This window comes from Bos mutus, chromosome 9 (genome assembly GCF_027580195.1).
Source record: "Bos mutus isolate GX-2022 chromosome 9, NWIPB_WYAK_1.1, whole genome shotgun sequence".
Lineage (NCBI taxonomy): Eukaryota > Metazoa > Chordata > Mammalia > Artiodactyla > Bovidae > Bos > Bos mutus.
Window position 1 is genome coordinate 71,086,600 of NC_091625.1, and position 72,089 is coordinate 71,158,688.

Consider the following 72,089-nt stretch of genomic DNA (forward strand, 5'->3'; position numbering starts at 1 on the left):
CCTGGCTTTCAATAACAAAATATGCTCATTTCCTTGGTTCAAGGTTACTTAGATATATTCCTAAAGGAAAAAAAAAATGTTCCCCCAAACTCACGTGTATGAGGAAAGATTCATGTTATATTTCAAATAAAATTGTTATATATCCAAATATAATTGATGTATAAAGGTGGTGGTGTTAAGGAAAGTCATGGTAATCTAAAAAGCAACTGTGTATTAACAGCAAAGTTAACTGTTCAGTAATTAGGAAGTGATGTTTTCAACATATTATATTCTACTGTACTAGTTTTTTTACTTATATATAGGAATTATTGCACTTTAATAATTTAATTGATGGGTGGGGGTTATAGCATGTTTTAATTTTTTCCATTTTAAATGAGGGGAAATTGGCTTTTAGTTACTATTTTTTCCCCAGAATGTCTGATTCTAAAGAATGGATAATGCACATTATCCAAGAGAGATTGATACTTCCTTTGTTTTTTATTGACAGATTTTAAAGGAGCATAACTGTACCCTTGGGGAAAATCTTTTGTTAGATTCAGGTTACTATATTTACCTAATTATCTGAATTCACAACTTTAAAGAGTGGCCAATTTAATTTAGATTTAGGTTCTTTCAGTATTTTCAAATTCTAGTAGATTATTCTTCAGTTTTCATTTATGATACTGGCTAAAAGAAACTTTTGAATAAAGGTAATTTATTTAAAATAGACTGCTTTTAGAACATGAAAATGTTAAGCTTGAGTTTTGGAGAATTAGACTGATAGCCCTAAAATGCTTTCTAATAGAAAAATCTAAAGGAATGCAATATTTGAGGAAGAGTTTCAAATATGCCTAATTATCAGAAAAAAGTGTTTAGATTTCAGTGTCCTGAAGAAGTTAATCTGTCTTCCTACTTCACTAATTCCCAAGGAGTAAGATATTGGAAAAAGTAGCCAAAACTGTAAATTTGTAAAGCAGGACTTACAACCAACAGTGGATATGTAAATACTCATTTGTTTAAAATTTGTATGCGGAAGGGCTCCTAGTTAAAAAAAAGAAAAAGAAAAACATAAATTATCCAGAGTGGATTTATCACAATTATGTGTTCTAAAAACCCCATCTTTAAAAAAAAATGCCAAAGAAGACTGACACATGGAATTCATTACATTCTAGCTAATGGTTTCAATCAAGTTTATAACAGAGCTGAGTAGGCAGCAAGCATTTTTGGACCTGTGTCTCCAATCACCAGGGCACCCAGAGACACAGGCATTCACACACAGAGGAAATTCAGTGCCCAGACTACTGAAGGCCTCCGCCACCCACACTTTTTACTCCATGGATAAAATAAGTTTCTCTTTTTAAATTTGGGCTCTATGAAAGGCCAAAATAAGTCGGTAGGATATATATTTTTAAGCATAGCACTATGATAAGTTCATAGAATTAGATGGAATTCTATGGGGATTGGTGAAAAGGAGAACTTTATGTGAATGCTTTATTTTGTTAATTTCTTTTCACAAGGATACTTTGAAAGGAATCAGCGTTTGAAACTTACGGTCAGCTATGGGTTTTGTTGGTGTGATGAGGGAATTCTCTGCCTGTGTGTTCAGTTTGGGCCTTCAGGGGGCAGCCAAGTGCAGCAAAGTAACTGAACTGGCATGCACTGCCCTGTTTTCATGCTACCTGAGTAACCCTAGTTCAAAAAAATGCAGCAAAAGCCAAAGTAAGCACTCCTTCTCCATCTGTCACTGTGTGGAAGAGAGCTGAGGCAGCCATATTTAATCAACGCTGAAGTCTCCCCTTGGGTGATGTTCGTGCCCTTCTGTAATATTTTATTCTAAGCCATTTCCCAGACAGCATTATTGATTCGTGTCATTATTCTCTCTCAGCTCCGGGAGCTTGTGCAATGTGATACCAACTGCAGTTCTCTTCATGAACATAACCTCAGAACCAAAAAGAAAGGTGACTGCCTGAAACATTCAGATTTGCCCAGATGGCATATTATGCAGTGTATCATAGGCATTCTAAGCTCTTTCATTCTGACATCAGTTGATTATAATGCATTTGCAAAAATAGAAAATTACCAAAAAAAAGGAGTTTGGTATTTGTGTCTTATTTCTGCTTTTTTACTTCTTAACTCGTAGACTTACGCTCATAGTGATAAGATACTGTATTTTAGGTATTTTGTGTGGGTAGTTGGGATGAGAAACTCCTTTCCCCTGGAAAGCTTATTAAAACTAATAATACACCTGATATTTATCTCAACTAGAGTTCTGAAATTCTTTCCTCTCTCTTCTGTCAGAAACAAAGGATGATGGTAAATATTTTCTATTTTCTTAATGACAGATAGTGGGTTGTCAGAGGAAGCCCTAGTTGTTGAATGAATAAGTGAGAAAAAGAGGGAAGGAAGACAGAAAGCAAGATAGGAAGGGAGGAAAGAAGGAAAATCTAGTAATTTTCATTATTCCTGAGATCTCTTACTCTCAGGAAATGGCTCATTGATCGATTTTCTCAAAGTCATTTCAATTTTTAATCCATCCTTAAAACTGTGCATACTTTCATTTACCTTTCAGGCTGTAGTATCCTAAAAGGTCACAAACCGTCACATCATCCTTCATCTGTGCCCCTACACACATACCCTAATGTGAAAGATCTGTAAAACACTACTGAGATATTTGCAGTTTCAGCACCAAGGTTTTATTTTGTCTTGGACCCAGTGGAGTAATGGAAGCTGCAATGCCCATTCTTTCCCTTCTCTGCCAGAAATGTTTTTCTAATTATTGTGTAAAAGACAGCCCCTGTACTACTAGCCCTGCATTTCTGGTTGTATATACTTTAAGAGTCTTTTGGTTTAATTCAGTTTAAGCTTACTATTAGAGTATATTTCTATACAATAGTCATTGTCAATCCAGCATTTTGTCTGCCACTTTCTAAAGCATGAGGTCTTTATAATTTGCCTGAATATCATGACAGATGATAGGTCAAGATTACAATAGTCACAATATTATCAACCATGGACCACCTATGCTTCAGACACTGTATTAGGCAATTTGTTTACATTAACACCTAACCCTCGCAAAAAATATAAGTAGGTATTATACCCAATTTGTATATGTTTAAGTGGAAGCTCAGAGAAATTAAGTAATTACTATTGTTTTAATTATAACACTCAAGTTACTACAAGGAAGGTAACTATTTTCTAAAGAACAATTATGTAATAAGTCCAGGGTAATTCTAAGAAAAGAATTAATGCAAGACACTTGCTTTGATGGATATGAAACTATATAATAAAGACATAATCATTAAAATTAAGATTCTGGCACAAGAATATGCTGATTGATAGGACTGAAAAGAAAATTCAGTAATAAACCCAAGTAGAACTAGTGACTAATTTTACTGAAACTTTCTTAATAAGAGGTGCTTGGCTAAGTTTTCTGCATACTATTTTTTTTTTTTTTAAATAATTTTATTTTACTTGGCCCTGCCACTTGGAGTGAGGGATTTTAGTTCCCTGACCAGGGATCAAACCCATGTCCCGTGCAGTAAAAGCATGAGGTCTTAACCACTGGACCACCAGGGAAGTCCTTGTATACTTTTTAATCACTTAATTTTCACATGGTCCTAGGAGGCATTATTATCTCCACATTTTAGACAAGGAAACTGAGGCGTAGACAAATAGATTTAGTAAGCTGTCCAAAGTTATACAGTTTTAGTTAATGTGAACATAAGTTTTTATAATTCCAGAATCAAACTGCTTTACCATTAAGTCCACAGTTTCTCCAATGTTTCATGGAATTTAGTACATGATAAAAAGTAGCATTTTAGGTCAACCAGTGGAAAAACAATACATTATTTAGTAAGTGGTGCTAAGATAACTCTATCAGTGTGGTATCTAGTGTAATCATATCAAAATAAATTCCATATGCCTCAAATATATAAACAGTGAATGTGTAAGTACACTAAAAGAAGTTAAAATGAATATTTTTATATTCTTGGAAAGGCTATTTTAAGTATGATAAGAAAACCAGGAATCATAAAATAAAATGTTGATAGCTCTGAGTATACATTCTTTATGACTTCCCTGGTGGCTCAGACGGTAAAGCGTCTGCCTACAATGCGGGAGACCTGGGTTCAATCCCTGGGTCAGGAAGATCCCCTGGAGAAGGAAATGGCAACCCACTCCAGTACTCTTGCCTGAAGAATCCCATGGATGGAGGAGCCTGATGGGCTTCAGTCCATGGGGTCGCAAAAAGTCGGACACGACTGAGCGACTTCACTTTCACTTTCATACATTCTTTTAAACTTTTGACTGTAAACATAGTTTAAAAGGCAAACAAGTTACTTGAAAAATATTTGCAACATATATGCTAGGCAAAGTGTTAATGATCTTAATTTGTAAATGACTCTTCAAATCAGTATTAAAAGTCAACAATTTAATAGTAAAGTAGGAAAAGTTTATGAACAAATACTTCACAAGAGGAGAAATACAAATGGTCAAAAATATCTGTAATGATCAAAGAAAATGATCATTTAATGATAATTTAAATGAAATTTAATGATCAAATTAAAACAGGAATGAGATAGCATTCTTTGCCTTATTTGATTGGAAACAGATCAATGCTTTTTGTTAACAATGATTTAAGAAAAATCTGAATCTTATGAAATGTAATTTGCTATTAATAATGCTATTACTGAAGCAAAAGTAAAAGCATATATCACTTGTCCCAATGTTCCAGTAATTCCACTTTTAAAATCTTAAGAAAATAATTAGACAATTAAATAAAACTATGTTATAAGATATTTAGAACGTTCAAGCAGATTTATTGCCCCATTACTTATTGTAGAGTTAAATTGGAAACAATATAAATGTCTATCATGAGGGCATTTCTGCTAGAGGTTATGGAATACGGACACAATGGAATACTATGAGCCAGGAGAAGTAATGCTACAAAGCTATATTTATGAGCATGAAAATGTGTTCATGACATTTAAGTTAAAAAAATGCAAGCTACAAGCCATCCATGAAAAATCATTAATACATGTGTAAGGAGACGTCTAATAGTTACTCAACAACACATTATTAGTGTTGCAGTGTTTTTTAAAAAAACTTTATTGTATTTAAATATTTAGTTTGTTTTATGATGTTTTATTTTTACTATTAGGAAAGCAGCAAACTTCTTTATTTTCCTTTTGGGAAACGGTTGGGAGGACATACATGGGCTGGTGCCAAATGAAGCAGTATGGAAAAGTTATTCTGAGACTCCTCAGGCTTCCCACAGGCTTTACAGCCTCACTGGAACATCTTTGCTCCTGAGGGGCAACCACTGTCTTCTCCCTTTTAATGCTAATGTGTTGCCATGATTTTGGTTTGCTCATGACTTTGGCTAGTCATGACCATTCTGTCATGGTGCCATTTCTGCATTTATGGTAACTGGCCTTCCTACTCTCTGGGTATTTACTCCTTAAGATCATGGGGAAAAGGAATCTGATTGACCCAAGGTATCTATTCTTTCCTTCCACTTAGACTCTGTCAAAATGTCATTGACAGGCTTGTGACTTGGTTTTCCTTGAGTTAGGTGCTCACTTTGTACAATTACAGGGGCTGATTGGACTATTACATGACACCTAGGCCAGTTCCTCAAAAAGTTTGGGAGCAAAGTAATTTCCTTTACAAGAGTGTTCTGGTGGAGAGGTAGAGATTAGCCATTTGGCAGTTAAAATTGTAGTATAGTGACTATCCTATTTACTTCCTATGACTGTTCATTTAATAATTTGGAGAGTTGGTGGGGAAGAAGATATCAGAATTTCCTTTTATGTAACTGGATAATCTTGGAAATCTGGAAAAAAGAGATAACAGAATCATATTTAGTAGGAAAACTGGTTTTGTTAAGTTTAGGAAAGTTTGGCATTGAAATAATCAGATACCATTAGCAAATTTGAACTCTAGGTTCAAATACACAGATTACTGAGCACTCTACTGTACATTTTTGAGAACCACTCAGAAATTTTTCATAGTTTGTGATAAATTTTTGCTTCAAGAGATGTAATAACTCTTTACAAAATAAAAAATAGAAAAATAATGATTAAGATGACAATTTAAGTAGTTTGGTCTAAATCTCTATAATAGCAATTTATGGCAACATTAATTAGTCCATGTTGTACCAATTTAAAATTTTAATTTCTTTTAAGTTCTAAATGTCAATGGTTTATTCTGGCCAATTACTATGATTTACTCTCTGTAAATGTCTTATTACAAGTCACAAACTTTACTGACTCATAAGCTAAGATAAGAAATTTAAGTAATGACTTTGTCCAAAGTTATATATTTACTTATTTGCTTGGACAAGGCACGATCAAATCTTGTGCAATTATTCTGGGGGGTAATTTGCTTGGTCAATGTTAATAATACTGTGAAAATTCCCTAAGAAAATAGAAAAAATATTGATATTAGTTATAAGGCCAGTGTTTCAGCCCACATCTGAGGATTAGATTCCATGACATTACTTCTTTCAGATTATATTTATGAAAAGTTTTAATGCAAGTAAGCATAATCCTTTTATTATACCATTCCATTATTTCAAAACCATGATTAAAATTCCCAGTGTGTCTTAGCATATGCTAGCACTTGGGATAGAGTTTTAAAAGGCTACAACTCTTAATATAAAGGAATTTAAAGTTTAGTAGAGGAGACAGACAAATAAAAAGATTATAGCATTATAGCATGTACTTTCCTAGAAAAGTGCGCAGGATGTTATGGGAAGCCGAGACATTATTCCCTTTCTCATTCTTGTTAGGAGTCATCTATATATTAATATTCTCATGAACATTCAAGTGTTGCAATATCCTGGTTTTGAGTCTCTTTTCAAGGGAGAGCTGTAACACATTTTTGGAGTTAATACATAGTCTACACATATGCACACAAGCCCTTAGGCATAATTTCTACTGATATGAAACATGACTTTAAATTCTTGCCAAACAATACTTCTGTAGTGTTTTTTTACTCGATGAGAACTGTTGTATTGAGTTCTGACAGCAATAAAGGTGTTTCATCAATCCATCTCATGAAGTAGTGGTACCCATCTAATGCAACCAACCAAACACTTTATAAAGTTTAATATTCTCATTTCATTTCCAAACACTCACTAAATACATGGTAGATATATATATATATATATATATATATATATATATTTAACATACACATTGTTGATTTTCTATGTAGGATAAAAAGTATGTGCCTTATTTAAGTAATTGGTATTCAACCTCCTATACTTATCTCATTTAAAATTCCTTTTTTTTCCTGCTCTCTACTATCAACTTTCAAGTCATTTTGTAGTGCCCTAGGTCATCTTATTTTGTGGATAAAAATCACTTAATACAAAAAGAAAAAAAAAAGGGGAAAAAGTGAATTGGTGCATGAGCTAAACATTTCCTTGATGGACAGTGCAAAAGACCTAAGGAATTTCCTTGATGATCCGTTTCATTTCCTAGCTATACAACTGAGAAAAAGATAGCCTTCCAAAGAATCCTTTGAGAAAGTCCTCATCTAACCTAATTGTGGGATTTCAATTTCAATTAAACTAGGACTTTTCTCCTCACAGTCTGAAATTGAGAGCGAGACTGGAATCTTTCTATTTCAGTGAAGGCTGTGAGCCAGCCAAATGGCCATGAAGGATAGGAAAATGGATAGAATAAAAATGCTGAATCTTCAAAAATTGTGTTACTACATGTTGAGATAAATATCATGTAGCAGAGGAAAGAGATAGGGTGTTTTTCAGATATTTAAAACTCAATTTACAGCCACTTGCTAATAGAAATAGACTGTAGAAAATGAACAGATTTTTTTCAGAGATCAAGATGCTAAAAGATATGTGAATTGTTAGATAATTGAAAGCTGAATGGTCATATTATATCCATATTTTGACTTGTGCAGTACTTAAAATGCTCCTGATTTGAATTTTTTTTTTCTTTCTCCTTCTCTCCCTTCTTTTGCCCCTCCCTCCCTTCCTTCCTTTCTCTTTTTTCTTCATTTTACTTTTTCAATCTGTTGAGATAATAAGAGAGTGGATGTATGTTTTCACCTGTGCCTCATGTCTGCCTCTATTTCATTTTTAAGCCTGGGGCAATACCCATCTACCCATCTGGAGGTTCCTGCCTGAAATAAAAAGTCTCATTGCTGAAGCTTCCTCTTAGAGTGTTAGAGGCGTTCCTATAATCTTTAGGTTTAATTCATTCTAACATATGCTGATTGGAGACCAACTAAAGTGAAATAAAACTGTTTTTGACCTTCATGTTTCTTTGCAACATTTTCAATTGAACTAAGAGAAAATGCAATAATAAATGGAATCAGCAAATAAGTTTTCTTACAAGGAGTTTACAAAGGTTTACTCAAACTCCTGAGAGGATCTGTGGCCTGTTGTTAGCCCCACAGTTAACTTTTCCAGGAGTCTGCTCCTGATTTTGACCCTTGCGAGCTACATTTCCCAGACTCTGTTGGCCAGCTTGTGGTTGGATTTGACCAGTTTGAGGCTCTAGTGGGAGACTAGAGGGTGGGAGAAGAGAGAAGCTAACTCTCTGACTTTGGTGGCATCCCAGCAATGACTGCTTCTCCTCCATGGCTCCAGCTCCTATCAGACTTACTTGCCATTGCTTGAGCTTCTTCTGAGTAATCGTGTCCCCTGGCTTTTATAATAGCATCTTCAATCTTTGTCTAAGCAGCCTAGAGATGGCAACGCATTCCTTTTTTGTTCTCAGGCTCTGGGTTTCCTTACTATCACGTATGTAACCAATTTTCTGCTTTAAAATCACCTGAACTATTTCTTTCTTCCTGGTTAGACCTTTTCTGATCTGTCTTATTTTTGTAAGTCATTGTTGAAAAAACATTCGAAGAGTTACAAATTTCAGGGGGAAAAAGGCTAGGTTATGCCAATAATACTGGCTGAATATTGCAAAAGGCACGAAATAAATCAATAGCTATTATTTCTATAAGAGAAAAAGCTAGTTGAATAGATTTATTTTCTTCCATAATTGAGTAACTTTTTGGATTTCTGTTGGTGTAATTTTATCCCATAGTTGCTGTCTCCCATATGGTTACTTAGAGAAAAGCTACTCAAAGCATAAAATTTGGAACTGAATGCCCAATTGGTTGTCTACAGCTTCCTGGGGACATTTTGGTCTCACTCATACCATTGGATATGTTGCATAAAAAATGGGTATTGACTGTTAGAAGAATTTGAGATGATCATATTTACTGTGAGTTTAGTTAAGTAAAGGAAAGAGAGAAGAGGAGAGAAGAAGGGAAGAGGGGGAAGAAAACCTACCTGAAATGCATGGTGTTGCTACAAACTGCTACTTTGGGCAAGTCATTTAACTCCTTTGAGCCTCAATTTAACAGAAAGGGATCTTCAAGCATTCAGATACTCCTCCATGAATAGTAGAACAATAAACTCATCTAGTTTAAACAATAAGGATCATTTATTATTGCAGATAGGAGAAGGCAATGGCACCCCACTCCAGTACTCTTGCCTGGAAAATCCCATGGGCGGAGGAGCCTGGTAGGCTGCAGTCCATGGGGTCGCTAAGGGTCAGGCACAACTGAGTGACTTCACTTTCACTTTTCACTTTTCACTTTCATGCATTGGAGAAGGAAATGGCAACCCACTTCAGTGTTCTTGCCTGGAGAATCCCAGGGACGGGGGAGCCTGGTGGACTGCCGTCGATGGGGTCGCACAGAGTAGGACACGACTGAAGTGACTAAGCAGCAGCAGCAGCAGCATTATTGCAAATGACAAAGGTTCTTAGGTGGAGCTTCTCCAAGTCATGCAGGAAGAAAGCTCATGTCATCTCCTGCTCCCTGCCTCCCAGTCAGGCTCCTTCCCCCCCTCTCTCTGTCATTCAGGACTTCCCTGTGGTCACAGAGTTCACAACAGCATCTGCACGTGAGACAAAACGAAGCAGAAGACAGCTTCTCTTCTTTGGTCTCTTTTTAAAGAATGCAAGACACTTTCCCAGAAGAATCCCAGGTGACTTCTAAGGTTGGAATGAATCACTCTGAAATTTGGACATATTTTAGAAATAATTGTAATTGTTATATTTTCTTATGAGTCTTAGGGAACAAGAATAATATAAAAGTTACGGATCAAAATCAAGTTTTAGATGATGTAGTGAGAAAAACAGTTCATAATTCTTATTTTAAACATGTTTGAGGGTTGATGCATAGAGAATGGTTTGGAACTTTTTCCCCTTAAGGAAAAAGTAATAATTACTAAAGTTTAATGAGCATTCATTATGTACCAGGAGGTTGTGTAAGTACTTTAATCTCACAGTTCATTATAATCACTCAATGAAGTAGGTGCTATTACTATCACCCCACTTTACAGATAAGATATTTAAGGTACAAAGTGGTTAAATCATTTTCCCACTGTTCCTCTCCTGGAAAATTTTACAGAAAGCTAGGATTTGAACTCAAAGGTTTTAACAGCAGAATCCCTGCCTCCCAAATCTACAGCAATGACAACACGCATTGTATTCGAAATTACCTGAACAAGAATCTTGGAACATTATGGGTTTTGCAACAGTTCTTTGCAGTTGCTTTGAAACATCATGATGATTGGCGGTTTTGTCTAAAAGGCTTTTGTTTTTAGCCTTTTAAAAAGTGAAGGTGTGTATATATATTTTCCTTCTCTACTATGTAACTTTGCATCCTCTCAAGTTGTTCATCAGCTCAGTGGTTCTCAAACTTTAATGTGTGCAAGAGTCACCTGGGGGTTTTATTAAATGCAGAAGCTGATTCTGGAAGAGGGGTGGGGTAGGGGGCTACCAGTGTGATGCTGTTGCTACTGGACGGAGGACCACAGACAGAGTAGAAAAGTATTAAGTGGTCATTCATAATGTGCTGGTGGACCGTATGTGCTGGAGCCAGTATCTACCAGCTTGTAAGAGCCAATTGTTAAATTTTCAGAAATACTGGAAGCTGGTTGTTAAGCACAGTCGTTATCAACAAATTGTATAAATGTCCAGTTAACATAACTGTCATCGTTCAGTTCAGTCGCTCAGTCATGTCCAACTTTTGTGACCCCTTGTCCTTCACCATCTCCCAGAGCTTGCGCAAACTCAAGTCCCTTGAGTTGGTGATGCCATCTCGTCCTCTGTTGTCCCCTTCTCCTCCTGCCTTCAATCTTTCCCAGTATCAGGGTCTTTTCTAATCAGTTGACTCTTCACACCAGGTGGCCAAAGTACTGGAGTTTCAGCTTCAGCATCAGTCCTTCCAATGAATATTCAGGATTCATTTCATTTAGGATTTATTGGTTTGATCTTCTTGTAGTCCAAGTGACTCTCAAGAGTCTTCTCCAACACCACAGTTCAAAAGCATCCGTTCTTTGGTGCTCAGCTTTCTTTATGGTCCAACTCTCACATTCATAAATGACTACTGGAAAAACCATAGCTTTAACTATATGGACATTTATCATAAAGTAATGTCTCTGCTTTTTAATATGCTGTCTAGGTTGGTCATAGATTTTTTCCAAGGAGTAAGCATCTTTTAATTTCATGGCTGAAGTCACCATCTGCAGTGATTTTGGAGCCCAAGAAAATAAAGTCTGTTACCATTTCCATTGTTTCTCCATCTTTTTGCCATGAAGTAATGGGACCGCATGCCATGATCTTATTTTTTTGAATGTTGAGTTTTAAGCCAGCTTTGTCACTCTCCTCTTTCATCTTCATCAAGAGGCTCTTCACTTTCTGCCATAAGGCTGGTATCATCTGCGTATCTGAGGTTATTGACATTTCTCCCAGCAATCAAACATAGCTGTAAACAAAGGCAATAAATATGCATAACTCACGTTTTGATAATCATTTTTCACCATTTCTCAATTACTGATGCTCTTGACATTTTTATGTTGACTGTGGAATTATTCTATAATGATGTGACACTCCTCACCTCTTCCCTTCTCTGCATTCAGTAATGTCACATGGAAAGCTTGAAATTGATCATGGTGGGGATACTGACACGGTGGAAACTGGGACATATTACATATCAGGGCTGTTTCCCCCAGAGAACCTGTTGTTAAAACATTTACCAGCATACCACTCTGGTAAATATTGCATTTACAGTTAGGATTACTGATTTTTAAAAAAAAAATCAAGTTGTCATTTCAAACCTGAAACTAGTTCACACGGAGATAAAATTTACAGCTTGCTGGAGCTTGCAGGTTGGGTGAGAGTGTGAGGGAGGAGGGTCTTTTGGTTTCAGATTGTGAGTTAGCGGGACGATAGTTCCTGAGAGTATGTGTCTGTGTTCTTACTTTGGGAAGGGGTAGACTTGTACTTCATTCTGTACTTGCCCTTCAAGTTAGTTATTCATGAGTGGGAAGAGGGCACAAGAAGAGTGATGTTGGACATGTTCTGTCTATGATCACCCAGAAGTTGCTACATGTCTGAAGTGTCAGCTTTCTCGATTGTTTGTAATAAGCACCCTGTCTTCACAGTCATTTGCTCTGTGTGGACCGGGCACAGTTTTATATTTTGCCTTTGGCAGCTGAGAGCTATTATGGGGGCCCACAACATCTGTTTCAACAACAGTGGGTCCCTGGTCAGAAAAACCAATTAAAAGAGAAGTCCAAAACAAAAGTCGTAACTTGTATGTTGTACGTCTACAGTAAACATGGTTACTGGAAAAAGAAAGAGAATCCTTTCATACGGCTGGGGTTATTTACAAAACTATGATGGGTGATGAAAGGGCTGAGCTGTGTTTTGAGTTGGAGGCTGCAGGAGAGGAAGCTAAGTGGCCAGCCTTCCTGATGTGAGATGCTTCGTAAAGGCTGCGCTAATCGGCAGGATCGTTCTCCAGCATGATCAATTGAATAACAACATATAATGGGCCTCCAAACATTTGCTCAGTCTTTCTGGTTCATTCTGCCATCAAATTTTCACTCATCAAGAGTACAAAGTGCCGGTGATTTCCTGGAAGGCTAACTAGCCTTTCCTAACCTGGCAGCATCAAGAGCGGTGATGTTTACATTGAGCTGATGAGTACTAGACAAAACATAGCGAAACATGGAACGGGGAACCTGTAAAAATTCCATCACTTTTTCTTTGTTTACTGCTTAAGAGGTGGTGGGAAAAAACTCAAAATCTCTCCTTTTTCCTCCTTTCATATCTGTAGGAACATGCTTCTTATTCTTTTATTACGAACAGAGACTCAGTAATGTTGAGAATGCTGTGTGTGTGCGTGTGTGTGTGTGTGTGTGCATGCGTGCACACACACCAGCTTTTCAGAGAAGTACAACTTTCTTCTTAAGATTTTGAGCTTTTAGAAGCAAACCAACAACTAATGCCAACGGGAGAGTTTTTAAAAAACAATCAGTAAATGTCCCAGCTATAAACATTTTCTTTCCTACCGGAGCTGAGGCAGGATTGGGTCATGCTGACAATTATGCCTAGTTGTATTTTAAGCCTCCTTAGCCCCACAGGACAGCTGCATGAGTGTGGGGACCCCTGGGGAGTACAGCCCACCTGGTTCTGTTCTTTTCCTCCCACTCAGATGAAATTTTTAGTTTTTTTTTTTTTTTAGTTGCTAAGAAGGCAACTACCCGTTTCCATTTCTGATTGCCTTTAGCCCAGATAGTTTTGAAACTGGTGATGCTTTACCCTAGTGGGTGTTTCTCACACTCATTTTGTGTTTAATGGTGTGAATCAGCATGACTTCGAGGCAGTGGCGCATACAGGGGTGTAGACTACAGCTACAGCTAAACTGCATGGGCTGAAATCCCCTTGAAACATTGATTTTTTGTTGTTGTTTTTAAACAATTGCTCATATAGAACTTCCTGTATGTCAGGCACGATTGGAGAACTTTCCAAATGTTAACTCGTTTAGCTTTCACAACCTGGGGAGAGTATTTTCATGGTGCTCCGCTTTTCAGGTGGGATCGCTGAGGTAGGGAAAGCTCGTGGGGCAAACTGATCCACAGCATGGGCTCTGGAGTGGCCTTGCCTGAGTTCGGATTTCAGATTTGCTGCTTTTTGGCTGTGTGTGACCTTAGGCAATGAAACAGTACATCTTATCCATCCCATCACCATTATGACATTCTTAGAGATATTTTTTAATACCAAGAGAATGGGAATGACACAGTCTCAGACTAAACAACAGTCTCGTAAATAGGATAGATTTGGTGTTTTAAACGAACTACTACGTTCTCCTTGTTTTGTAATGTACCAGTCAGGATTTCAGTGCGGTCTTGCACCAGTATGGACTGGTGTGTGGGAACCTATCTCACTATATCTTTGGCATATCACTGTTACTATAATTAATACTATAGCACGTAGAGAGTTGATCATTGCATTGTTATCATTATTGGACCAGTCTGCTAAAAAAAAAAAAAAGAGAGAGAGAAGGCAATATCCTTCAGACAAAGAAACACAAAAACGCACTGACACTTGTTTGGAAAGTAATAGTACATATTCCATAACCTCCCTAATATAGATGGAAAATTCTAAATTTAGTCAGCCCAGAAAGTACACATTCACACTGTAAATTATACCTCCCTTAATTTCTGGATACCACAGAGCATGTCTTTGAGCGAACACAGCGTATCTGGGATTCGAGGTGGTTCTGCTCTGTAGGTGTGTGCCAATCTGTAATGATCCATGGCTGCACTGTAATAGCCCAGCTGTCAGCCAACCAGAAAGCCGCAGAGACTCCCCTGGACATCTGAAAACGCTGCTGTGAGGGGAGGCCCTTCCTGGCCATTTGCCTTTCTTCCTGGGAAACAGGGCCAGTTTATTGCTGTCTTATTCTAAGGCCACAGAACTGTGGTCATCTATTCTTCTAATGGATCTTCCATAACATTTCTCACCAAGAATTACCAAATACTCTCAACCTTCATCAAAGAGTGTCTTTTCCCTCAGTCATCTTTCACCAACTAAAAACATGTCAAGATAGGAGGGAGATTGTAGAGCTTTTGTTTTTCTTTTAGGAATTGACTGGGATGCAGGACTTATCTCTTGGGCAAACATACTTAGCAACGGAGCTGACTTGATAGATGTTGCATGTTAAGTAAGTGGCATTTTTATTGTCTGATTTAGAAATTGTGAAAAACAGCAGATCATTTGTTGTTGTCATTCCTCTAATGTTTTTTAGGTTTTTTAAAATTAATTCTTTTTGGGAATTTCTTAGGTTGTGCATTTATTCATAGAGCCCTTTAAACGTATACATTGAAAGGAAATGAGTGGGTGGCTCTTAAGCTCCCACTGTGGACATAGATGGACATTAAAACAAATTCCGTTCATAGCTTAATATTAATGGAAAAATCAGTGCTTTTAAAAAGCATTTTATTTCCAAGATGTTTGCCTGCCAAAACTGAGTATGATTTAGTGTAGGTAATTCAGTTATGTGTAGAGGGAGTTAGGGGAAATGGTTTATCAGACTCACACTCCGGTAGTCTGAAACTTTTGGTTTGTGTGCTGTGAAAATGCGTTGGCAAGCATCGCGGTCAGAAACCATTCTGAGCTCCTCCGTGGATGGGTACACATTTTCCGTTTCTATGTTGAGTGTAGATAGTAGAGAATGCAGCAGTCATTTTAGATTCTCTTTAGTGTTTTACTTTTTACTTTTCCTGCAATTTATGAACACTTTTGTTTCATTTCTTTGTGAAGCTCAATAAAATACATTTAAATAGGAGGGCATTCTGGATCTTTCTTCAGGATCTTAGGTCACACAGGTTCCAGTGCTGGTCTATGATTACGGCTTTAGTTTTCTAAAGTTCTGTTTTACTTCTATTATTCTCAGTAGAGAAAATTCTAATCAAGGAGCAAACTGGAAAACCTGGATGGAATAATCTGAACAAAACACAAGATAGTAAATCAATGCATGTTCATAATTCCCTTCATAATTTTTGACACCAGGCGTGTTTTGAGTTTAGGATTATACGGCTTCATGGGAGAACTTAGAAACCAAACATTTCTGTAGCAGAACATTCATAAAATGTGAAATCAATAAAGATTGTGCTGTGCTTGGTCACTCAGTCGTATCTGACTCTTTGCGACCCCATGGACTGTAGCCTGCCAGGCTCCTCTGCCCATGGGATTCTCCAGGCAAGAATACTGGAGTGGGTTGCCATTTCCTTCTCCAGGGGATAATCCTGACCAATAATCACATTCCTTTCTGTGAACCTAGAGAACCAAACGTATAACAGACATGTGCATGCTAAGTTGCTTCAGTCGTATGTGACTCTTTTCGACCTTATGGACTACAGCCCTCCAGGCTCCTCTGTCCATGGGGCTTCTCCAGGTAAGAATACAGGAGCAGGTTGCCATAACCAACCCAGGGATTGAACCCAAGTCTCCCTCATTGCAAGTGGATTCTTTACCAGCTGAACTACCAGGGAAACCCCGATACTAATGACGTTGATACTTCTGCAACAAAACATGAATCCTTACAAAGTAGGATAAAGACCAAAACATCATGTTAGTTTGATCTAGTTTGCTGCCAATACTTATGAAAATTTTTCACTTTTCAGACTTCAAAAAAATTTTTGAATTTCAGACTTATAAATAAGGGATTATAGGCCTATATTAGAAAATTGATTGGGGTATAGATAGTGGAGATCAACATTAGTCTTCTTTACAGATTTTTATTTCTTACCAGGACATGATACGGGAAATCAGGCATGATACATACTCACTTGATTCTATAAAATTATCTTAAATTTTCAAATGAAATAAACATGGATAATATCCACTGATGCCTCTCCAAGTATAACTGACTATTTTAATTTCTGCTCCCATTATGCTACACAAATTCTTCCATTCAATAGGTATCTATTGAACTCATACTGGGTGCCAAGTACCTGAATTAGGTAAATGGGGATATAAAAATAAATATGTCACTTTCTTTATCACTGCCTTTATTAAACACATCACTGAAGTAAGGAAAAGAGGGATTATGCAAATGTTTGCTAAATTAGCAGGGAGATTTAAACTTAACTTCCTGAGAAGAGGCATTTAGACTGAAATCTGAAGGATGACGTGGCGCCAGCCAGGGTAAGGGAGAGGCAGTGTTCCAGAACATGAACATATGCAATAGACACTGATGGGAGAAACAATATAGGGATTGCCCCAAATCTAGGCAAGCTTGGAGTGCAGCACGCAGAGAGAGATGGAGAGTAGCTAGAGAGGTGGGTTAGGGGCCAGACAGGAGAGGGTCATAAGCCATATAAACGAGTTGGAATTCATTGGTTACCATGTTGATCTTCTCTACAAATGAGACGGTCTTTGAGTCATGGACCATATTCTGTTCTTTGTATCCCGGAGCTGATCACAATGACTAGCATGTTGTAAAACAATCTTTGTTGAAGGAAAGAAGGAAGGAAGGAGAGAACAGAGGAAGGGAACAAAGGAGAAAGGAACAGGAATGAATTTAAGAGTGGAAGACCAAACATAAACATTAAAGAAAACTTGAGTGTGAGACAGAGTGTCAACCGTTTTTAAAAGGAAGAGTGGTCGTCTCTAGACTAAGGATTCAGAATCTGGATTTTTAAATCAAACTTTAGCACATTCTGCATCTTCAGGCAATTATCTTTGCTCTCAGGACCTGTTTCCTCTTCTGCAAAATGAGATATTTCACATACCATCTCTAGCTCAGAAATTCAATAATTCTATAAAAAGAGCTTTCAAATGAGGGTGGGGGCAGCTTTCTGTTGTTCAGAGCACAATTGGGTGCAAATTGCAGTGTGATTCTTATGGATGCCACGTCATAAGGCAGGGATCACGGAAAGAGTCTGCTTTCAGAAAGGTATATGCCCACGTACAATCCAAATGTTTTGATTCATCTCTGATTGAATATTTATCCTGCTTCTAACAATATAGTTCGAAGAGCTATTTTTTTTCAAATTTATATTCAGTAACGCCCTCAACATTTCTTAAATTACTAGTGTCAGTTAAGACAAGAACAAAACAAGAAAGTTAAAAATACATTGTGTCTCTATGCCATTGCCACAAAAAATGAACGGCCAACTTGCCAACAAAGACTTTCTTTTCAGGGAAGATAATTTGCATGTGGGGCTTAATTCAAGTACTTTGAAAATGTGTCCAAGGAAACGTAGCAATTGAAATGATTATCAGAAACTGGTTGTATTTCATTCTAAATCACTATTTCCAAGACACTTTTGGTAAGCTAGAGGAGGATCAATGGAGAGTATTTGGAACCTACTCTTGTCCTTGATCATCCAGGAAACTTTTGATTATTCCCTAGTTTGGTCTGCGGTAACTTGATCTATTTCCTGTTTTGTTTGTCCAGTGTTTGTAGGTACAATTCACATTATTAGGCTTAGAACTGAGAAGACATATGGGCATCTATGTGTAAGGCAATGTTGGTATTTAGTAGATATTACAGCAAATGGTTTGGAAAACAAGGCTGGAAGTCAATGGAGCCAGTGGGCTAGAACATAATTTGTTTGAGTTGGGTTTTCCACGAAGAAAATGCAAGAGAAGAGGCCATATCAGTGACATTACAGGTGCATGCAAATCTCAATATCTTAGAGTTTATGATATTGTTGAAATAGTGAGCTACTGAGGCAAGAATAGAGAGGTTGAAATCAGTCACCTGTGAGGTCTTGACTCCAGTTTCATGATCTCAAGGAGTTTACTCCATCTCTCTGGCTCTCATTGTACTCGTCTATATGAGGAATGAATCAGACCACAAGAAGCTCAAGATGTTTCCATTTTAAGATTTTCAAGTCTTATTTCCTACAAATGCAGAAAGACGAATTTATTTACATATGAAAATTTTACCATAGTCTATTTTGCTTCTGAGATAAAAATCTTAGAGAGTCAAGCTTATCCAGATAAAAATATTTACACATTTTATTTAAGAAAAGACTGTCAATTTCAGTCAAAAAAGGTATAATAGCTTCTAGATGGTTAATTATCTTTTTACTTTGAGATAAGTTTCATGTACTTTTCCCAGTGAGTATGCTTTTAATCCCAAAGCCCAAATACGATAAATCAATCAATAATTACAAACATATTTAACTGTTTTCCTTCACACATACACACACACACACATTGTTGTGTGTGTGTATATATATAATATGTATATATGTAATTATATTTATATATTTATATTTGGTTCACTATTTGAAATATTTTTTACTGTTAAGAGTTTTACAAATACTTTATGGTTTAAGGAATAATGTTTTTCAGACACAAGTATAAAAAACAATGCTATTAATTTATGAGAAATGGAAAAGAGAGATTGGCACAATCTGGAGTTTCTAGGAAATTTAGGAATTCAGCATTCCCTAGAGCAAATTTCTACCTGTCCACATTCACACTTCACCAGAGACACATCATCCAAGTCTACTAGACTCAATTCAAGAGTAGAAGCATCAACATATCATGACAATATTAGTAGCAGTGAATTATTTTCTGATTTTGTTTGTTTGCTTGTTTCTACCCTGTACTTCTGGTGTAATCTTTTGCTTTGCATTGGGCTACTCCAGAGTAGGTGCATAGATTCCTATTCTATAAAATGAGAGGAAAATGGGATTCTGCCCACAAAAGAAAGTGGCTCTAAGAAGCAGTTCTGAAGTTTTCTTCATTCTCAGGGGAAGGCAGTACATAAACGTAACTTGTAATTAAAAATGCTGAGTTTCCATTGATGACCAAAAAAATGTATGTGCCTTTTAGTAAAAAATGCAAGTGCAAGAAAAGAGAAAAAGTATTAATACAAGAGTAAGAAGAACTGATCTGTAGGAGAGAAAAGAACAGGAGTCCTTTATTCGCTTTTCAGTATTGATCTGCTTGTTTTGTTTGTTTGCTTGTTTTTGAAGAACTGAAAATCAAACACTGAATTATTACCCTAGGGAATTTTTACATACTGACAGAAAGTCCACCTCCCTGTGGGATAGGCCTGTTCAGTGGCCTTACTACGGGATGTGAGTCTCTGGCTTGGAGGCTGCTGAACCTGGCAAGTAGTAACTATCAGCAGTTACCATCTGACAGTTATTCTGTGGCTTAAGAAAAAATGGCTTGTGGTCACAGTCCAATCCCTGCTGGACAGGTATCCACATCATAAGAAACCACCACTAAATCTGGCACCGAGATGGACTATTATTGGCAGCAAAGACAGAAGGGCCTGAATCAGCATTTAGACTTGAGAGCTCTGACCATCTAACCTGGTCACTCCGGGTCAGGGCTGAGGGAGGCAGGTCTGCGGGGTAAAATGGGAACAGAGAACAGCTCATTGCCTGGGAGCCTTTGACAGTCTACAGATAAAACGATTGTGCTGATTTCTAGACTTTCTTAGCTGGCACATTTTATGTGCTTAATTTCATAAAGACAAGGAAATCCCCTCTCCTTTTATAAGTAGTGTGATTTTTATCAGCCAGTTGAAAAATACAAGCAGATCCTACAGACACTATTACCATAGATTAGTGTATCTAAGCACTCACGATTGTTTTCAACATAGTCACTGTGCGGAGGGAGCTCATCTTTTTACAGAAGAGCAAAGTGATGATGAAGAAAAGCAAAGAAATCCATGCCCAATGTTTGCTCAGCCATGAAAGCGTGTCTTTCAGTGAGCTGGCAAATTCACGAGCAGTTCCTGCTGCCCATCTCAAGGGCAATAGAAGAGTCACGGTGGGTCTATTCAGAGAGCAGAATTCTCAAGGCCTTATTTTTCTTAAACTTGATGGCCTTATAGGCCCTGGTGTCTATTGCAGAGAAGTATAAATGGCTTATTCTTCCAGTAGGAGCTCCCTTTGCCTCCTCCACTTCTCCATATCTGTTTATTTTTAATCAACACACAGTTAAATACATCCCTGAATGGAGAAAGTGGACAGATGGATCAAAGGTGTTTCAAGGGCATTGCCACCAACATGTCAACAGTAGAATTTACCTGGCCCAAGGGGCCCAACAGTCATTAAACAGGGGAGCAGTCTGGGGTGCCAATGAACTCCCTGGCATTATAGTTAGCATTGACCCCAGTAGGGTGGGTGCACCTCCTGCTGGTCAGTAAATGAGGTAAATTTAATGGTAGCCTTTGAGGTGAACCAATGTTTTATTCCTTGGCCAAGGCTGAAAAACGTGGCTGGCTTGTAGGGAGCAGAGGGTGATATTTAGGAGTGTGGAGAGGCAGGCAAAATGCTCGTAAAGAGCTTGGAAAATGCTTATAAATGGGGCTGAGAAGAGAGGAGGCATTGGAAACAAAAGCAGGTTTTCCAAACCAAATCTCTGAGATGCAATTATATTTCTTTTTTTTTTTTTATTCTGGAGACAAGCTCTGGTTGAACTGTGTGGTGCAACTGCTAACAGCCTTTTGCCAGAAGGAGTCAAGAAAACATGGCAAAGAAATGTTTTTCTCCTTTAGGGAATATTGACTTTTCTCTTTCCTGTGACTGTGTTTTTTTTTTTTTTAACCCTACCTGGAAACAGTCATAGTTGTAATCATAACCAACTAAATGCATGCAAATGTATTAGCCTTGAAAGAACTTTCCATTAGCACATAGTGGAGTCGATGGAGTTAACACAGAATAATTAAAGTTTCATAAGGTTTCCCCTTTTCCTTCACACTGTATTTGCTTAATTGATTTGGATAGTCCTAACTTTTGGCATTTGACTTAGAGATGTTGTATCTGCTTTCACACTAAATCAAAGACAATTTTTTACTAAGTTTCAGTATTGTTTTGAAGCAAAGGGAACAGAATGCAATTGTAAACCAAAGAGGTAGGACTGACACGATGAAGGCAAATAGAATCTAATTACCAGCTTAAATGTAAATTATCATGATTGAGGGAAGAAGTTTATTTCCAATGGCTTGTGATGCTTAAAATATATTTACCTGTCTTTCCAAAACAAAAATATGATTTTCTTTACTTTTTCATCTTACTTAACTTTTGATTCTCGGAGTTTTTCATGTAAATGATTTTTAAACTGAAGGACATTATGGGGAAAGCCTCAGTAAACTTACAGTGCTTTCTCATTACCAAAATATATATTTGGGAAACATTGGAGCATCATTATCTAATGATGGTAATTTAAATTTTTGGTAATTTAAATTAGTCATGTGCAAAAGAACACTTGGCCTCTACTAACTACATAAATATTTCTTATTTTATCAGTCTATTTTCTCACAATAATGAAAGTAGAAGTCTTTACCACTTCTAAATCCTTCAACTTGAAGTGGGTTAGGAGTTGATACTGTTTATGTCAATAAAGCATCTGAAGAATACCACTTCTTTAAAAAAAAATTAGCCTGCTTCCTTAAGCCTCAAAAAAGCAGTGTGTTAAAGCTCTAATGCAGCAACGGTGAAGGTTTGGATTGTTTTTCCCCTTGGTGAACAGCAGACTGGGTTCTACCAGGGATGGTTCCCACAGTTAGCATTTTTATCTTCAAGGCCACGTGTGAAAGTCGGAAGTAAAAGCTCCAGACACCACCAGGGGGCGCCAAAGGACAGCAACTGTTTGCATAATAGGTTAAAGAGCATTGCAGAAAGAGTAGCCGAGAATGACCCCTAGATGGAAACTTGGATCCACCTTGGGCCATGGTGGAGAAGCTTCTTATTTGTGCAAAGTGTCTTCAGTCACTAGAGATAGAGGCGGCCATTGCAATGATCTGAAAAACTTCTGTATTTTATAAAGGACTCGACTGAGATCTAGAGAAATTAAGGAACGTGTTCCAAGTCCCCACTGGTGGGCTGTGGCAGAATTGGGACCTGTACTGGGATGAGAACTGAGGTGTCCAGATTGTTCCTTCAGAACTTCTTCAACTCTCCCATGCTATGTCCTCACAATGACGATGCTGCAAGGGAAGTTTAAACATTGCACTTGACCTGGTTCCACTGATCTTTGCAACACTTCGGAGGATGGAAAACCATCTTTTTTCCTGAACCTCCAGATTTAAATGAAAAGATATTAAGTTTTCCTTCCCTACCCTTTCTGTGTTCTATTTAGGGAAGTCATATTCCTACTGGAGTGTGTTCTAATTCTTTCCTCACTTTTTATCTCTACTTTTTCGTGAGGACCAGCTGCAGGATCTTTCTTACTTCTCTAGTCAGGACCCTGTTGGCTTCTTGTCAAAACTAACAAAATTTCTCATGCCAAAAAATACATTAGGAACTAATATTTGAAAATATATGAAAATGTCTCTGTTATAATGCATGCTAAAAACCCATTTTCAACTGATACACATCTCTCCAGATAAAAATCTATGTTCTTGCTTTATGATAGAGCCTCTGCTTTCTCCATAAACAACCAATTTCAGGCCCATATTCTGGATCGAGGTGAAAAGCCCACCGCATAGCATAATTGAATTAGAATCATAACGGAAAGCTTTTAGAGCATCTATTGATTTTAACATGCCTGGTCCATAGGCGACTTCAGCAAGTCTACTTCTTCCTAATTTGACAGCTGCTTTGCTCTGGCCAGAGCTCGGACTAATGAGGTTACAGCTGTCAGGGTTAATCAACACAGCCAAATATGAAGTAGGAATGGGTAGCTGGTTTCAGTTAATTTGTGCAAATGTACAGATTGGGTGGGCAATATTTACACTGGTGACTCAAAACAAACTTTCAGGAATGGAGCCAAGTATGATCTCACGTTTTCAGCTCTACCCAGGGGAGATAAGGCACAAATGACAGAAACAGGAGATGGCATACTAAAAAGTTCAGAGCTCCGAACTACCCATGAAAAGCCCATTTATCTCCAGCATATTTTCCTCTTAATTGAGGATCTAATTTAATTTCCAGTCCTTGAGTCTGGTCATTCCTGAACAAGTTCTCAAACCGTCCTGATGATTCAGCTTGGGATTTGTGCGTCTTTTCCCCTTGCCATGGGGCTTTATGTAAGAGCTCCCCCTCCCCCAACCTGTATTCTTGTGAGAGCATCCAGAGTGAGTCCCTAATGGCTGCACATCCATTTTGTTATGAAAACATCATTCTATTAATATAAATACAGGCTGCATTTGCCAGGGCTAACTAGAACAGGTGCAAAGTCTTCAGATGCTTGCTGGTACCGAGAAATGAAAAGGGTGGACAAACAATTTTCGGTGGTGGCAATGTTGGTGTCAATGTAACATTCATCTATGTTGCATTCCTTGATGTTCATGGAAGGTAGCCCAGGAAACTCAATATGACCCGCTTGTAGCGTGGTGAGGGAGGAAGGAGGAAGAGAAAGATAGTGATGACACGGTCTCTAGGATTCTGTTTATGCAAATACTCTCCTCTTGATCTGGGGCTTGCATGGGTTATGTATAGAGTGCCTCTGTCAAACCTCCTGCTGCGAGATACGGGATGCTGCCAACATAAATATTCTGCTGATGCTGAATTTAGAAAACAGCTTAAAGGCTCCTGATGTTTCTGTTCTTCCTCTTTTTTTTTTTTAATCTTATCCATGTGACTGCCACTGTGTTGCTTGTGGTTTCAAATTCACTTTGTAGTTTTCCAGGCCAGAGAAAGTCATTGCTGAAAGGCACATCTGGGCTCCTGTTCCTATCATTAGACTTATCTCAAGATTTCACTTGGTTTCATGGAGTGAAAGCTTTAAATGCATATGCCATTCATGGAATAGTCAATAACTAAGCAATAAATTCACTATGTTGTGAATCTTAAGTGTGGGATTTTACACTTTGGGGGAATCCATCCTCAGAAGTGAGTTCCTAAGGATATATGAGTGTGTCACACACATATACATACATACATAGATAAATGTATAAACACATATGCATAGAGTAGTTTGGGGTTAATTGTTGACATTTCCATCACGGGATTCTCTCCCACAGTGGTAGGCAGAATTCTAAGTTGACTCTTAGAATTCCTGATCTTTGGGGTACACACCCTCACCTTGAGTATGGGTAAGACCTGTGAAGTTCTTGTGGGTAAGAACTAACTCATTGGAAAAGACCCTGATGCTGGCAAAGATTGAAGGCAGGAGGAGAAGGGGACAAGAGAGGATGAGATGGTTGGATGGCATCACTGGCTTGATGGACAAGAGTTTGAGCAAGCTCTGGGAGCTGCTCATGGACAGGGAATCCTTGCGTACTGCAGTCCATGGGATCACAAAGGGTTGGACACAACTGACTGATTGAACTGAAGGCCTGTGAATTTGATGGAGTGTCAACTCTGGGATTATCTTTTGTTATGTGGCAGAGGGGAAAACATTTAAAAGATGTAGTTCAGGTTCTTAATCGGTTGACTTTAAATTAACTAAAAGAGAGATTATTTTAGTGATCTGACCTAATTAAGTGAGCCCTTTAAAAGAGGGATTGGAGCCCCCCCTGAGGTCAGAGATTCTCCTGCTGGCTTTCAAGGAATCAGCCACCGCTCAACCCCTGAGAGCTAGGTGGCAAGAACTACTGGGACCTGCTGGAGCTCAGACTGACCCCCAGCTCCTATCTAGAAAGAAGACAAGGACCTCAGCCCTACAGCAGCAAGGAACTGAATTCAGTCACAACCTTGTGAGCTTAGAAGATCCTGAGCCCTAAATGGGATCACAGCCCTGACATACACTTTGATTTTGGCCTGGTGAGGCCATGAGCAGAGAAATCAGTTAAGCTGTAAAATGATAAATGAGTGTTACTTGAAGCAGCTAAGTTTATGGTAATTTGTTGCACAGTGATAGAAAATAGGGCTTCCCAGGTGGCATTAGTGCTAAAGAACCTGCCTGCCAATGCAGGAGATCTAAGAGATGTGGGTTTGATCCCTGGGTTGGGAAGATTCCCCTGGAGGAGGGCATGGCAACCCACTCCCATATTATTGCCTTGAGAATCCCATGGACCGGAGCCTGGCAGGCTACTGTCTATAGGATCGCAGAGTCGGACACAAATGAAGCAACTTAGCACGCATGATAGAAAACAAATACACCCAAATTCAGTACAAATTGCACACAGACTTTGAACATCAACAGGACTGGCATTCTCAAGAAAGGGAAAAGTGTCCCCACACTGTGCAGGCCACAAATTACCTGCTACAAAGAACATCCAATTATGAATGGTGGCAGTGGTTGTTACATACTTCTCGTCAAACGTCTCATTTTCTTCTCTGCCTTAGGGTTAGGAGTTACTCTTTCATTTCTCAGAAGGGAGAGGAGCTTGTTTGAATTCCGATTGAAGGTTTCAAAACACAACATCATAATCAAGATGCATCATAGTTTTGTTATGGGATTAAATAATTATTCATGAGGACTCCTAGCTTTTTCTCTGTGCTGCCTTCCAAGAACAGTGTGGCTCATCTCTAGACTGATCTTTCAGCTTTATGATAAAGAGTCAGAAGAAAAGGGAAAGGAGAAGATGGCAAGAGACACACACAGCAGGGAATTTTGTTTGAGGGAATTTGTCAAGTCAGGGACCAGACCATGAAACCGAGAATCCCATCCCCTGGTCCAAGAGGCACTGTCTAGAGTGTAGTGGGATTAGTAAACAACTTTTAATTAACTACATTAAACAAGGATATAGATGGCAGACAAAAAGGGAGATTTTAAAGAGATATTCTCTGTTTGGCAACCCATCGTGGTATTAAAAACTGAAATAAATGACTGAAAAATTTTTGAAGTGACTTTTGTGAACTATTCTTTGAACTGTGATACCACTCAAAGTCTGGACCGTGGAGATCAGAGGTTTGTAAACATAAATTGGGCACAACACCCTGAGCGCTTATGACATTCCTGGCATTGGGCCCTTATGATCATGACAAGATGTATAAGCTGCAGGTCCTTAAGGTATGGCACATGGAACTCTGCTCAATGTCATGTGGCAGCCTGGATGGGAGGGAAGTTTGGGGGAGAATGGATACATGTGTATATATGGCTGAATCCTTTCACTGTTCACCTGAAACTATCACAAAATTGTTAATCGGTGGGTAGTGGTTTAGTCGCTAAATCATGTCTAACTTTTGTAACCCCATGGACCTAGCCCACTAGGCTCCTCTGTGCATGGGATTTCCCAGGCAAGAAGACTGGAGTGAGTTGCCATTTCCTCCTCCAGAGGATCTTCCTGACCCAGGAATCGAATCTGCGTCTCCCATGTCTCATGCATTGGCAGGCAGATTCTTTATGGACTGAGCCAACAGGGAAGCTGGTTAATTGGTGCTCCAATACAAAATAAGAAGTTTAAAAGTGAAAAAAAAAAAAAAAAACAGTAAAAAAAGATGCAGGTCCTGCTTTAATGTTTCTGATGTCGTGGGAGGTCATATCAAGAGAGTCCCCCTTCACTGGTTTTTGCTAAGAGCAGCAGAAGGATGGATTCAGACACTCCCACAGGCTCCAGCATAGTCTCCCCCAGCCACACTCTGGGGTCAACGTGCATAGGCCTGCAGCTCACGCAGGTCCAACTTGTACACCTGAGCAGAAGTGATACAGAAGAACTACCCAACATTTTCTTTACTACAATGAATCGTTGATGTTCTCAGTCCTGATTCCATCCCATGATTTCCAAGCCCAGTGTAATTACTATTAATCTAAATTGTATACAGGGATGCAAAACTTTGAGGAGAAAGGAGAGAGCATGGTTTATATATGTAGTTATTTTTAAATAAGTCACCAGCATGCAAAGCTTGGCTAGAGACATATGAAAATGGAAAGTTGCTCATTCTTTTGAGAATGAATGTTAACAAAACCACAGCTTGTGGGCCAAACCCAACCTGGATACTACTTTTGTAAATAAAGTTTTATTGGAACCAAGCCATGTTCATTTGGTGACACAGTGCTATGGCTGTCTCTTTTTTACATTCAAGTACAGTTGATTTACAATGTTGTGGTAGTTTCAGGTGTACAGCACAGTGATGCAGTTATTCAAATATATTTATACCTACTTTTTCAGATTCTTTTCCCTTATAGATTATTACAAAATATTGAGTATAGTTCCCTGAGCTATACAGTATGTCCTTGTTGGTTATCTATTTTATATATAGTTCTATGTATATGTTAATCCCAAACTCCTAATTTATCCTTCCCCACTTTCTCCTTTGGTAACCAAAAGTTTGTTTTCTATGTCTGTGGCTCTATTTCTGTTTTGTTAATAAGTTCATTTGCATCTATTTCTTTCTTTTTTAAGACTCCACAAATAAGCAATTTTATATGACATTGGTCTTTTTCTGTCTGGCTTACTTCACTTAGTATGATTATCTCAAGTCGATCCACGGTGCTGCAAATGGGATTTTTTCATTCTTTTTTTATGACTGAGTGATATTCATGCTATAATGGCAGAGGTGAGTAGTTGAAACACAGATCATCTAGCAAAGCCTAAAGTATTTCTACTAGTTCCTTTACAGGAAAGTTTGCTGACCTTTATTTTAGAAAGACATCTCTTATTTTTCCTGCCATGAAAAACAATAGGAAAAAATCTTTGTGGTAAAAGAGTATAGTCATTTAGGAAGATTTAGGGAAAGAAGACGTTTACGTGGATCAATTTGGAAAATGTCTAACTCTGAAAAAATAATCAACAGTAACCATGCTTTCTTATAACTAAGCTAAGTATTCTGCAAGCATTGCTCTATTGGATCCCATAATAGCTCTATCAGGTCATATTATTCCCATTTTACAGATAAAAAAGCTGAAGCTGGGGTGGGACAAGGAATGGTAAAGGATTGTTGCATCTGGGATACAAACTCATATATTCATGTCTGTTTGAATCCAGAGCCTGTGAGCTGAACATCATGCTACCATAAAGTGTCAAGGCAATAAATACTGGTATCTCCAATACAGGCAGCCAAGAGAGAAGAAAATCTTCCTATTTTTAATCCAAATGCATATCTTGGGATTAAAAATGAGTAATATAAAAATAGTGTAGAGTAAAAAGACTCATTTCACTCACTAAACGTGCCCTTAACAATATAACAGCTTTTCAGTATGTCTTGTCTGAAGCTTCCTATTTTTATTCCCTGTCTTTGAGGAGTAAAAGCCATTCATTGATGCAATAAACATTTACTGAGTATTTACTGTGGCAAGGTGCCTGACAGCCATTGAAGACAATCCTTTTCTCCAAATGAATTGATGTTTACTCACATTAACTTCTGTTTCCACCTTCAGGACAAGAAGATGGGACTTGCCAAATGGACATATTTGTTAGGCAAAAACTTCCAGCTACAAAAAGGAAGATATCTTTTGGAGGCCAATTTAGTAAGGTTCATGTGTCAAGGAGTCTCCTCTTTCACGTGTTAGCCTCCTCCACCCAACCTAGGAGGTCAAGGTGAAGTTCTCAGTGAATGCTCCTGGAATTGAATAGGATTGGTTTGCCTGGGAATAAAACAAGGCTTTTGTTACTAAGGTTTGGAAAAAGTCTTTGAATGCCATTGAAAACCAGGGATCAGGGAATACAAATTATAATTTATTTTTATTGTTTTGCATTCCAAGATTGCAACTGGTCCCTGAAAACATATTTAGAGTAGTCATTTTCATGGGAGTGAGGTAGGTGGTTTTACCTCCCAGGGGATATTTGAAAATGTCTGCAGACTTTGTCACATGCCCAGGGAGAGGGCTACTGGCATCTAGTGAGTAGAGACCAGAAATGCTACATCCTACAACACACAGGATGGCCCCCAGCAGAGAATTATCTAGCTGATAATAGGGCAGAGGTTAAGAAATTGCAGCTTAGAGGTTTTTTGCTTTGGAGGGCCCTAGAACACTTCTCCAGTTTAATAGTCACATAGAGTGAAAGTAAAAGTCGATCCGTTGTGTCCAACTCTCTGCAACCCCAGGGACTACACAATCCATGAAATTCTCCAGGCCAGAATACTGGAGTGGGTAGCCGTTCCCTTCTCCAGTGGATTTTCCTGATCCAGGAATTGAACTGGGGTCTGCTGTATTGCAGGTGGATTCTTTACCAATTGAGCTATGAGAGAAGCCCACATAGACAGAAGGAGAGATCAATTCTAGTTTGCTTAAGAAGATGCTTATATAACAGCAGACTCTAGCCCATTAATGGTGTTACTACCACTGACTTATTTGTTGAGATAGAATGAGTTTTCAGATCCATCTACTGTATATTTTTAATAGCTTGGAACTTATCGTTAGACTCATCTTCCTCTCTTAGGGTTGGTTTAACAAAGTACTACAAATGGATGGCTGAAACAACAGAGATGTGTGGTCCACAGTTCTGGAGGCTGAAAGTTCAGGATCACAGCATTAGCAGATCACAGCAGCCCTTTCTAAGCCTGTTCTGTGCTTGTCTCTGAGCTTCGGTGGAGTGCTGGTCATCTTTGACTTCTGCGGCACCCTGATCTCTGCCTCTACTTCACGTGGCATTCTCCCTGTGTGTGTGTCTGTGGCCAGTTTCCTCTTTTTATAAGGACACTGGTCATGCTGGATTAAAGCTCATCCTAATGACCTTATTTTAACTTGATGACCTCTGTAAAACACTCTATTACCAAATAAGGTCACGTTCTGAGGCACGGGGAGTTAGGACGCCAATCTTTCTTTTTTTTTGGTGGGGTAACAATTCAACCTGTATAGCACCATAGGCCAGCCGTATTTTTTTTTTTTCCTGTGTTGTTCAGGGTCAAACTGTAATATATTTTATTTATCCATTCACAGATGGACACTTGGATTGTTTTTACCTTTGGCAATTGAGAATAATGCTTGATGTGGTCAGCCGTATTTTAGAAATAGCCAGTTCGGTTGTTATGCATGTCCAAACTTACTGAGTGTCCACTTGCCTTTTGAGACTCAAGAAAGGCAGATGTTTCGAGGAGATCCAGTGGGAGAGACTAAAAGATGATTCCATGGTCAAATGGTACAATTAAGATGAAAAGGAATCATCATTCAGTCCACTCATGGCACCTTTCTTTACCACAATAAGTGATTTTTTAAAAGCTCCATGTAAGATGTATGGCGAAACCAATACAATATTGTAAAGTAATTAACCTCCAATTAAAATAAATAAATTAAAAATAAATAAATAAAAGCTCCATGTAAAAAGCAACGTCTAGTATACAAGCGATAAAGAAGAGGTTTGATTGTAGAAAAGCTGTATTTCTCCTGAAACTGAATCTGAGCAATTTCATCTGTGCTTAAAGAGAGCCGGAGCCAGGCAGACTTGCTGCCCTCATCACCCACTTTCCTAAATGGTGTCCCCGCAGCTTGCGGTCCCCTTCGGTGGTCAGCAAGAGGCTTCAAGAAAAGAGCACAATGTGCTCACTGCCACCCTGAAGCGACTAGCCCAAATTACCTGTGACCTTTCCCAGGAGTGGGAGCAGTAAAACCTTCTGGAAAGAGGGAGCGATAAAGAAATTTCGACTTCATTCTTTCATGGGTTTGCTCATAGGAATGTTTATGGGTGAGACACTAAGAATAAACCCAGTTATTGAAGAGGGAGCTGGGAAGTTGACAAGCATGGCTAAACTCAGCAGAGAAATTTGATGAGGAAATTAGATGCTGTGTAGATGGTGTGTAGTGATTAGTCTTCTGAAAGCCAGGATTATTATATAAGTAAGTGGGGGAAGGGCAGTTTATTGTGTCCGGCAGATCCCGTTTATACAGGTATTCTTCCAGCTAATTAGACCCATCATGCTGCCTTTGTACGTAAATTTCTCACAGACCCTTTTCCATGGTGTACTTTAGTGAGGTGAAACACCAAACGTGGCATATTCCCTTTCAAAAGTAGATCTCAGAAAAACTAAGATTAGTGAAAATGTACAGCTAAAATCTATTCCTATAATAAGTAAGCCAAAGCATTTAAACTTTGTATATGCATTATTAATTAAGCCAATGCATTTTAAACTTTATGTATTTGTTGATACTTGGATTTGAGTGTTCCTATGGCAATGAAGAATGCTGGTCCTATAAACATATAATACAGAGGAAAAGAGATACATTAAAAACCCTCCTCAAAACAGCATTTAAAAGTCTTATTCTGTGACTTCTATCCCAACCAGCACAGACAGAAAGCTAACCCTCGAAATCCTCAATCCTCATATAATTGTTCATTCTGAAAGGCTTTTCTAATTTTGCTTTTATTCAGTCCATCTAATGAGATAATACATAACAAGCTTACCTCTCACAGTACCTGGCACATAATAAATGCTCAATAAATTGGATTATCCTCTCCTCATTTTAATTCCGGTCGTCACCCCGGCTCCCAGTCCTGTGATCACACTCAGAGAGCAAAGATACCATTTGTTGGCGAGAAATGGTGTAAAAACTCGCCTCTGGGCTGTGCACACGGGGTGGCTGTGCTGGGGCTTTGCTCAGCACCCTCTGCACTGTCACAGGCGGCCAGACCAGCTGCAGATTAAATGGCTTGTTTAAACTGCGGTAAACAAATTTTATATGTGGATTTCTTTGACAGCCATTATGACCCTTTTGTGGGAAAAACTCAACCTTAGCAAAGTAAAAATTCAAGTGACTGCAAATGTGGTCCATGTTTCAGATTGTGCAGACAGATTTTTCTGTCCCAAGTTGCAAGATGCAGGGAGAAAGCATTTTCCTGCCTAACATCAAGCATGAAACTAGCAAAAAAACTTCTTGAGGTGTCTCCTAAAACTGTTTCATCTTGAATTTTTTTTAATTATGCATTTCATCTGACCATGTAGTTATTGCTTTAAATGAACTACAGCTAATCCTCTGTATCTGGGGGTTCCTTCATTCAGAAATTCCACGCAGCCAAATGTTTGAAAAAAAATTCCAGGAGTCCCCAAAAGCAAAACTTAAAATTGCCATGATCCAGGCAATTATTTACATGGCATTTACATTGTATTTGTAATTATTTGCTTAGCATTTACATTGTGTTACGTATTATAGGTAATCTAAAGTAGATTTAAATTATGCTAGAGGAGATGCGTAAGTTATATGCAAATGCAGTGCCATTTCATACAAGGGACTTGAGCATCTGTGGATTTTGGTACATGTGGGTGTCCTGGAACCAGGGGATAACTGTATTTGTTTTTGCATGATGTTTGTTTAAACATATATCCTCCAGGTCACCCGAAAGAGAAGTAATATGACTAGTAATGAATTAATTTTCTAGAGCTTAATTAACTAATAAGGACAATTATACTGAATTAACTCTTATTATAAGCAAGACATGCCACAGAGACCTCTCCAGGTCTGTCTATGTTGAAATTGCACACAATTGACATAGAGACCATCACTGGGTCTCATCATGCTATCACCATCACAAACAGATTTTTCTCTTCTTTCCTAAATATAACCCAATATTTTTGTATACACTAAGAAGTAAGGCATACACCAAAAAACGAGGGATTACTTAGTAATGCTGACGTGTTATTTAAATGAAGTTAAGCTTATTTAATGTACAGTATACTTGGTGGTGCTGGTGGTAAATTTTCTTTGGAGGAGCGCATGAGAAGCTACTCCAGTATTCTTGCCTGGAGAATCCCCATGGACAGAGGAGCCCGGCAGGCTACAGTCCATGGAGTCACAGTGGTAAAGAACCCGCCTGTTAATGCATGAGACATAAGAAATATGGGTTTGATCCCTGGGTCAGGAAGATCCCTTGGAGGAGGGCATGGCAATATACTCCAGTATTCTTGCTGGGAAAAGCCTCGTGGACAGAGGAGCCTGGTGGGCTACAGTTCATAGAGTTGCAGAGTTGGATACTACTGAAACGACTTAGCACATATACATGATATATGCTCTATATACTTTATGAATGCATGCCACTAATAATGGCACTCAAATTGCACATATTGCAAAGAAATTCTTAGTTCTTTACTTACCTTTACTCACTTTTTCTCTAATAATCTGATGGGCAGAAACTATTTTTAGTTCCATTTTACAGACTAGGAAACTGAGGCACAGAGAGCTTAAATAATTTTCCTAAGATTACACAGCTATCAAGTGGAAGAGTTCAGGCTCCAGATCTCATGCTGTTAAACATCATACTACCTCTTAATGAAAAAGAAAGAAAGAAAGATAGGGAAGAAAGAAAGAAAGAATTCATACTGGAGGAAAGAATTCAAAAGAAGAACAGTCTCAAATCAACTAAGCTTTTCACTTCAAGGCATTAGAAAAAAGAAGTGTCTAATAAACCCAAAACTAAAAGAGTAATTAAAAGAAAAAGACATTGGAAGCAGAAAACAATAAAGAAAATCAACAGACCAACTTAGACATGCACAAAATTAGTCAAAAGAATTTGGGCCTATTTATGCATTGCATTCAAATAACTGATTCTATTTTTTAATTCATAAGGTATAAAATTCATTTTGGGGATCTTAATATAACGTTAGCCCTTATACTAAACCATAATATCAAGTCACTGTATTTATAAAGTACTTAGAAGTTTATATTTTAAACCTCACTGTTAGAATGAATGTTTTGTAGCTCAACAATTTTATATTTAAATAAAAAGCACGTGCTTTGAATATGTATTAACATTTTGTGCACACCCATTCTCCATTTCACAGTGTTTTCACATATTGCTGAATTAATTGTTTTAGGCATAAAAATAATCAGCCTTTGCTGAAATGAACATCTTGCTTCACAAAAGATGCGGAAGAAGTACAGTGCCATTGAATTAGTCACGAATGCTTGCTTTGTTTTTCTTGCAAACTCTGCCAAACCAAAAGTGTTTCAGGGGTTTATTTTACCTTTAAATGGAAGAACCAGTTCCTCAGAGGGAAATTATGTTTTGCACATTGCAGTTAAAAATTGTGTTTATTTTATTTTATTTTTGCAGCCGAAGTATTGTGACAAAACAGTTTTCTCTTTACAGTCATTATTTGCCAAGATAGCCTTGAAAATGTTGTTCATTTTCCTTTCTGAGGACTCTGTTATTTCAAGTATGTTTTCTCTCTCTCTCTTTTTTTTTTTTGCCAGCTGTGCAAATTTTTATAAAACAACTTCAATATGAATCTTTTATGACTGTTCTTCAGTTATCTGAGTTATACGAAGCACAAAAGGCATAAGAGATACCCACTTTGGATACTGGCTGAGAGAGAGAGCAGCATGCAATCTACACAAAGGAAACACAATCCTCTAACAGCTAATTAAAAAAGCATTACTTTCCACCAGGGCTGACCTCTAGCCATATAAAGGATAAAGATGGCTGTCTGTCAATCATGTTTACCTAACAAATTCTGGCACGGGATCATGATGAATGGACAGATCTAAAAAGGGACGATATTGCTCAGAACTCCTAGGTACTCTTAATACCACCTTTAAAGAGGCAGAAGACCTCATCAGTAATTTGAAACCCCTGCCTCAGTGCTAGAGCTACACCAGGGCTAAATTTGCCGAGGACAGCAGATACTAGATACAAGAAGGAGAAACATATTTTCACATCTGCAGGAATTTTCATGGAAGTGCACTTAAGATATTCTAATCAGTTCATGTACCCGAAAGTTTTTATTCAGTATGTTTAAATCTTTTCAATCACTTCCTTGGCGGTAAACCAAAGGCCTAGTGAGCTGATTTGTTTTTCTGTGCAATTATCTCCAAATCAACCAGCAGGAAGGAGTCCTTGAAATCATTTAGTTCATCCTCCTGTTTCCCTGCTGGCCAGCAACATCCTCTTCTCCTTCAGTCATAAAAGTGGTAGGAAAAAGTTGAGTCCTTGATTTACTTTGCTGTACTACTACAGAGACTGTAGGTTTTTACAGCCCAGCTATTTCTTCTAAGGCTAAACTAAATTCTACCATTTTCAAAGCAGCATTTTATTTTGCCCTTCCTAAAAACAAAAACAGAAACAGGCAGCATATCTTTACCATCAGCCATAAAATATCCCTTCAACTACTTTCCACTATGGAGACTACTTCAAAGAAAATGCTGGGAAGGAAAAAGTTCACTCTGGGGAATGGTAGTCAACCTTGATTCTCTCTGTTCAGTAAAGGTATGACTGTCTCCATAGGCTTTCTTTTTTTTCCTCCCCTGACTTCCTCAGGTTTTCTGACCTGTGTCTTTCAACACAGTCCATACTCCATCCAATCTGCCCTTTCATTCTTGCTGAGTTTACCTTATCTGCTTTAATGTCTGCCTTATCTGCTTTGATTTTGAACCTCAACAGGGAAAGTTGCTTTTTCATCATTAATCATAAAAATAGAAATAGCAATAATACTTCTAATAAAGCACAGATCCTGGAACTTTACTAACAATTTGGATGGTTTTTATCTTACAATTTTGAGCTCCAGGTGCTTATGGCAAAGAATAATCTGATAAAGGATGTTGGTAGGATATCCTTATGTTCTGAGTTCTTGGTGTTCTATTTATACTTTTTGAATTTCATTTATTTGGTTGAGTCTGTGATCTATCATATCTCTTTTCTGTATCAGCTTTGTGTAGATGATTATTATTTTATTTGTCCCCTGAATCAGATGACAGATATGAAAGTATCTTTGCAATTCAATGCTTACTTTGCAATTAAAGACTATGAATTCTTTTCGTTTTTTGATTATGCTTCTTCTCTAATACATGCATACTCATTTTCCATGTTACCTTGGTTTGTACATGTTCCTCCTACTGCATTTGTAATTGTTTTCTAACTATTTAATATGTTAGTCTTGCCTTTTCAAAGACAAGAAACAGTAAAGAGTGGTGGCTTTAGTTCAGCCATTTCTTGGGGCAAGTTATGTAACCTCTCAGTGCTTCAGTTTATCACAAGTAATACTGTTGTAATAGCAGTACTTCCTCACAGGATTGTTGTGAAGATTGCAAGGATTGATGTAGTGCTTTGGGCAATTTCAAATACATAATAAGCACTGTAAAGATAGTTATCGAGAACTAACCAGCCATTTAATGTTGTAGCAATATCATTTGAAAGTCCAAACAATTGATAAAAATACAAAATTCTATGAAGTTAATTTCTATTTTTTTCTCCATTGCATTTGTCATATGTGTGCCTTTTTTCCTCCCCTCTGGTTGATATTCTAGAATAAGAAATTATTCCTTGGTCAAGCACCCTCTCGAGTATATGCTCCTTTATCATCTGCAAACTACATTATCCTAGTTCTTGCGGTGCATTTATGGGACACATTTAAATAATTGTTTTTCAAAGTCAACTTATCGTGTCCATTTTTTTCTGATTTCTTATATTTGCAGTTCTATGAAAAACATCATAAGGCTAATTTGGTTTGTTGATCTCACTCATCACATTAAAATTTTACTTAATTCAATGGTTTTGATCATCACAAATAAATTTTAGGTGATGAGTTTTAATATAGTTCCAACTTTTTGTTTATAATTTTAATGGCCAAGACCTGTTACATGTCCATTCTCCTTTAACTGGAGAATTTATCTGTGGTCTTTTTTCCAATTGCTAATAAAAGATTACCTGATTATCTAAGTATTCTGATTGATGAGATTGTAGATTCTTGCATACCCCCAAACCCATTATTTTAGTGTGCAAGGAAATGAAGATATTGGGAAATTCTACTTAGTGAATTAAATTCAGTGTCATCTTGGGGCTATGTGTGTGTGAGATTTCCTTGCTGCTTCTAAGAAAGGAAACAGATTTTATATAATTTATGACATATTAATGATGCCTCATTGAAATACATCTGTAACTTGTAATATTTAATAGTGGTGAGAAAGTTTAATTTGCCCTTTCTTTTACTCATATTATAAAAAAAGAACATCTGAGTTGAGAGAAAGTGAAATGCTAAGTAGGGAATATTATGTGGCTCCCTCTTTTTATTTGCTTTCCATGAGCTTTACCCTAAAATTCCTCTAAATGTCTGTCTTCATAACAGCTTTTGGCACTGTTATTTTTGGGTGACCTAATAAAGAATGCAACACAAGAGAAGAAGTGTAAGGGCTTTGGGCCCTGCAGACAAGTATCTGCAATCAATCATGAAATTTACAACAGATACTAAAAGGAGAAGCGATTTTACAGAGAAATGATCTAGAATGGCATAATGTCATCATAGGGAAAGACTCTATAAACAGCGTTTAATTCCAGTGTACTCCAAAAGTACAACTGATATTTCTCAAATTATCTGTGTTAAGATATTATGTTAAAGGGCTATAAAAATTGAGGCATCAATGCATGTAATTCAAAGTGCTCAGCTTCAAAATGAAGCCACTCCCTTGACAGTAGTAAGAAACTAGCTGTGTGTGTGTGTGTGTGTGTGTGTGTACACGCTCTCAGTTGCTCAGTCGTGTCTGACTCTCTGTGACCTCATGGACTGTAGCCTGCCAGGCTTCTCTGTCCATGGGATTTCCCAGGTAAGAATACTGAAGTGGATTGCCATTTCCTCCTCTAGGGGAATCTGCTTGACCCAGGGATCGAACCCAGGTCTCTTGCATCTTATGCATTGGTAGTGTATGCTTTACCACTAGCACCACCTGGGAAGTTAGAAAACATCTCCTACACAAAACTTTGTGATAGAACTTGTGGTAGCTTAGCTAGTAAAGAATCTGCCTGCAATGCAGGAGATCCCGGTTGATTTCCTGGGTTGGTAAGATACCCTGGAGAAGGGGTAGGCTACCCACTGCAGTATTCTGGGGCTTCCCTGGTGGCTGAGATGGTAAAGAATGCTTCTGCAATATGGGAGACCTGAGTTTCATCTGTGGGTTGGGAAGATTCCCTGGAGGAGGACATGGCAACCCGCTACAATATCTTGCCTGGAGAATTCCCATGGATGAGGAGCCTGGCGGGCTACAGTCCATGGGGTAACAAAGAGTCAGACATGACTGAGCAACTAAGCACAGCACAGCAACCTCGAATAGCCATGGTAGAAGACACTTCGAAGTTTTTGATCAGTGACTTGTAGACTTAAAAATCCAAAGAGTTTCTTTCCATCCATGTAGCTCCTGCATGATGTAATCATCCAACACCATTTTGCAGGGATCAGGGCAGGTCCAGGTAAACTTCCAAGAAGGCGGAGTACAGTATGGTGGAGAGTGAACTTTCCAACTCCAACACATAAGTTGGCCATACAGATGTATGTGATGTGTTATATGAAAAATATTGAGTGAATATTTCAGTTGAAGCCTCAAGACAATGCCACAATTCAAAAGAAACTGTGAAAATATGAAACAACATTTTCCTTTTTTAATTTCCTGGAAAATTCCAAATACTGACAAGTTGACTGAATAGCATAATGAATCCTTAGTATCTGTCACTTGGCTTCAAGACAGGACCAGTCTTTCTTCATCTCTAATTTCATTCTTGAAACATCCAGATATCATAGCACTTCATCTTTAGATACCTACTTACTAACATGTAAGGACGCTTTGATGTTTAACATTGCCACAATACCACTATCCCTCTGAAAATTTTAACCTCATTTCCTTAATGTCATCAAGTACACAGCCAGTGCTTACAGTCTCTGGTTGTCTCATAAGTTTTTTATAGATAACATGTTTGAATTGGGAGTCAAAGTCCATGAATCATATTTGGTTAATATGTCTCCTCAGTTTTTAAAAATTTATAGTTTTTCCCCTCCTTATTGTCCCCTTTTGTAAATATTGCTCAAAAAACTGAGATATTTGTCCTGTAGTTTCCCACATTCTGGATTTTTCTGATTTTGTTCCTGTTTAATAATTCTTCTGTTCCCCTTGTAAATTGACAATATAGTTTAAAGGCTTGAGTAACACCACATTTTCAAAGAAGATGGCCCAAAACTTTCCTCTTAACCCCTCACTCACAAAGAGTGTAGAAAGAGTAAGAGCTAGAAATGGAGATGATAGTTGAAGAGAGGGATTGTTATGCTGTCGGCATTTTCACCTCAAATCAAGAGAAAAGGACCTGCTAGCTACAAACAATGAAAAAAGGTACAAAACAAAATGATCCCATTAATATTAACATCAAAAAATTGTTTATAAGAATATGTTTAATGAAAGATATGTAATATCTCTACACTGAAAATTATAAAACATGTTAGTCAGTGTTAAACAGATGGTTATCAAATTAACACCAAATACTTGTATCTAGAAAATATGCTTCAGTAATTTTTGGAGGTGTTATATATCCTTAAATCAAAGTAGAAGCACAAAAGGTGGTGTCAATTTACTTGCACATACAAACGTGCTTTGCTCATCCTCAGTAAAATAGACTCATACTCTTATGGGGATTTCACATCATTTTAAAATATCTTAGTAACAGTCCACACATTAAATTTTCTTTTCTTTTGTCTCCATAAAGAGTAAACGCGTAATGAAGTAAAGCTAAGGCCAGGGGTGCATTTCCATATATTTGAGTAAGTGTGTAGAAAAACAAGCCTTGGAGTCAAAGAATTATTTATATTTCTGCAACATGCTTGCTTCATCAATAACTGTAAGTTGAGTACCTGAATAAACATGGGTCAATTATGGAATTCTGTCATTTTTGTCAAATGGCAAAATCATCAAATTAAATCAAAGTTTTAGAAGTTACATGAAACAAGTTTTGTTTGCCTTTTCTTTGAATGGGGCCTTGTCGAGCACTTGGTCGCATCCAGCATTGCTGAAAGTTTGCCCTTGATTGTGACTGCCCTCTACAAGTGCAGGAGAGCAGCCAGCTTCAACACACGACTCTCAGATTTCACTTGGGGTTTTGATGGCAGAGTGCAAATAAAAACATATATTTGCTGTTGGTGGTTAAACATCTCAGTTGGCATCTTTCTAGATGTTGTCTGACTATACAAATTATATTAGGATATTAAGTCGTTGGTAGAAGCGTTTCTTATTTTGAAGAAACTAATTAGGTCGAAATGACTAATTCCCAGTTGCAGAGTCATGAACACAAAATATGATTCATGGAAGTAGGCATGACTTCACATCCAGGACATGGTAACGCTTTATTTGTGTGCATTTAAGGAAGACAGGGCAGAAGTTCATTTGCTGCACCTGTTACAAAAAGTTGTGAAGGCAAGTAATAGTCTGGAATGGTCAGTACATCATGCCCAGTGGCACTTCAAGAATGACCGTATCTGCCAGCCACACGCTGGCAACCTTCCTTCTTCAGTCTTACCATGACTCACATGCAGTTAGTACAGAAGCAGGAAGAAACTGAGAGGAAGGACTCAAAACCTCCCATAGAACCAGGGTTAAAAGAGAAGGCCATCAAGGTGGAGCTGAAACAATATTTTTTCCTCTCAGCTTTATAACCTGTGGTAGGTTTATATTTGTTGATTTAAGAATATGTATGAAGTGTATACTTTATTCTCATTAGTTATGCTTCTGAATTTGAATCAGGGGTTTTCTGCATCACACACACACACACACACACATTTGTTTTTTAAGCACTGGCAATTCTCTAAGAAATCCAAAGCCTAGGATTTTAAACAAAGCTTTGGTTCCTGGTATTTTGTAACTTTTATCTTCTCTTCTCTGTAACCAAGAAAATGTAGAGCATATAACCACTGCTTACTAAAACTGCTATATATGCGGTAGGTCTTCTCAGCTGAGATCCATGTGCTTAGGGGACATGCATGGAGCCGTACAGGTTGCAGATTACATGAAATTCCAGGATGCAAGCTGCATGAACATTGGTTTTACTTTGTTTTATTTTATTTGATATTCATATTTTAATTGAGATATAATAATTGCCATATAGCATTGTGTTAGGTTTAGGTGTATAACACAATAATTTGACATATGTATATATTGAAAAATAATCACCACAGTAAGTTTAGCTCACATCTGTTACTACGCGTAGTTAACATTTCCCGCCCTGCTGCCCCCCCACCCCGCCCCGTGATGAGACCCTTTAAGATCTACTCTCTTAGCAGCTTTCAAATGTACAACACAATCTTGTTAACTATAATCACCATGTTGTACATTACATCCCCACAACTTAGTTATCTTATTACTGGAATTTTGTATCATTTGACAATCTTCACTTATTTCCTTTCCTTTAGTTTTCTTTTTATAAGCAGCATTCTCACTGCTATCATCAGTAACCTGATGTCTTCCAGCCGAAGACAAAGGTAGATCAATCACATGCTCCATTTTAGAATTTTAATCTTGAGTAGAAGAACAAATAGACCAAAATACTTAGGTTTCTGCCCCTTGCTGATGATATCCTCACCATCTTTCCTCACCTATGAGGCTACTGTGGTTTTTCCTGCTTCCTAGTTTTGGGAATTGACTTGTTTCCTTTGTATGCTCAAGCTTTATTCTTTATCCCCTGTTAAACTGTGAATGCTTCCTCTCCATCCCTCAATATTGTTCCAATAAATTCTATGTCTTTATACCAATGGCACCCCACTCCAGTACTCTTGCCTGGAAAATCCCATGGATGGAGGAGCCTGGTAGGCTGCGGTCCATGGGGTCGCTAAGAGTCGGACATGACTGAGCGACTTCACTTTCACTTTTCACTTTCATGCATTGGAGAAGGAAATGGCAACCCACTCCAGTGTTCTTGCCTGGAGAATCCCAGGGGCAGGGGAGCCTGGTAGGCTGAGGTCTATGGGGTCGCACAGAGTCGGGCACAACTGAAGCGACTTAGCAGCAGTAGCAGCAGCATACTTCAACCAAAGTGATTTCACTGATATATTCTTTATAATTTTGTTTTTACAATTTACATGAAATACAAACAATACAAATTACATTATGAAATAAGAAGGAAATAACTTTTAAATATTTTACAGTTATTGTTAATAGACAAGTGTAATTATCCCACAATTATTGACACAAATATGCATTGGAACACAGTGGTTGAAAATTCTGATATTCGGTCTTAGAAGCTACTGCCTAATGGCAACCTGCTTCTCATTAACTTTGAGTAGAAAAGGTCTCTAAAATACTTTATAGGTCTTGGGCTCTGAGAATTTGTTGACAACATAATCTTACCATTTGGAGGAGCATACTAAAGTTGGGGGAGGATACTTGGGGTGCCTTTGGCTAAGCTAAAGTGGGGATGGAAGAGGGAGGGTAGAGTGTATCTGGTAAAGGCAGGAAGGTCAGGGCACCAGACTGAAGTAGGTAGATACATAATAAACAACTTTATTAGATCAACTTGGGGATTTCTCCCTCGATGTATGTTATATTATTAGGTTTTCCAACAGTGGGAATATACTACATAGGTAATTCACAATTATTTTCAAAATTATAGCCCTTGTATGAAAGAACTGCCTCACTGACAGAGCCTGCTAAGATAGCATCCATTGTCTCCCAGAATGGCTGCACTCCATGCTCTGATGCCTGGACTGAGGGGAAAGTGATGGGCAACTATCATGGGGCCCCAGTCCACAGTCGGACTAGTAGCCTGTAGAAACGGTCTGGTATGTCTGCCTAAACAAAGAATAATGGTCATCAGCAAGAACAACCCCTCTTTTTTTTCAGGAATATAAATAGAGAAATTCATGAAAAGAGGTAAAGAGAATGGTTAAGAGAATGTATTTGTTAGCATAGCCATGAAAAGTCAAAGCTCTGTATAAGCTGAAATTAGAAGTTAGTAGAAACCATAAAGTTAAAAAAAAAAAAAGTAAAGTAGACCAGAAGACTTCCATTTCTGGCAACATGCTGACAACCTGAAAAATCTTCTGTACTACCTGGAAATACAAAACAACAAATATTAACTTCTATATATTTGTATATCAACTTGTGTATATACAAGTATACACATATGCATACATAAAAGCAATTTCTGGAACCTAGAACCCAAGGGGAAAATGAAAACTAGAGCATTAAGAGGGAATTTTTGTAGGAGTTGTCTGGGATATTTGCCAATTTTAGTAGCCAAGGATTTGGCTTTTATATACCCTTGGAAATAGGCTATTAAGCTTTGAGGCTCCTTGAGATAAAGGTTTAAGTCTTCTGTTTAAAGCCAGGGCTGCTACTTCAGTGAAAAGGTGGACTCCAAACAAACTGCCTGCCAGCACTGGGGAATGACAAGGGAGTCTGTCAGACTTGCCTTGGGGTCAGGGTGGGAAAAGAAGATTATCTTCTGCTCTGTGATTTTGAGATTTGAATTTATCCTTCCTATAGGGTCTGAAGGGCTTCCCAGGAGGCACTTAGTGGTAAAGAAACTGCCTGTCAATGCAGGGAACATAAGAAATATGGGCTTGATCCCTGGGTTGGGAGGATCCCCTGGAGGAGGTCAAGGCAATCTGCTCTAGGATTTTTGCCTGGAGAATCCCACGGACAGAGGAGCTTGGCGGGCTACAGCCCAGAGGGTTGCAAAGGTCGGATATGACTAATGCACCCCAAACTATACAACTATCTTTTAAAGTAGTAATATCCACTTTCTAGAGTAATTTTATGATAGTGTTATAATAATATAAACATAACTCTAAAGGAAAACAAGTTCTTTTTTTTTTTTTTTTCTGAAGACCACAATCCAAATTACAAACTCAAAGAAACAATCCAGTAGAGGGAAAATGGGCAGATCACAATAAAAATCAAGATTAGACAAATAAGAAGTCCAGATAAGAAAATTTTTAAACAAAGATACATGTGTTTTTAAAAAACAAAGATAAAAGGAAGATATAAAAAATGAAATAAGAATCAGAGTTCATCCAAAAAGAAGTATGGAAACGTCAGATTTGTTGTTAAATAATGTTCCAGAAGCAGCAACAGAAAAGGGCAAGAAGAGAATGCTTTTGTGATGTTTTGATAATTACTGTGCAGGAAAATGAGCATTCATCACTCAAAAAGCCTTCAGGGCAAGAGAATGATTTTAGTGCAAGACAAGATTCTCAAATGAGTGAGTTTTGGAGAATGCAATGTAGAATTTATTTTAATGGGAAAATGTTTTCAAAAGGCATATGAAAAGAATTAAGAGAAAAGTTAATAGAAGAAATAATACTTGGAAATGTAAATCTATAATCATACAAAAATAATAGTTTCTGAGTGTATTTAGTTGGCCAGAGGGTTCTGCATCCTGTTGGTGCTCAGAATGACTGGTTGTCCTTTGTATTTGAAATAACATGCTTACATGTGAAGTTTCAAGTGATGCCCAGAGTTAATTGATATATTTTCTCCTTTCCACATTACCATAGGTGGCAATGTTGCTAAACTTTCTACCACTACATAATAAGGATCCCCCTTCCTCCAGTTTCCAATAACATTTATCTTGCTTTTCTTTAAGCCTTCATTGGCAGTTTCCTCAAAAGCTATTAGAATCCTGCCAAGAATATCTCCATAGCCTCTTAGGCTTTCCCTAATACTCTCCTCAGAGTTCTTTCAGCTTCTGGTTGCTGTCCAGGTATATGGCTTCTTCAGCCTTTTATGTTTTCTTATATAAGTACTGCATGCCCAGTTATGAAATCTGTAATAGTTGCTGTGAAATAAATTACTTCAAACTTAGGAACTTAAAACAACAAACATTTATCATTCACAGAGTTTCTGTGGGTCAGTAAACTGGTAGCAGCTTAGCTGAATGGTTCTGTCAAGATTTCAGCCAGGGCTATAGTCATCTGAATAATATATGGAATTAAACAATTTGATTCTCACTTGTGTGGCTGGCAAGTTGGGGCTAGCTATGTCACATGGATGTCTCTATAGGACTCAAGAACAGTTTTCTCATAGCATAGCACCTGACTAACAGAATGAGTGATTCAAGAGAGCAAAGTTGAAGCTGTGATGTCTTTTATGACCGAGCCCTGGAAATCATGTTCTGCCATTTCCACGTTATGCTTCTAATTATACAGATCAACCTTGTTCAGAGTGGAAAAGCACTATACAAGGACAAAGATACTTGGAGTGGTAATCACTTGAGGTCTACACTGGAGGCTACTGCAGGAGACCTGGGTTCAATCCCTGGGCCAGGAAGATCCCCTGGAGAAGGGAATGGCTACCTACTCCAGTATTCTTGCCTGGAGAATTCCACAGATAGAGGACCTTCGTGGGCTACAGTCTGTGAGCTGCAAAAGTCGGGCAGGACTGAGCAACTAACACTTTCACAATAATTTAAACTCTATTGTGTATTCAAATTTTGCCAGTCTTTGTCAACTTAAGACTTTTCCTTCCCCTTACTTTTGTGAAACTGCTAGTATTAGCCATGTTGAAATCATCAGTATTTAAATATTTAAGACCAACTACCCATCTAAGTTCTGGTGTAGTCCACATCGATATAGTCTCCCTTTTCGGAAAGGGGGTCTGTTTTTCACCTGTTGTCATCTATTGATAAATATACAAATATCATTTGTCTTTCTTATCCTTAATTATTGTGTTTTTCTCCATAAAGACACAGTCCAAGTGATTCCCATCAGATGAGGGTCCTTTTTGGCAATACTGTTGAGTCCTCCTTTTCTCAGCTCAGGGCTTCTTTAATCTCCCTTTCTTTCTCTGAGCTACTTCCATATTCTTGAGAGAGAGACAGAAAGCTGTTCAAATGCAGGGCTGCAAAATTACTCAGCAGGGCTATTTCAGGTCCTCTCATTCTAGAAGTGTTAGATGAAGGGGATACAATGTGACCACTTACCTGCTGTATCAGTGAGGGACTGGCAGCAAACAGCTGGCACACTGCACATTCTAATTTGTATTCTGACTTTTACCAAGTTAAGAATTTTAAAACTACTTGTCAATTTTTAGGTAGAAAATGTGAATCCTGTAGAAAACTGGCTAACTGATTTCCAAAGGTCTCAGAGAAGCAAAGTCTTGGATAATTCAACCATTCTAGGCTCCTGCATTCTCAGCTCCCTAAACCTTTCACTATTAAATTATTTCCAAGTCTTATTTCCATTTTTAAAGCACTGTAGTTTTTTTGAAAATATCTTAAAGACTTGGGAAAGATATGTCTGTTTTAAGAGGAGATAATAAATATTTATTTCTCATTATTTTCAGGTAAAGGAAAAAAGTTGAATCTTCTGGTCCAAATCTAGAAGCCATAATTCAATATCTATAAACTTCTTTGATTTGTTTTTTGCAAGAAATGATACAGCAATCTTCTTTCTCTACATAACATGTTTTTAAAAGTACAAAAGACTTCAGTAGTTTGGTTTTATTCAGTTTAGATAAGCAGCCAAAAAGTCAGAAGCCCCATCCAAAATTATTCTTAGTTTTCCTTGCCAAAAGATCAGATTAAATATCGCTTAAGAATAGGCTTTCTTGGAAGATTTCTGGTTCAGGACTTCCTGGCTTTGGCATGAAACAAGAACACCACAATACTACCAGTAGTTGACTCAGATTGGAGTTTAGTGGTACCTAGAAGTCTAGAATCGAAATACTATTTGCATCTTCTATCTGAGTAACTCATAAATCTTCATTTTATATCTATCTCTATACTGCAGATTTAAATAACATCTCGCTACTTAGTGATCTTAATTTAATGGTAACGAAAAAATTTAATGACTTGAATATACTTGTCATTTGTCGAAAAATGCCGTTTTTTAAGCAACAATCAGTGTCCTTGAGTAGAATACATACCCTTTAACCGCTTGATCATTACATTTCTTTTTTCATGCTTCTGTGTGGTATAATTTTTGCACTTTAAATAGTACACTATTAAGACATGTGGAGGCTATTTTTAACTGTATCATACCTATGGGTATTTGGTTTTTCAACATAATATGGTCTCTTAAAACAACAAATTTAGAATAAAATTGCTCTCTTAACCATATCCCTGAAATGGCTTGAATTCTAGCTGTGGATAAATCCTAGTTCCTTCAGAGGTTACCTCTCCCCCTTAGACCAGCCATTCCCAGCAATTAGACTGCCAGTGCACTCTTGCTGAACCTTCCCGCATCAATTTACAGGGTTTAGAATTAAGGAATTTTTCATGAAGGGTGATTGCTAAAAGTTTCCTAATGCCTCCAAGTGCTACAAAGACTGTATATTTTAAATTTCATGTTTATAAATTTTAATCTATACTTTTTTCCTATGCTTTAAGTCAATTGTTTGCTAATTATTTGCTTTAGTTTTTTACCCTAAATGAAGCAAACCAATCTGAAAAGGCTATATGTAGCATGATGCCAATTATATGACATTCTGGAAAAAGCAAAATTATAGAGACAATAAAATAATCAGTGGTTGCTAGGGGTTTAAGAGAAGGAGAAGGGACGAATACATGAATTTCTAGGGCAGCTAAACTATTTTGTATGATACTGTAAGGAGATGCATGATATTTTGCAATTGACAGAACTCATAGAAGTTTACAGCTCAAAGGATAAACATTTATGTATGAAAATTAAAAAAAAAATATTTAAGAGGTTGGGGGAATCCCAGAAAGGAATACAGACTGTAAAAGAGAAAGTCTATATTACAAATGTATTATACAATGTCAGGGAAGGGAATGGGGTAAAAGATGCTGGCCTAAATAACTTTGGAAATGAATAGTCTATAATACTAAGGGTAAAAGGCAGATGGTGGGAATTAGATTTTTTCCCTGTGGGAGTGGAATCCACAGGTAAACTAGCAGAAGAGGCTAGAGTGATCTATGGGGGAATGGCTTAGCATTAAAGACAATTATGTTTAGCTTTGTATAGACGTGAACGTTTACACATAGGAATATTTATAGATATTTGTATATACAGGGTTTAGTATACATATACATGTATTTCTTTGCTCTCTTAGCTGAGAGAGACAAAAGCAATATCCCAGAGCATATCTAGTGCCCAGATATTGGTTTCTAATACCATTCTCCAGTAAAAGGAACCAGAGAGAAATGATTGACTCTAAAGCTGAGGCAGGAAAGATTCAAGATAAGCCTAGACATCTTGTAATGCCGAAAAGTTATGAAAAAAATGTAGAGCACAAAAACAAAAAATAAACAATACTAATGGAAGAAATGAGAAGAGGTAGAGGAAAACAATAGACTGGGAAAGACTAGATCTCTTCAAGAAAATTAGAGATACAAAGGGAACATTTCATGCAAAGATGGGCTCGATAAAGGACAGAAATGATACGGACCTAACAGAAGCAGAAGATATTAAGAGGAGGTGGCAAGAATACACAGAAGAACTGTACTAAAAAGATCTTCATGACCCAGATAATAACGATGGTGTGATCACTCACCTAGAGCCAGATATTGTGGAATGCGAAGTCAAGTGGGCCTTAGAAAGCATCACTACAAACAAAGCTAGTGGAGGTGATGGAATTCCAGTTGAGCTCTTTCAAATCCTGAAAGATGATGCTGTGAAAGTGCTACACTCAATATGCCAGCAAATTTGGGAAACTCAGCAGTGGCCACAGAACTGGAAAAGGTCAGTTTACATTCCAATCCAAAAGAAAGGCAATGTCAAAGAATGCTTAAACTACCACACAATTGCACTCATCTCACACGCTAGTAAAGTAACACTCAAAATTCTCCAAGCCAGGCTTCAGCAATACATTAACCATAAACTTCCAGATGTTCAAGCTGGTTTTAGAAAAGGAAGAGGAACCAAAGATCAAATTGCCAATATCTGCTAGATCATCAAAAAGCAAGAGAGTTTCAGAAAAATATCTATTTCTGCTTTATTGACTATGATAGAGCCTTTGACTGTGTGGATCACAATAAACTCTGGAAAATTCTGCAGGAGATGGGAGTACCAGACCACCTGACCTGCCTCTTGAGAATCCTATATGCGGTGCAGAGGCAACAGTTAGAACTGGACATGGAATAACAGACTGGTTTCAAACAGGAAAAGGTGTAAGTCAAGGCTGTATATTGTCACCTTGCTTATTTAACTTATGTGCAGAGTACATCATGAGAAACACTGCGCTGGAAGAAGCACAAGCCAGAATCAAGATTGCTGGGAGAAATATCAATAACGTCAGATATGCAGATGACACCACCCTTATGGCAGAAAGTGAAGAGGAACTAAAAAGCCTCTTGATGAAAGTGAAAGAGGAGAGTGAAAAAACTGGCTTAAAGCTCAACATTCAGAAAATGAAGATCATGGCATCTGGTCCCATCACTTCATGAGAAATAGATGGAGAACAGTGGAAACAGTAGCAGAATATATTTTTGGGCTCCAAAATCACTGCAGATGGTGATTCAGTTCAGTTCAGTTCAGTTGCTCAGTCGTGTCCAACTCTTTGCGACCCCATGAATCGAAGCACGCCAGGCCTCCCTGTCCAACACTAACTCCCAGAGTTCACTCAGACTCACGTCCATCGAGTCAGTGATGCCATCCAGCCATCTCATCCTCTGTCGTCCCCTTCTCCTCCTGCCCCCAATCCCTCCCAGCATCAGAGTCTTTTCCAATGAGTCAACTCGTTGCATGAGGTGGCCAAAGTACTGGAGTTTCAGCCTTAGCATCATTCCTTCCAAAGAAATCCCAGGGCTGATCTCCTTAAGAATGGACTGGTTGGATCTCTTTGCAGTCCAAGGGACTCTCAAGAGTCTTCTCCAACACCACGGTTCAAAAGCACCAATTCTTCGTTGCTCAGCCTTCTTCACAGTCCAACTCTCACATCCATACACGACCACAGGAAAAACCATTGCCTTGACTAGACGGACCTGTGTTGGCAAAGTAATGTCTCTGCTTTTGAATATGCTATCTAGGTCAGTCATAACTTTCCTTCCAAGGAGTAAGCGTCTTTTAATTTCATGGCTGCAGTCACCATCTGCAGTGATTATGGAGCCCCAAAAAATAAAGTCTACAACACTTTCCCCATCTATTTCCCATGAAGTGATGGGACCGGATGCCATGATCTTCATTTTCTGAATGTTGAGCTTTAAGCCAACTTTTTCACTCTCTACTTTCACTTTCATCAAGAGGCTTTTTAGTTCCTCTTCACTTTCTGCCATAAGGGTGGTGTCATCTGCATATCTGACATTATTGATATTTCTCCCAGCAATCTTGATTCCAGCTTGTGTTTCTTCCAGTCCAGCGTTTCTCATGATGTACTCTGCATATAAGTTAAATAAGCAAGGTGACAATATACAGCCTTGACGAACTCCTTTTCAAAAGAGTTGGCATAGTCAGTAAAGCAGAAATAGATGTTTTTCTGGAACTCTCTTGCTTTTTTCCATGGTCCAGCGGATGTTGGCAATTTGATCTCTGGTTCCTCTTCCTTTGCTAAAACAAGCTTGAACATTAGGAAGTTCATGGTTCACGTATTGCTGAAGCCTGGCTTGGAGAATTTTGAGCCTTACTTTATTAGCATGTGAGATGAGTGCAATTGTGCAGTAGTTTGAGCATTCTTTGGCATTGCCTTTCTTAGGGACTGGAATGATAACTGACCTTTTCCAGTCCTGTGGCCACTGCTGAGTTTTCCAAATTTGCTGGCATATTGAGTGTAGCACTTTCACAGCATCATCTTTCAGGATTTGAAAGAGCTCAACTGGAATTCCATCACCTCCACTAGCTTTGTTTGTAGTGATGCTTTCTAAGGCCCACTGATTTCACATTCCAGGATGTCTGGCTCTAGGTCAGTGATCACACCATTGTAATTATCTGGGTCGTGAAGATCTTTTTTTACAGTTCTTCTGTGTATTCTTGCCACCTCTTCTTAATATCTTCTGCTTCTGTTAGGTCCATATCATTTCTGTCCTTTATCGAGCCCATCTTTGCATGAAATGTTCCCTTTGTATCTCTAATTTTCTTGAAGAGATCTTTGATCTTTCCCATTCTGTTGTTTTCCTCTATTTCTTCGCATTGATCACTGAGGAAGGCTTTCTTATCTCTTCTTGCTATTCTTTGGAACTCTGCATTCAGATGCTTATATTTTTCCTTTTCCTTTGCTTTTCACTTCTCTTCTTTTCACAGCTATTTGTAAGGCTTCCCCAGACAGCCATTTTGCTTTTTTGCATTTCTTTTCCATGGGGATGATCTTGATCCCTGTCTCCTGTACAATGTCACGAACCTCATTCCATAGTTCATCAGGCACTTTATCTATCATATCTAGGCCCTTAAATCTATTTCTCACTTCCACTGTATAATTGATTTAGGTCATACCTGAATGGTCTAGTGGTTTTCCCTACTTTCTTCAATTTAAGTCTGATTTTGGTAATAAGGAGTTCATGGTCTGAGCCACAGTCAGCTCCTGGTCTTGTTTTTGTTGACTGTATAGAGCTTCTCCATCTTTGGCTGCAAAGAATATAATCAATTTGATTTCGGTGTTGACCATCTGGTAATGTCCATGTGTAGAGTCTTCTCTTGTGTTGTTGGAAGAGGGTGTTTGTTATGACCAGTGCATTTTCTTGACAAAACTCTATTAGCCTTTTCCCGGCTTCATTCTGTATTCCAAGGCCAAATTTGCCTGTTACTCCAGGTGTTTCTTGACTTCCTACTTTTGCATTCCAGTCCCCTATAATGAAAAGGACATCTTTTTTGGGTGTTAGTTCTAAAAGGTCTTGTAGGTCTTCATAGAACCATTCGACTTCAGCTTCTTCAGCATTACTGGTTGGGGCATAGACCTGGATTACTGTGATATTGAATGGTTTGCCTTGGAAACGAACGGAGATCATTCTGTCATTTTTGAGATTGCATCCAAGTACTGCCTTTCAGACTCTTTTGTTGACCATGATGGCTACTCCATTTCTTCTGAGGAATTCCTGCCTGCAGTAGTAGATATAATGGTCATCTGAGTTAAATTCACTCATTCCAGTCCATTTTAGTTCGCTGATTCCTAGAATGTCGACATTCACTCTTGCCATCTCTTGTTTGACCACTTCCAATTTGCCTTGATTCATGGACCTGACATTCCAGGTTCCTATGCAATATTGCTCTTTACAGCATCAGACCTTGCTTCTATCACCAGTCACATCCACACCTGGGTATTGTTTTTGCTTTGGCTCCCTCCCTTCATTCTTTCTGGAGTTATTTCTCCACTGATCTCCAGTAGCATATTGGGCACCTACTGACCTGGGAAGTTCCTCTTTCAGTATCCTATCATTTTGCCTTTTCATACTGTTCCTGGGGTTCTCAAGGCAAGAATACTGAAGTGGTTTGCCATTCCCTTCTCCAGTGGACCACATTCTGTCAGATCTCTCCACCACGACCCTTCTGTCTTGGGTTGCCCCATGGGCATGGCTTAGTTTCATTGAGTTAGACAAGTCTGTGGTTCTAGTGTGATTAGATTGGCTAGTTTTCTGTGAGTATGGTTTCAGTGTGTCTTCCCTCTGATGCCTTCTTGCAACACCTACTGTCTTACTTGGGTTTCTCTTACCTTCGTTGTGGGGTATCTCTTCATGGCTGCTCCAGCAAAGCGCAACCGCTGCTCCTTACCTTGGATGAAGGCTATCTCCTCACCGCCGCCCTTCCTGACCTTCAACGTGGGATAGCTCCTCTAGGCCCTCCTGCGTCCGCGCAGCCACCGCTCCTTGGAGGTGGGGTAGCTCCTCTTGGCCGCTGCCCCTGACCTCAGACGTGGGGTAGCTCCTCCCGGCCGCCATCCCTGACCTCGGACTTGGGTAGCTCCTCTCAGCCGTTCCTGCACCGTCGCAGCATAGCACTCTTGGCTGCTGCCCCTGACCTCGGACGTGGAGTAACTCCTCTTGGACACCACCCTTCAGGCATGGGGTCCTCCCGGCTTCTGCCCCTGACCTCGGACTTGGGGTAGCTCCTCTCGGCCACACTTAGTGCATGCAGTTGCAGCCGCTCGCGTTAGTGGTGATTGCAGCCATGAAATTAAAAGACGCTTACTCCTTGGAAGGAAAGTTATGCCCAACCCAGACAGCATATTAAAAAGCAGAGACATTACTTTGTCAACAAAGGTCTGTCTAGTCAAGGCTATGGTTTTTCCAGTAGTCATGTATGGATGTAAGAGTTGGACTATAAAGAAATTTGAGCATTGAAGAATTGATGCTTTTGAACTGGGTGAGAAGATTCTTGAGAGTCCCTTGGACTGCAAAGAGATCCAACCAGCCCATCTCATGTCCGACTCTTTGCGACCCCATGGACTGTAGCCCACCAGGCTCCTCTGTCCATGGGATTCTCCAGGCAAGAATACTGGAGTGGGTTGCCATTTCCTTCTCCAGGGAATCCTAAAGGAAGTCAGTCCTAAATATTCATTGGAAGGACTGATGTTGAAGCTGAAACTCAATACTTTGGCCACCTGATATGAAAAACTGACCCATTTGAAAAGACCCTGATGTTGGGAAACATTGAAGAAGGGAGAAGGGGACAACAGAGGATGAGAAGGTTGGAAGACATCACTGACTCAATGGACACGAGTTTGAGTAAACTCCAGGAGTTCGTGATGGACACGGAGTCCTGGTGTGCTGCAGTCCATGGGGTTGCAAAAAAGTTGGACACGACTGAGCAAGTGAACTGAATTGAACTGAATGGAAGTGTATCTAAGAACTACAGGAACCAAATAAAGGTGTCCCCAATGGCCAAAGTGAGAGAATTTGAGTAGTAGAATAAATAAAACAGTATTGCTTATAACCCAAAGTATACACTAAATATCTATGTGTACATACTTACACATATAAATAATTGAATAAATTAATAAATGTGAAGAAGAGATAAATCTCTTGTGTAGAGTAATTCAAATAATTTATGGAGATACTCTTCCTCAAGAAGGGAATTATAACACTTCTTAAAGTGTGGTCTGTGCATAGTGATTTTCTTCCAAAGAGTATAGGATAAAGGGAGGAAAGGCAGTATAACTTTACAGTGGAGAAACTTGACAAATACTACTTCAGCCAGGTGATGAAGGTCAACATCAACAGTCATAAGTCATGTTGATAATATTTACCTTTGACATAAAGTGATGAAAATGACACTTAACCTTTGTGATCTTCCTCCTCCTAATCCAAAACTTCAGTCTTATTATGAGAAATTATCCAGCAAAAACCCAAGAGGAGCATTCTGCAAATACCTGACCAATAATTCTCAGGAGTGTCAAGGCCATCAAAAACAAGGAAAGTCTGAGAAACTGTCAGAGTTCAGGAGATGTGTCAATTAAATGTCATGGATGGGATCCTGGAACAGGGAAAGGACATTCAGTTCAGTCGCTCAGTCATGTCTGACTCTTTGCGACCCGGTGAATTACAGCACGCCAGGCCTCCCTGTCCATCACCAACTCCCGGAGTTCACCCAAACTCATCAAGTTGGTGATGCCATCCAGCCATCTCATCCTCTGTCATCTCCTTCTCCTCCTGCCCCCAATCACTCCCAGCATCAGGGTCTTTTCCAGTGAGTCAGCTCTTTGCATGAGGTGGACAAAGTATTAGAGTTTCAGTCTCAGCATCAGTCCTTCCAAAGAATACCCAGGACTGAGCTCTTTTAGGATGGACTGGTTGGATCTCCTTGCAGTCCAAGGGACTCTCAAGAGTCTTCTCCAACACCACAGTTCAAAAGCATCAATTCTTCAGTGCTCAGCTTTCTTCACAGTCCAACTCTCACATCCACACATGACCACTGGAAAACACATAGCCTTGACTAGACGAACCTTTGTTGGCAAAGCAATGTCTCTGTTTTTGAATATGCTATCTAGGTTGGGCATAACTTTCCTTCCAAGGAGTAAGCGTCTTGTAATTTCATGGCTACAATCACCATCTGCAGTGATTTTGGAGCCCCCCAAAATAAAGTTTGACACTGTTTCCACTGTTTCCCCATCTATTTCCCATGAAGTGATGGGACCAGATGCCATGATCTTTGTTTTCTGAATGTTGAGCTTTAAGCCAACTTTTTCACTCTCCTCTTTCACTTTCATCAAGAGGCTTTTTAGTTCCTCTTCACTTTCAGCCATAAGGGTGGTTTCATCTGCATATCTGACATTATTGATATTTCCCCCAGCAATCTTGATTCTGGCTTGTGCTTCTTCCAGCCCAGCGTTGCTCATGATGTACTCTCCACATAAGTTAAATAAGCAAGGTGACAATATACAGCCTTGACTTAACTCCTTTTCCTGTTTGAAACCAGTCTGTTATTCCATGTCCAATTCTAACTGTTGCTTCCTCACCTGCATATAGGCTTCTCAAGAGGCAGGTCAGGTGGTCTGGTACTCCCATCTCCTGCAGAATTTTCCAGAGTTTATTGTGATCCACACAGTCAAAGGCTTTGGCATGGTCAATAAACCAGAAATAGATGTTTTTCTAGAACTCTCTTGCTTTTTCGATGATCCAGCAGATGTTGGCAATTTGACCTCTGGTTCCTCTTCCTTTTCTAAAACCAGCTTGAACATCTGGAAGCTTATGGTTCATGTATTGCTGAAGCCTGGCTTGGAGAATTTTGAGCATTACTTTACTAGCCTGTGAGATGAGTGCAATTGTGCAGTAGTTTGAGCCTTCTTTGGCATTGCCTATCTTTGGGATTGGAATGTAAACTGACCTTTTCCGGTCCTGTGGCCACTGCTGAGTTTTCCAAATTTGCTGGCATATTGAGTGTAGCACTTTCACAGCATCATCTTTCAGGATTTGAAAGAGCTCAACTGGAATTCCATCACCTCCACTAGCTTTGTTTGTAGTGATGCTTTCTAAGGCTCACTTGACTTTGCATTCCAGGATGTCTGGCTTTAGGTGAGTGATCATACCATTGTTATTATCTGGGTCGTGAAGATCTTTTTAGTACAGTTCTTCTGTGTATTCTTGCCACCTCTTCTTAATATCTTCTGCTTCTGTTAGGTCCATAGCATTATTGTCCTTTATTGTGCCTATTTTTGCATGAAATGTCCCTTTGTATCTGTAATTTTCTTGAAGAGACCTCTAGGCTTTCCCATTCTATTGTTTTCCTCTATTTCTTTGCATTGATCACTGAGGAAGGCTTTCTTATCTCTCCTTGCTATTCTTGGAACTCTGCATTCAGATGCTTATACCTTTCCTTTTCTATTTTGCTTTTCACTTCTCTTTTTTTTTTCACTTCTCTTCTTTTCACAGCTATTTATAAGGCCTCCTCAGACAGCCATTTTGCTTTTTTGCATTTCCTTTCCATGGGGATACTCTTGATCCCTATGCAATATAATGAACCTCCATCCATAGTTCATCAGGCACTCTATCTATCAGATCTAGGCCCTTAAATCTATTTTTCACTTCCACTGTATAATCATAAGGGATTTGATTTAGGTCGTACCTGAATTGTCTCATGGTTTCCCCTACTTTCTTCAATTTAAGTCTGAATTTGGCAATAAGGAGTTCATGATCTGAGCCACAGTCAGCTTCTGGTCTTGTTTTTGCTGACCGTATAGAGCTTCTCCATCTTTGGCTGCAAAGTATATAATCAATCTGATTTCGGTGTTGACCATCTGGTGATGTCCATGTGCAGAGTCTTCTCTTGTGTTATTGGAAGAGGGTGTTTGCTATGAGCAGTGCAGTTTCTTGGGAAAGTCTATTAGCCTTTTCCCTGCTTCATTCCGTATTCCAAGGCCAAATTTGCCTGTTATTCCACAGAGATCATTGTGTCGTTTTTGAGATTGCATGCAAGTTCTGCATTTTCTACTCTTTTTTTGACCATGATGGCTATTCCATTTCTTCTAAGGGATTCCTGCCCACAGTAATAGATATAATGGTCATCTGAGTTGAATTCACCCATTCCAGTCCATTTTAGTTTGCTGATTTCCTAGAATGTTGACGTTCACTCTTGCCATCTCTTGTTTGACCACTTCCAGTTTGCCTTGATTCATGGACCTAACATTCCAGGTTCCTATGCAATATTGCTCTTTACAGCATCGGACCTTGCTTCTGTCACCAGTCACATCCACACCTGGGTATTATTTTTGCTTTGGCTCCATCCCTTCATTCTTTCTGGAGTTATTTTTCCACTGATCTCCAGTAGCATATTGGGCACCTACCGACCTGGGAAGTTCCTCTTTCAGTGTCCTATCATTTTGCCTTTTCATACCGTTCCTGGGGTTCTCAAGGCAAGAATACTGAAGTGGTTTGCCATTCCCTTCTCCAGTGGACCACATTCTGTCAGAATTCAAGAGATGTGTCAATTAAGTGTCATGGATGGGATCCTGGAACAGGGAAAGGACATTAGATAAAACTAAAGAAACCTGAAGAAACTATGTATATCATTTAATGATAATGTATCAATATTGATTCATTAACTGTAACAAATACATGAAACTAATGTTCACAAGGGGAAACTTGGTGTGGGATTATAGGAATTCTGTACCATCTTCGTTTTTTAAATCTAAAACTATTGTAAAGCAATTGGCATGTTTGTACTAAGTTGCTTCAGTCATGTCTAGCTCTTTGAAACTCCATGGACTGTAGACTGTCAGTCTCTTTTGTTCATGGGATTCGTCTCACATGGATACTGGTGTGGTTTGCCATGCCCTGCTCTAGGTGATCTTCCCAACCCAGTGATTGAATCTGTGTCTCTTGTGTCTCCTGCATTGATTGGCAGGTTCTTTACTACTAGAGAGACTTCCCTGGTGGCTCAGATGGTAAAGCGTCTGCCTACAATTCGGGAGACCCGGGTTCGATCCCTGGGTGTGAAAGATCCTCTAGAGAAGGAAATGGCAACCCACTCCAGTACTCTTGCCTGGAAAATCTCATGGGAAGAGCCTGGTAGGCTACAGTTCATGGGGCCGCAAAGAGTTGGACATGACTGAGCGACTTTACTTACCACTAGTGCCACCTCAGAAGCCACTGAGATGTTTGTAAGGCTGCTGTTTAAATGAAAACTGCTTAGCCTGTTTTTTAGTTTTGATCACTAGTGATCACAATATTAACAATTTGCTTAGTATATTATCTACTTTTTCTAAAAATTTTTGGTTAGATATAAATGTCTGTGTGTGTTTAGATATGTGTGTTGCTTTTCTTATAGAAGTGGAATCTTCTTTGGAGAAATGTCTGTTTAGTTCTTTGGCCCATTTTTTGATTGGGTCATTTATTTTTCTGGAATTGAGCTGTAGGAGTTGCTTGTATATTTTTGAGATTAGTTGTTTGTGAGTTGCTTCTTTTGCTATTATTTTCTCCCATTCTGAAGGCTGTCTTTTCACCTTGCTTATAGTTTCCTTTGTTGTGCAGAAGCTTTTAATTTTAATTAGGTCTCATTTGTTTATTTTTCCTTTTATATCCAATATTCTGGGAGGTGGGTCATAGAGGATCCTGCTGTGATGTATGTTGGAGAGTGTTTTGCCTATGTTCTCCTCTAAGAGTTTTATAGTTTCTGGTCTTATGTTTAGATCTTTAATCCATTTTGAGTTTATTTTTGTGTATTGTGTTAGAAAGTGTTCTAGTTTCATTCTTTTACAAGTGGTTGACCAGTTTTCCCAGCACCACTTGTTAAAGAGGTTGTCTTTAATCCATTGTATATTCTTGCCTCCTTTGTCAAAGATAAGGTGTCCATATGTGTGTGGATTTATCTCTGGGCTTTCTATTTTGTTCCATTGATCTATATTTCTGTCTTTGTGCCAGTACCATACTGTCTTGATGACTGTGGCTTTGTAATAGAGCCTGAAGTCAGGCAGATTGATTCCTCTAGTTCCATTCTTCTTTCTCAAGATTGCTTTGGCTATTCAAGGTTTTTTGTATTTCCACACAAATTGTGAAATTATTTGTTCTAGCTCTGTGAAAAATACCATTGGTAGCTTGATAGGGATTGCATTGAAGCTATAGATTGCTTTGGGTAATATACTCATTTTCACTATATTGATTCTTCTGATCCATGAACATGGTATATTTCTCCATCTATTAGTGTCCTCTTTGATTTCTTTTACCAGTGATTTATAGTTTTCTATATATAGGTTTAGTTTCTTTAGGTAGATATATTCCTAAGTATTTTATTCTTTTTGTTGCAATGGTGAATGAAATTGTTTCCTTAATTTCTCTTTCTAATTTCTCCAAAGAAGACATACAGATGGCTAACAAACACATGAAAAGATGCTCAACATCACTCATTATCAGAGAAATGCAACTCAAAACCACTATGAGGTACCATTTCACGCCAGTCAGAATGGCTGCGATCATAAAGTCTATAAGCAATAAATGCTGAAGAGGGTGTGGAGAAAAGGGAACCCTCTTACACTGTTGGTGGGAATGCAAACTAGTACAGCCACTATGGAGAACACTGTGGAGATTCCTTAAAAATCTGGAAATAGAACTGCCTTATGACCCAGCAATCCCACTACTGGGCATACACACCAAGGAAACCAGAATTGAAAAAGACACGTGTACCCCAATGTTCATCGCAGCACTGTTTATGATAGCCAGGACATGGAAGCAACCTAGATGTCCATCAGCAGACGAATGGATAAAAAAGCTATGGTACATATACACAATGGTGTATTACTCAGCCATTAAAAAGAATACATTTGAATCAGTTCTAATGAGGTGGATGAAACTGGAGCTTATTATACAGAGTGAAGTAAGCCAGAAAGAAAAACACCAATACAGTATACTAACACATATATATGGAATTTAGAAAGATGGTAACAATAACCCTGTGTACGAGACAGCAAAAGAGACACAGATGTATAGAACAGTCTTTTGGACTCTATGGGAGATGGCAAGGGTGGGACGATTTGGGGGAATGGCACTGAAACATGTATAATATCATATAAGCAATGAATCACCAGTCCAGGTTCCATACAGGGTTCTTGGGGCTCGTGCACTGGGATGACCCAGAGGGAGGGTACAGGAAGGGAGGTGGGAGGGGGGTTCAGGATGGGGAACACGTGTATGCCCGTGGCAGATTCATGTTGATGTGTGGCAGAACCAATACAATATTGTAAAGTAATTAGCCTCCAATTAAAATAAATAAATTTAAATTAAAAAAAAGAAGTGGAATCATATTAGGACATATTTTTTAGTTTGCTGGTTTAATTTGATAACATAAAATGAACATTGCTCTATGACGTGTGTGAATATTTATTTTGCTCCTTTAATGCCAGCATAATATTCTATGTTATGGATGTACTATCCATATATCTTAAGGATATATTCTTACCCATATTTGCCACATTAGTCTGTAAAAGGATACAAAAATTCTTTCATTTCTTTGTATTATGATTTTGGGATTTTATGTCATGATTAGGTAGATTATAGAAATAGCTTTAATATATTATTTTCTGCTATTCATTACTTTTAATATTCATGTTAGCAACTTTACTCCATCTGGAAAATATTATTTGCAATTTCTTTTTCTCCTAAATGAAGAGTATTTTAAATATCCTTTATTGAATAGTCCATTTCCCCCTGGGATTTGAAATGCTACATTTTAAAATATACTAACCTCTTTTATAGGCATGGAATTGAATTCTGTCATCATTTTATCCTATCCTATTTGTCTATTCCAATATGTAGACTTATAGTGTGTTTTGATAGCTGGTAAGATGATTTCCTCCTTATTATTACTCCTTTTATAAAATTTCTTCCTTATTACTTTGCAAGAAAAAAATCAAGGATTAACTAAAAGCATTATTTTCTATTGTTAGCCCTCCTCCTCTTTCTCTTTCCTCTTTTCTCTCTTCCTTCTCCTGATCTCCCTTCTTTTCTTCTTTCTTTTTCACTTTTGTTGATAAATTTTGCCTTCAAGGTTATTTTTTGTTTGTTTTTTTAATTTTTGTGGCTGGCATTTGGAACAAGGTCTTTTGGTAAACACTTTCCCCCTAAATTTACTATTACTATGAAACCTTTGCAAAAGCAACTTATTTAATATTTATAATTTAACTGACTATCTTACTGAAAGTTATTGGTTTTAGTTTTGCTATCTTACTCTTGGTTTTTCTACATGGTATACATGTAGCTCTTTAATTCATACAAACCCTGGAATGGTTTCTTGCTTTAGGTAAAGGCTCTAGATCTTCATTTGGTTAAAATTTTAAAGCAGGGAGTCTACTTATATGTTTCAAAGCCAAGTACTTTGTCCTCCCTCTCCCAGAAATGAGGGTTTCAGTGGGGTCATAATAGCACAGGAACCTACGAGAAAGAGAATGGAGAGTTAAAAAGGGATGAAATAAGAAGAGGGCTGTGAGAAACCAGGATTCAGGAGTAGCTGGGGAGACAAATATTGGTAAGATGTGACAGGTTGGTCTCAGTAAGCAAGTATAGATGGGTAAAAGTATGTATAGTGATTGAGGAATAATGGGTAATATTTGATTCAGAAGATACTGCAATATTTCAATAGAAGCATTGAAATGATCCTGCAATATTGCAACAGAACTATTCCCTTGTACGTACCAATAATCTTTGTCATCTCTCTATTGCCCTAAACTATTTTTGTTGATTAATCTAAATTCCCTAATAAGAGGCTTCTTGCTGTTGATATTTATGTTAAAACTCATTGTGTCTATTAATCTGAAGACACGTGCTACTGATAGTAGTTGGAAAATGGCATCTTTCTGATTGAATACTGAAGGCCAGAACTGGCTTTAGAGATCTGAAGTGGTCAAGGCATGCAGGATACAGATTCAGTGTAGGGCAAGGGCACAACTTGAGTTGAAGGTTATTTGTTGTCATTTGTTTATATGTTTAATGCATCAGTATATGCTGGAGTGGGGGAATGCCATTTAGGTATGTATAATTCAATTATACATTCAATTTTAATTTTAGGGAGACATATTTTATCAGTTTTGGCAATAAATCTATGCTATTTTATAAAATGGAGAAATCTTCATATTTTTCTATGGCCTGGGGTAATTTAGTAATGTTGGAATCATTTTTAAATTTGGCCTTTTATAGTGGCAGATTACATTTCTTAGTGTGTTGTGTTTATTACATTTCTCTCTCATTTCCTAGCAATTGGAGGAACTACACAGAATCCACTTTCTTACTTACATAGGAAGCATAAATTGGAAGGTTGGAAAATGGAAAAACAATGTTGAAGACTCATGAGAAAAGAGTAATGGAGTCAATGCCAGAACAGCATCTTGAGGGCTGTTCTATAAATACTCTGGGGCTTTTCAAAGAGACATTACTTACAGGGCAAAAATCCAGTAGTTTCTTTTGATTTTGACCTAAGCACTCTTTATCTAAATTACATGATAATATAATTTATTTATATTTATGTAAATAATATGATTTTTTAAAGTAAAAAAACATTTGCAATCCTAGAAAAGCAAGACTGTGGTAACCACAGTAACACTGGCAGTAAGTGCAGTTCAGGATCACTAAAAGAAGGTGTGAGGTTCTACACTTTTCAAGTGGTTTCTGAGTCATGTCTTCTTCTTGTAATGGGATGACTTCAGTCAACTATATACGTGTAAAAACAGGAAAATGACAGTAAGTTTTGCTTTTTACCAAGTTTTAAATGGTGGATTTTATTTCTTAAACACATATACAGACATTTTCTTATGTTCAGAATCTATTATATATATATATACACACATATATATATATACACATATATATACATATATATACACACATATATATATACACACACACACACACTAACATGTAACATTTCTTATGTTCAGAATCTAATATATATATACACATATATATACACATATATATATACACATATATATATACACACATATATACACATATATATACACATATATATATATACACACACACACATTAACATGTAACATTTCATTTCTTTTAATACAATAATTTAATATATGAAAAATTCTTCAATGCTAGTTTTGCACTATATTTATCACTGTCCACTTAAAAAAATGATCTCTATGTAGGTTCTTACAAGAACATGAAAAGACATAGCTGATGTTTACACTGGTGAGTTTTGGTAGAAAAATCTAACCCTAACATTACTTAAAGAGAGAACCTGGATTTATTAAAGCAAATCTTTTAACACAAGCTGTATTAAATTTTGTTTAATATTTGTGGATAAAAAATTTAAAGCCTACTTCACTTTTAAAGTGAAGGAAACTATCAACCAACAATATACAAGTGGTTAATATCCAAAATACATACAGAACTCACACAACTTGACATTAAAAAGCAAACAACACAATTGAAAAATGGGCAGAGGACTGGGACAGACATTTCTCCAAACATATACAGATGGTCAACAGGCACATAAAAAGATGTTCAATATCAGAAATCATCAGAGAAATGCAGTTCAAAGCCACAATGAAATATCACCTCACACTTGTCAGAATGACTGTTATTAAAAAGACAACAAATAAAAAGCGTTGATGAGGATCTGAAGAAAAGAGAATTCTGATTTGTGGGAATGTAATTTGGTGGATGAGATAGTTGATCATCACCAACTCAATGGGCATAAGTTTGAGCAAACTCTGGGAGATAGTGAAGGACAGGGAAGCCTGGCATGCTGCAGTCCATAGTCTTAGCAACTGACAATTTGGTGGCACCATTATGGAAAACTGTATGGAGATCCCTAAAAAAAAAAAAAATCAAAACTATAATTGCTTTATGACACAGAAAGTTACACTCCTGGGTATTCATCTGAAAATGATGAAAACACTAATTAGAACAGGTATATGTACACTTATATTCACTGCAAGATAATTTACAATAGCTAAGGTATAGAAACAACCTAAATGCCCACCAATAGAGGAATGGATAAAGAAAATGTTGTATGTATGTGCACACACACACACACACACTGGAAATTAGCCTTAAAAAGAATGAAATCTTGCAATCTGAAACAACATGGATGGACCTAGAGGGTGTTATCTTAAGTGAAATAAGTCAGAGGGAGACACATGCTCTATGATTTCACCTATATATGGAACCTAAAAACCAAAACAAATGAACAAACATGACTAAACAGAAAGAGTCATAGATACAGAGAACAAACAGGTGGTTGCCAGAGGAGAGTGAGTTGGGGGGAGGAGAGAAATAAGTAAGGGAGATTAAGAGGTACAAACTTCCCATTGCAAAATAAATGAGTCACAGGTATGAAATGTACAGTGTAGGGAAGATGGTCAATAATTAAATCTGTATGGTGACAGATGGCACTTAGACTTATCATGGTGATTATTTTTAAATGTATAAAAATACTGAACTACTATGTCATGTATCAGGGAATAACATTGTGTTGTAGGTCAATTATACTTCAAAAATAAGCACACAAACAACAACAGCAAAAAACTGGAAAAAGAGATCAGATATGTGGTCACTAGAGGTGAGGGTGAGGGAAAGATAGAGGAAGATTGTCAAAAGATACAAACTTTCAGTTGTAAGATAAATAATTACTAGTAAAGTAATTCACAACATGATAAGTGTAAGTAACACTGCTATACCTTATGTATTAAAGTTGTTGAGAGAGTAAATCCTGAGTTCTCATCACAAAGAAATATATATTTTTTCTATTTCTTTAATATTGTATCCATATAAAATTATGAATGTTTACTAACTTGATTGTGGTAACTATTTCATGAGGTATGTAAGTCAAATCATTATGCTGTACACCTTAAGCTTATACAATGTGTCTATCAAGTATGTCTCAATAAAACTGAAAGAAAAAATATGCATACTTAAAGGGATAACAAAAAATATACATATTTACAAGGATAACATTAACATCTATTAGAATGGCTATTACCAAGCCAAACCAAAAACCCAAAAAAGAAGAAGTGTTGGGAGGATGTGGAGAAACTGGAACTGTGCAATTTTGAACTTTCTTAATTCTCCAAATCATTCATTCTTGCTTTTCCTTACTCAATATTGTGTGCCCTTCTCCCTTCTTTTAGCTAGAATGAAACCTATTAAATTTTCAAGATTTGACTTAGTTGCTGTTCTCTCCAGGGAGATGTCTAAATATCACCCATACCAGACCTTGCTGCTTTTGCTTTATTTCCCAAATACTCAAGTATTACTATCAGTGGACTTACTACTTTACATTGTAATAATTACTTTGTCTCCAGAGGCTCCTCCAAGACTAGATTCATATTAGATGTAACTTTTTACACCTCACTTTAGAATATTCTCAATAAAGTTTGTTGCAATAAAGTGTATTTTAATTAAATAAAGAGAATCTTCTCAGTGGAAATAAGAGTTGAAGGAGAAAATAAAAATAGCTTTAAAGGGAATGCTCTTGCACTGTTGGTGGGAATGTAAATTGATACAGCCACTATGGAAGACGGTATGGAGATTCTTTAAAAAACTAGGAATAAAACCACCATATGACAAAGTAATCCCACTCCTAAGCATATACCCTGAGGAAACCAGGGTTGAAAAAGACAAATGTATCCCATTGTTCATTGCAGCACTATTTATAATAGCTAGAACATGGAAGCAACCTAGAGTCCACGAACAGATGAATGATAAAGAAGTTGTGGTACATGTATATAGTGGAATATTACTCAGCCATAAAAGTAACACATTTGAGGCAGTTCTGATGAGGTGGATGAGCCTGGAACCTATTATACAGAGTGAAGTGTGTCAGAAAGAAAAAGATAAATATCGTATTCTAATGCACATATACAGAATCTCAAAAAATGGTTCTGAAGAATTTATTTAGAGGACAGTAATGGAGAAACAGATAGAGAGAATAGACTTATGGACGTGGGGAGAGGGGAGGAGAGAGTGAGATGTATGGAAAGAGCAACATGGAAACTTACAATATCATATGTAAAATAGATAGCCAACGGTTATTTGCTGTATGGCTCAGGAAACTCAAACAGGGGCTCTGTATCAAACTAGACGGGTAAGATGGGGAGGGAGGAGAGGGAGGTTCAAAAGGGAGGGGATATATGTATAGCTATGGCTGATTCATGTTGAGGTTTGAAAGAAAACACAAAATTCTGTAAAGAATTTATCCTTCAATAATAATAATAATTAATAATATGCTGAATGACCTAGCAGAGAAATTACTAAAATTGCACAAAATCAAGGTGGAAAGATGTGTTAAATCAATTGATAGCACTTCATAGAAAGTTCCTGAAACTTCTGAAGCTTTTTTTTTTTTAATAAAAATAGGAAACCCACGGCAAGAGATAAGCACAGTAAAAAAAAAAAAGGCTTTAAATTTCTCTGTATATTTTAACTTGTATGTATAGTACTGTGAGATTCTCTGTGCAGAAGAAGCACAAAGCTGTGGTCTTGGGAGCATGGATTCATCAGCATAGTCAATTCAGGCATACAATGAAACAAGCCATTTGTTTTGTGCTTTAAGGCAGTTTCAATTTAAAAAGAAGTTGCATATATTACTTACTTTGTCTTTATATTGCTCATATTGCCAAATTTGACTTAGGGATTCCTTGAGAAAGAAAGAAAAATGAAATACACATTTTAAATGTAATTTCTAAACAAGACATATAAACATATTCAAGTATATTATATGTATTTTTTACTTGGGAAAAAAAAAGTTTTAATCCACTTAACAATAGAGATATACCTATTTCAGTTCACTTCAGTTCAGTCGCTCAGTCATGTCTGACTCTTTGCGAGCCCATGAACCACAGCATGCCAGGCCTCCCTGTCCATCACCAACTCCCAGAGTCCACCCAAACCTATATCCATTGTGTCTGTGATGCCATCCAACCATCTCATCCTCTATCGTCCCCTTCTCCTCCTGCCCTCAATCTTTCCCAGCATCAGGGTCTTTTCAAAAGAGTCAGTTCTTCACATCAGGTGGCCAAAGTATTGGAGTTTCAGCTTCAACATCAGTCCTTCCAATGAACACTCAGGACTGATATCCTTTAGGATGGGCTGGTTGGATCTCCTTGCAGTCCAAGGGACCCTCAAGAGTCTTCTCCAACACCACAGTTCAAAAGCATCAATTCTTCGGCGCTCAGCTTTCTTTCTAGTCCAACTCTCACATCCATACATGACTACTGGAAAAACCATAGCCTTGACTAGATGGATCTTTGTTGACAAAGTGATGTCTCTGCTTTTTAATATGCTATCTAGGTTGGTCATAACTTTCCTTCCAAGGAGTAAGCGTCTTTTAATTTCATGGCTGCAATCACCATCTGCAGTGATTTTGGAGCCCCCCAAAATAAAGTCAGCCACTGTTTCCACTGTTTCCCCATCTATTTGCCATGAAGTGATGGAACCAGATGCCATGATCTTAGTTTTCTAAGCTTTAAGCCAACTTTTCCACTCTCCTCTTTCACTTTCATCAAGAGGCTCTTTAGATCTTCTTCACTTTCTGCCATAAGGGTGGTGTCATCTGCATATCTCAAGTTATTGATATTTCTCCCGGCAATCTTGATTCCAGCTTGTGCTTCTTCCAGCCCAGCGTTTCTCATGATGTACTTTGCATAGAAGTTAATAAGCATGGTGACAATATACAGCCTTGACATACTCCTTTTCCTATTTGGAACCAGTCATATCTATTTCAGTTCTTTATAAATTCCACAGTTTAGGAACTGCATATGTATTTTATAAGCACAAATATTTTATAAATAATATTCTAGAGTAAACTATTTCTAAATAGTCAGAAAATTAAAGGGCCAAATTTCTTTTGGATTTAAACAATGTTTTTCATGTGAACATTTGCCTCTAATGTTGAGTCTCTGAATGTGTTATTCAGATTAATATAAGCTTCATTGGCATTAGCCATGTTACAGATCTAGCCCCTGATGTCTAGGGTCTTATTTGTTTGTAGATTTGACAGAAAGGGAATCAAGCAGTTCAAAGTGATAAGAACACTATGGGGATAAGTATAGAATCTTACAAAAACACTGAGTGCCTGGCATGTAATTCAGATATGGGTATTCAGAGGAGACCAAAATAATAATAATAATAATGATAGTAATAAATAAAATAAAAGTGCTATGTAAGCTGAGATTAAAAGGTCAAGTAGGAAATAGGTGTTTTCATCCTGTGCAGTTCTCAGAGGAAAAAGGAAAGTATAGAAGTGTGTTCTGGGTGGAGGAATGGTTCACATACAGAGAGGAGAAAACATGGCACAACTATGAGTAATTCAAGATGCTGGGGTGAACATAGAGCATCTTCACATCATAAACTTGATGATGAAGCATCTGGGAGACCTACTAATAAATTTTGACTTTCACATTTCATATTCAGAGAACACTATGAAACTTAAGAAGGAAGAAATTTTTACAAAGGATGAGTGAGAGAATATCTTTACCTTTTAGCACAGTTACCCCCAAAAAATCTGGATTAGAGGCAGGGACACCAGTAAGAAAGTGTTTGCAGTGATTTGAAGAAGAAACGATGATGACTTGAGTTCTTTCGGGAAGAACACTTAACAGCATTTATTGATTAATTGGTTACTGTGGAAGGTGGGGGTGCTAACTAAAACCATTATTGATAGGTGTTGGTTCCCATAAGACATGCTTCCATAGAATTCCTGTTGACTTGAACAAAAGTTTTATTCATAATGTGATTAAACTATCTATAATCCAGGAGATTCTAGATTTTCATTATAGGGGACTGGAATGCAAAAGTAGGAAGTCGAGTAACACCTGGAATACCAGGCAAATTTGACCCTGGAGTACAGAATGAAGCAGGGCAAAGGCTAATAGAGTTTTGCCAAGAGAACACACTGATCATAGCAAACACCCTCTTCCAACAATACAAGAGAAGACTCTACACACGGGCCTCACCAGATGGTCAACACCGAATTCAGACTGATTATATTCTTTGCAGCCAAAGATGGAGAAGCTCTATACAGTCAGCAAAAACAAGATTGGGAGCCAACTGTGGCTCAGATCATGAACCCCGTATTGCCAAATTCAGACTTAAATTGAAGAAAGTAGGGAAAACCACTAGACCATTCAGGTATGACCTAAATCAAATCCCTTATGATTATACAGTGGAAGTGGGAAATAGATTTAAGGGACTAGATCTGATAGACAGAGTGCCTGATGAACTATGGGTGGAGGTTCATGACACTGTATAGGGGACAAGGAGCAAGACCATCCCCAAGAAAAAGCAATGCAAAAAGCAAAATGGCTGTTGAGGAGGCCTTATAAATAGCTGTGAAAAGAAGAGAAGCGAAAAGCAAAGGAGAAAAGGAAAGATATGAGCATCTGAATGCAGAGTTCCAAAGTATAGCAAGGAGAGATAAGAAAGCCTTCCTCAGTGATGACTGCAAAGAAATAGAGGGAAACAATAGAATGGGAAAGACTAGAGGTCTTTTCAAGAAAATTAGAGATAGCAAGGGAACATTTCACACAAAGGTGGGCTCAATAAAGGACAGAAATGGTATTGACCTAACAGAAGCAGAAGATATTAAAAAGAGGTGGCAAGAATACACAAAAAAACTGAACAAAAAAGATCTGAATGACCCAGATCATTATGATGGTGTGATCACTCACCTGGAGCCAGACATTCTGGAATGTAAAGTCAAGTGGGCTTTATGAAGCATCACTACTAACAAAGCTAGTGGAGGTGATGGAATTCCAGTTGAGCTCTTTCAAATCCTAAAAGATGATGCTGTGAAAGTGCTGCACTCAATATGCCAGCAAATCTGGAAAACAGCAGTGGCCACAGGACTGGAAAAGCTCAGTTTTCATTCCAATCCCTAAGAAAGGCAATGCCAAAAAATGCTCAAACTACTGTACAATTGGACTCATCTCACACGCTAGTAAAGTAAGGCTCAAAATTCTCCAAGCCAGGCTTCAACAATACATGAACTGTGAACTTCCAGATGTTCAAGCTGGTTTTAGAAGAGGCAGAGGAACCAGAGATCAAATTACCAACATCTGCTAGATCATCGAAAAAGCAAGAGAGTTCCAGAAAAACATCTATTTCTGCTTTATTGACTATGCCAAAGCCTTTAATTGTGTGGATCACAACAAACTGTGGAAAACTCTGGAAGAGATGCAAATACCAGACCACCTGCCTCTTGAGGAATCTGTATGGAGGTCAGGAAGCAATAGTTAGAACTGGACATGGGACAATAGACTGGTTCCAAATAGGAAAAGGAGTACATCAAGGCTGTATATTGTCACCCTGCTTATTTAACTTCTATGCAGAATTCATCATGAGATACACTGGACTGGATGAAGCAAAAGCTGGAATCAAGATTGCCGGGAGATATGTCAATAACCTCAGATATGCAGATAACACCACCCTTATGGCAGAAAGTGAAGAAGAACTAAAGAGCCTCTTGATGAAAGTGAAAGAGGAGAGTGACAAAGTTGGCCTAAAGCTCAACATTCAGAAAACGAAGACCATGGCATCTGGTCCCATCACTTCCTGGGAAACAGATGAGGAAACAGAGGAAACAGTGTCAGACTTTATTTTTGGGGGGCTCCAAAATCACTGCAGATGGTGATTGCAGCCATGAAATTAAAAGATGTTTATTCCTTGGAAGGAAAGTTATTACCAACCTAGACAGCATATTAAAAAGCATAGCCTTGACTAGATGGACCTTTGTTGGCAATGTCTCTTCTTTTTAATATGCTATCTAGTTTGGTCATAACTTTCCTTCCAAGGAGTAAGCATCTTTTAATTTCATGGCTGCAACCACCATCTTCAGTATAATTGCCAAGAGTGTTGTGTCTGAGAACAAGTGGATTGGGCAAAAGACACACAAGAACGTGTAAGTCTCATAGGCTGGTGGTAATGATCATAATTTCATCAGTGCTCTTGAGGGCCAAGGACACTTGGTACAAATTCACAGTGGATTAGTAGCTATGCGTGTGGCTTTGGACTTCAGCATGGCAGTGAGGTCATCACTGTTAAGACATTTTAAAACAATAGAAAATGGGAAAATGTGCTTTTCAATTTATAATTAGCTGTATTTGAATTAAGACTGTTGGAGGTACTTGTAATTTGAGAAAATTCTTGAGAGAAAAGGGGAAAACTAAAGACAGAAGATATAAACTCAAAAGCAATTTGTTCAAATGAAGTAAGACTCAACAAAAGAAAAAGAATAGGTTAATACATTCTTATATTGAATTTCCATTGGTTTTGCATGGCAGTGCATCCTGTATAGTAGCTTGATTTTTCTTCAGTATGTATAAAAGGAAAAGAAGAGAAAATAAATAGCCTCTTTAAAAAAAATTTCTGCTACTCAATCTCTTAATGAACTGCTAAAATATAAACCCAACCCAACCAAACCAAACCAAAACAACAAGCCTTTGAAATTCTGTTATAGCCACACATGTAAACCCATTTTTTTCAAGATGAAATATTCTACACTTAACATATTATTTCCTACTACTTAAAATCTGAAAATAAAAAAATGTGATCCCACAAAAAATGACCTTCAAGCTTAAATTTATTTCATTTTAGATTAGTTTAGGTTTTAAATTTTTATTGCAAAATATAAACATATACGGAGAAGAAACATGAAAGAAAAATGTTAAATTCTATGATCTATTACAGCATGAGCATACTGTCATCATGATCTAGGGAGAAACAGAAAATTGCCAGGACCTAGAAGTACTTTTTCTCTCACCATTCCTTACTTCTTCCTCCCCCAAATTTCCATATTATAATTTTATGATAATTACATCTATACATATTCTTAAATATAGTTATACCACACATATATGCATCATTCAATAATGTAGTTTAGTGCCAGATTTTTTATATTTATGTAAATGGAATCATTGAGTATGCATTCCTTTAGTCTAGAGTCTTTTATTCCACATTACATTGGCAAGATCCATTCACAGTGTTGTTTGTAGTTGTGTGTTCATATAATTCATAATTGAATGGGTATACCTGAATTTGATGTAGTTCGGGGT

At 37.9% G+C, this 72,089-nt stretch overlaps 1 long non-coding RNA gene across 1 annotated transcript; it reads right to left on the minus strand.

The window, feature by feature from the left end:
• Positions 1-5,695: 5,695 nt before the first annotated feature.
• Positions 5,696-32,111, minus strand: LOC138989231 (uncharacterized). Its single transcript, XR_011465477.1, has 4 exons — positions 31,951-32,111; positions 18,574-18,716; positions 9,296-11,781; positions 5,696-5,812 (listed from the first exon to the last, which is right to left on the minus strand). It is a non-coding gene; the product is annotated as an uncharacterized lncRNA (long non-coding RNA).
• Positions 32,112-72,089: the final 39,978 nt, after the last annotated feature.